At 40.9% G+C, this 69,452-nt stretch overlaps 8 protein-coding genes across 10 annotated transcripts in view; 6 read left to right on the forward strand and 2 right to left on the reverse strand.

Annotated features, from left to right (window-relative positions):
* The window catches only part of LOC121798342 (glucose-induced degradation protein 4 homolog), a 2,114-nt gene extending 956 nt beyond the window's left edge, over positions 1–1,158 (forward strand). The window contains exons 3-8 of the mRNA XM_042197283.1: positions 1–139; positions 217–290; positions 396–450; positions 516–578; positions 662–789; positions 871–1,158. The exon at positions 1–139 is cut by the window's left edge and continues 5 nt beyond it. Coding sequence (XP_042053217.1) covers positions 1–139; positions 217–290; positions 396–450; positions 516–578; positions 662–789; positions 871–949 — 538 coding nt within the window. The 3' untranslated portion in view covers positions 950–1,158. The remainder of the gene's footprint in view (positions 140–216; positions 291–395; positions 451–515; positions 579–661; positions 790–870) is intronic.
* A 3,195-nt stretch (positions 1,159–4,353) lies between these two features.
* On the forward strand, positions 4,354–5,670 carry LOC121800487 (cyclin-D2-2-like). The gene is made up of 6 exons (XM_042200054.1): positions 4,354–4,573; positions 4,663–4,752; positions 4,825–4,923; positions 5,007–5,187; positions 5,275–5,402; positions 5,481–5,670. The coding sequence occupies exons 1-6, from the start codon at positions 4,367–4,369 to the stop codon at positions 5,649–5,651; spliced, it is 876 nt and encodes a 291-aa protein (XP_042055988.1). The 5' UTR covers positions 4,354–4,366; the 3' UTR covers positions 5,652–5,670.
* A 13,255-nt stretch (positions 5,671–18,925) lies between these two features.
* LOC121799103 (mitochondrial inner membrane protease ATP23-like) lies at positions 18,926–20,623 on the forward strand. 2 transcript variants are annotated; one of them, XM_042198439.1, is made up of 5 exons: positions 18,926–19,054; positions 19,128–19,249; positions 19,771–19,908; positions 19,980–20,126; positions 20,237–20,623. In XM_042198439.1, exons 1-5 carry the CDS (start codon positions 18,985–18,987, stop codon positions 20,369–20,371), a joined length of 612 nt encoding a protein of 203 aa, XP_042054373.1. In that variant the 5' UTR covers positions 18,926–18,984; the 3' UTR covers positions 20,372–20,623. The 2 variants fall into 2 exon arrangements, with proteins under 2 accessions (XP_042054373.1, XP_042054374.1); XM_042198440.1 differs by having other exon boundaries at positions 18,961–19,054; positions 20,043–20,126.
* A 573-nt stretch (positions 20,624–21,196) lies between these two features.
* Positions 21,197–22,514, forward strand: LOC121799104 (mitochondrial inner membrane protease ATP23-like). The gene is made up of 5 exons (XM_042198442.1): positions 21,197–21,476; positions 21,554–21,675; positions 21,749–21,886; positions 21,973–22,056; positions 22,136–22,514. Exons 1-5 carry the CDS (start codon positions 21,389–21,391, stop codon positions 22,268–22,270), a joined length of 567 nt encoding a protein of 188 aa, XP_042054376.1. The 5' UTR covers positions 21,197–21,388; the 3' UTR covers positions 22,271–22,514.
* Positions 22,515–22,640: 126 nt separating this feature from the next.
* Positions 22,641–24,570, reverse strand: LOC121799102 (hsp70 nucleotide exchange factor FES1-like). The gene is made up of 6 exons (XM_042198438.1): positions 24,367–24,570; positions 24,077–24,219; positions 23,936–23,986; positions 23,623–23,844; positions 23,441–23,543; positions 22,641–23,341 (listed from the first exon to the last, which is right to left on the reverse strand). Exons 1-6 carry the CDS (start codon positions 24,450–24,452, stop codon positions 22,831–22,833), a joined length of 1,116 nt encoding a protein of 371 aa, XP_042054372.1. The 5' UTR covers positions 24,453–24,570; the 3' UTR covers positions 22,641–22,830.
* A 1,117-nt stretch (positions 24,571–25,687) lies between these two features.
* Positions 25,688–26,333, forward strand: LOC121799202. Its single transcript, XM_042198543.1, has 2 exons — positions 25,688–26,013; positions 26,092–26,333. Exons 1-2 carry the CDS (start codon positions 25,766–25,768, stop codon positions 26,228–26,230), a joined length of 387 nt encoding a protein of 128 aa, XP_042054477.1. The 5' UTR covers positions 25,688–25,765; the 3' UTR covers positions 26,231–26,333.
* Positions 26,334–31,235: 4,902 nt separating this feature from the next.
* On the reverse strand, positions 31,236–32,362 carry LOC121800813 (uncharacterized mitochondrial protein AtMg00860-like). The gene is made up of 2 exons (XM_042200317.1): positions 32,208–32,362; positions 31,236–31,680 (listed from the first exon to the last, which is right to left on the reverse strand). Exons 1-2 carry the CDS (start codon positions 32,360–32,362, stop codon positions 31,236–31,238), a joined length of 600 nt encoding a protein of 199 aa, XP_042056251.1.
* A 5,109-nt stretch (positions 32,363–37,471) lies between these two features.
* Positions 37,472–40,757, forward strand: LOC121799583 (amino acid transporter AVT1D-like). 2 transcript variants are annotated; one of them, XM_042198991.1, is made up of 11 exons: positions 37,472–37,915; positions 38,367–38,632; positions 38,712–38,926; positions 39,020–39,043; positions 39,119–39,299; positions 39,391–39,610; positions 39,682–39,817; positions 39,899–40,064; positions 40,182–40,225; positions 40,302–40,364; positions 40,440–40,754. In XM_042198991.1, exons 1-11 carry the CDS (start codon positions 37,722–37,724, stop codon positions 40,524–40,526), a joined length of 1,596 nt encoding a protein of 531 aa, XP_042054925.1. In that variant the 5' UTR covers positions 37,472–37,721; the 3' UTR covers positions 40,527–40,754. The 2 variants fall into 2 exon arrangements, with proteins under 2 accessions (XP_042054925.1, XP_042054926.1); XM_042198992.1 differs by having other exon boundaries at positions 37,871–37,915; positions 38,371–38,632; positions 40,440–40,757.
* The last annotated feature ends 28,695 nt before the right edge of the window (positions 40,758–69,452 follow it).

Below are 69,452 nucleotides of genomic sequence, written 5' to 3' on the forward strand. Positions count from 1 at the left end.
CTCGGGGACTCAGAATGTTTCGAGTCTGCAGAAAGATGAAGCTTGGAGAGTGAATGTACGAATCCAGGGTTATGACCATGATCGTGGATATCTATGTGGCACAATGGAAGCTCTGAATGTTCCTATGGCAGATACTCCAGTAAGAACCTAACCACTTTTAATCGTTGTAAGATGAGAGACTGCGACTATGTATATTACATTTCAGCTTTGCATTAGGTTGTTACGTTTTGGGAAGGGGAGATTGTTGACACCAAGAACTATACATTCTATACTGGAAAGTGGGGAGCAACGTAAGTCGTGTAGTCCTTGCCTGAAGATCCCAAAGTTCTAACAGTTACAACACCGAATTTATGTGAAACAAGTGTAACTGACTTGAGCTTGGTAACTATGAATAGGCGAGAAGACGACATCAAGCACTGGACAAAATTTCAATCCTTTCCTCCCCTACTGGTGAGTGTTATGTGCTCTTCTTTGATTAGCGTGTACGTAATCTTATCCATGTTCTCGTTTTCCAGCCCAAAGTGGAACCTGATGGAGGGAAGTCGTTAGACTTGAGCAACTATCCTTATATATTCATGGTAATAGCTTTGATTCTGTACTACCACTCGTATTTGAATTTCGTGTTAACGTTTCCTAGCTTCATTCTTTTCAATTCGGGCAGAGGTGGAAGGAGCAACACTTTGTCAACGTTGGAACTGATTGCGGACTGACAATCGCTGGCTTTTACTACGTCTGCTTCTCCTGTAGCGATGGTTCCATCAACGGATTCTATTATGATCCTAACAGCAGGTAGGTAGTTTCCATGAATTTGCTTATACAGTATCACTACGGGGTTCTTCATGTTGATGTGGTAACCGTATTATTTTGCAGCCCTTTTCAGAAGTTGGAGCTGAAGTCCATAAGTGTGGGAAGATCGGGATTCAGTTTCTCCACGTATGAGCTGCAGTAAATGGAGCGTGATATTAATCTGTCCGAACCATCGTTGGAAGGTAAAATTTTCAATCGTCGGCCAAGCTGATTGTACTAGAATGCCGAGAAGCTTTTCTTGAGATCATTTAAAATTTTAGAAGCACATACACTATACATGTATGAGAGAATGAATTTTGTGTAATTTGATACTATTTCAATCAGTAATGCCCCAAAATATGCTCTCACTGACACAGCTTTGTCAATTTTGCTCTAAAAAAATTTTCTCCCTAATTGATTAGAATTATATACAGAGGATTTTCCAGCTGATTTGTGTAGTTTGGTAGTTGAAGGAGCCCAAGATCTGTATGCTAAATTGTTCAGTTTTGAATCTTTTGATTTTATTGTATTTTTTGTGCTCGCTCCCCCTGTAACGGATGCTGCAGCTGGTGGCGCGACGTGTCCTAAATTTGTGGGACAAATTAGAATTTGATCAAAATTTATGAATTTTTTTGTGTGTGAATTTAGGGGGTAATTACATATTTTATATAAAATGTTTTACCTTTATTTCAATTTAGTACAAAAAGTATTAAGTTTACCTATTAAATACAAAAAGTTTACTAACTGTTTTAAGTTAATATATTCCGTTAAGTATTTTAAAAACTGTTAGTTAGTTTATAATTTGTCCAACTTATCAACATAATTATAGAATAATTAGAGATTTAATACAATTAATCCTTCTAGAAAATAGTCCATATCAATTCTTCCAGCAATTGATCGTGGTTTAAAAAAATTTTGGTCTCTCAATATACTCTATTTTTTTAATAATTTTTTTAATAGAACATAGTATATAAAATAAGTCCATATTTTTTCATCTTTATAAAATGGCTAATTTGAGCTTCGAATAGTTAATAAGTCAATATTTATTTTTTACAAAAAATATTCTATATTTTATAGTTGTATTCTCCATTGTTATATGAGAAAGCTTAGACAATAAAATGCAATTCGCTAATTTGATGGTGAAGAGTGGTGAATTTTTTCTCTGTATTTTTCATTTTTGTAAGTAAATAAAAATAACTGTTTGATATAATTAATGAAATGTTTTAATTTAAAACTTTTTGTACAAATCTGAAATACTGGTAAAACTTTTCGTATGTATGATATAATTAGAAGTAATGGTATTAGTGGGGATTTGACGGAATGTATTATTTTGGAACACTTGCACGCATTGAAGGAGAAGTTTTAAATTGCAAGCTATCTGCGTGATATTTATGATCAGGTAATGGCCTTCCAAAATAGCTGTATTAAAAAAATAAAAATATAACAATCTGAGTTCTGATAAAATAAGTAAAGTGAAGTGGAAAATTCTTTTCAGCATTTATTGAGTCACAGAGACAAACATCTCCGTTTGAGCAGTGGAGGAAGCTGCAAAAATATCAATTTCCCCTTCTGCCAAAAAGTACAACTTCATGTGGACGAATTTAATGTTAAAATATTATCAAGATGGAGTATATGCACACAAGTAAATTATTAATGAGTCATGACATATGTATTTTATCTACTGCAATGATACTGAGGTGAATTCTCTTGATATAACAAACTAAAATGATAATATGGTGATTCTCGGGAAAAAAAAGTGTTATTGATCGGACTAATCAGTAAATTGAATTTAAAGTCACTAATGTTTTAACTTTATTAGATTTTTATTTTCAAAAATACTCTTATAAAATAAAATATTAATGGGCGAAAACTTGATACACATACACAATCATGGTCTCCAAAAATAATATGAGTAATTTGGGAATACATTTGAACAAAAAGAATTAAATCCCTTTTCTTTTCTCTTTTAGTTTATGTATGTACACAGATAACCATTTGACATGCTCACCCTTGCCACTAAAATCATTGTGTACCTTGAAAATAATGAGTTTAGGAATAATACGAGTTTCAATACTTCGTTAATCCCATAAAAATACGCGCATTTTTTATTTTCATCTGTCTCATAAAAATATGTGTATTCTATTTTTAGAAAGTTATATCAATTTAGTAATGTAGGTCTCACTTCCACTAACATTACTTTAACTACAATGCTCCTCTTCTCTCTTAATTTACAAATTTTAGTGGAATATGAGGTCTATTTTTTATATTGATTTTTTAATAAATGTGAGAGTTAGCAAAATGTAGGACCTACTTATCATTTATGATAAAAGTAAAATGTGACTCTTATTATAGGACAGACCGAAATGACAAAATGTAATTCTTATCATGGGACGGAATGAAATGACAAAATGTGACTCTTTAGGGTGTAATGTAATGTAATGTATAATGGTTTTTTTAAAATAGAAGTAATGTATAATGATTTTTTTTGTAACAGAGGGAGTAATGTAATGTATAATGATTTTTTAAAAATAGAGTGAATTAATTTTGTTATACCGACCACAATTATAAATGTATACTATTTCTTTGGGATGTAGGTAGTACTCCTTTCGTATCTATCTGTATAGCTGAGTTATATTCATTTTTGGGTTGTCCCACTGTATTCATTTTTTTTATGACAAAAGCAACAATCTTTCTTTTTACTTTATTCACTTTTACTTTATTATCTTTTCATCTATCAACTTTTTTCTTTTCTAACATTATTATTATTCATTTACTTAACTCACTTACTACAATAATTTTCAGATTCAGTGTTAAAAAGAAACACACCTATTATAGAGGGAGTATTACACTATTACATATGGTTGTATTTTTCCCACGTAATTAATATAGCAAGTAATGATTTTTAAAAGAGTGTCCAGCCATTTTCATATAAAAATATTAAATGAGGTAAAAAGATAAAAGTAATAATATATTAAGAAATATGTTTGGCCCACAAGAAACTTGAATAGAGTGTGACAATTAGAGGGGCAGTCCTCGTGCAATCACGCAATAGGTTACTGCAGTCAAAACCATATTGGCTGGCAAATGATACTCCCTCCGTCCCGCACTACTCGCACCTTTCCTTTTGGGCAGGGAGATTAAAGAATGAGTGATAGACAAAGTCAACAATTACGACTGTAGGTATAAATTGTTACTAAAAATGGAAAGAGTGCAAATAACTTGGGACGCCCAGAAAGGAAATAAGTGCAAGTAGTGCGGGACGGAGGGAGTACAATTTTATTTGTCAGCATTTACCCATTTCATGAGATTCGTTCCCCCTTTTTTATAACCCTTCCTTCACCCCATACTCTCTCAACCAACCATATATTATTATTATTATTATTATTATTATTATTATTATTATTATTATTATTATTATTATTATTATTATTTATACACACATGTATTCACTTACTTCTCCAATAAAAAAAAACCTTGCATGCATGTTTTGAACAAGTATAAAACCAAACACGCACAATCATTTCCAACTACACTAGTAGTTTTCTTCTTTTGACTTAATTTAATTTGTATATATTAAGATATGGATAGTTTGTTGTGCAATGAAGTTTTTGAAGAGAATGATTGTGATATTAGAAATGGCATTTCATTTGAAGATTGTGAGGAAGCTTTTGCTGGTTTTGTAGCTAAGGAGACCGCCTATTTGCCTCACTCAGCATACACTAAGCTTTTGCAGATAAATGGTTTCATTGGTTATGCTAGGTTTAAAGCTGTTACCTGGATAATTAAGGTGGAGTATTTTTTTTTTCATATCTTGTTACTCCATGCCTCTAATTATATATTCAATCTGATTTCGAAATCCTTTTCTATTTCGTCTAGTCTCAGAGAAGAATGGATCTTTGCGATGAAACCATATTCTGCGCTGTGAATTACGTGGATCGCTTCATTTCACTATATAACCAGTGTCAAGTAAGAAATTAATAATCTTTTAAACTAATGCATTTATATATGATATATCCATATTAATTTATAAATGTTCAGGGCTGGAAGGGGTGGATGTTTGAGCTTCTCTCGATCGCGTGCTTATCCATCGCCACCAAGTTCAACGAAACGACTGCTTATCTTCTGCATGAATTTCAGGTGACAAATTAATCCTAACTCATCAGATCACAATCTTATACTACAATTAAAAATGAAAATTTGAATGAAAAATGAACAAACAGGAAGATATGGAGATATGGTTTTCTCCAAGGCTTATTCAACGGATGGAGATTGCGGTTTTGAAGAGGTTGGAGTGGAGGCTGGATGCTGTAACTCCAGTTTCTTATACTTATCTCCTCACACAAACCTTCAACAAAACCCTCCTCCAACAATCCACTCAATTACTTCTCCACCTTCTTTTAGGTACCATATATACCACCACTCCTAATTAATTAAATCAATTTCATTTTATTATTTTGATCTAGAACTCAAAAAGTACACTATTTTCAGATCCCAAATTTTTGGGGTTCCATCAATGTGTTGTGGCAATTTCAGCCATTAAAACTCTACTTCAAGAATCAAGTGAGCTTGGTTCATCATTTGCACATATTGACAACCTCGTCTCTCAAGATCGAAAGGTGAAATTAAATACTATACGTACTTCATTTTGTCACAATTTTTGAAAAATTAATTAATGCATGGTTGTGTTTGTGTAGGATGATTTGATCCATTGTGAGAGGCTAATGAGGAAACTAAGAGATGAAACGATTTGCCCTTCAAGTCCGGTAACCGTATTGAAAGTGAACTCCGATGCTGTTTTCTCTATCGCGAGTTTGGGATCGAGTAGAAAGAGGAAGAGAGACGAAAAAGAAGAGATGATGGGATAATTTAATGAAGCATGTTGATTTGCACATTACTCTTGACTCTTGTGGTGTGGGAATAATCCTTATCAGGCATTTCCTATGAGCTAAGCTTTGGGGAAAATCTAACTACTGATTTTATTAATCTTGTTGCAATTTGTGATGCATAATCACATAATTGAATATACATTACAAAATAACCATTTCTTTATCGCTGCTATTAATTAGTGAATTCTGGATGAAGTGGATGTTGTATTATAAATTTCCTATTCTATTTATGCTCCCATTTTTATCTCTTTTTAGATATTGACCATTAAAGTATCTCATTTTACTATTTTTATTAATAAACATCATAATCCAATAATTTATTACACTCATGCTTAATTAAAAAATTAAATATTATATAAAAATAGGGGGAGATGATCAAAGTAAAACTAATATTGTATTAAGTGCATAACTAGAGAACAAATTTTAGTCATCAGATAAAAACGATCTAGTTCACTATATGGTCGTTTTAGTTCACAATATGAATTTAAAAACAAAAAGTGAACCAAAATATCTTTATAGTATTTACTCCGTCAAGGATTTAGTTCAATGATTATGGCGTTTTGGTTCACTCTTTCGTGTACTGAACTAAATCACTCCAATAGTAAACTAAAGTCATGTTCTCTAGTTATGCATTTAAGTAGTGGTTTCCTTAATTAAATCACTACTCTAAAAATAGGAATCAAATGTCACAAATTTTTTTTATTTAATTACCTTTAAATTTATAAACTCGTGCCGAGCAATAAGACATTTTCTTTACACCCAATAAGACATTTTTTTTATTCAAGTATACAAAAATTTATTACTCCACCCCTAAGCTCAGTAATTTGTAATTCTTATTAGGATATCTTAAACAAATTGACTCGTTTAACTTTTTATTCCCGTTCTACTTTATTATCTCCCTATTTCTTCAATACATTTTTTTCACGTAACAAATGAATTACATCACTTAAATTAGATGGGATGGAGTATATTTTTTGCTATGTACGTATCTGGTAAAACTTGTAAGGGTCGTCGAGAGAATGCACAAAAAACACAAGAAATTAATTATGTTTAATTCAAGAATAAACACATGATATTTGATAAGTCGTATTTTAGGCCATGGTTACTGGTTAGTATAATGTGCATAATTGGAATATATCTGCAAAACACTTGCTAAAGTGTGCAGGGAAGTGTTCCAGCCAGTATGGGAATGTTAGGAGAATTCAGGTGAAAAGGGCGTCAGGATGTTGCTATCCTGACCATTATGCCTGCTAAAAAGGCTCGAGATGGAGAAGAAGGATAGCTGGGAAGATTAGCCGCAAGCAAGGTGGCAAAAGAGTCACTTCATGTTTGAAGTCTACCCTAAAAATCAAGGGCAGACCTCCCTATAAAAGGAAGCCACTTGGAGAGAGAATTATCATCAATTAGTTCATGAACTCCTACGCTTAGTTAGCAATCTCTCTTCGGTAGATCAATCCTTCAGCATTATCCTTCATATTCTCGTTCCTCGCCGACAGCCATGGTCACCTGAAGCTCATCAGTTCGCCAGAGTTCCGCATTATCTCGTTCCAGCCAGCGTGTTTCGTAGAGTTAGCAGTTTCATCGCCCGGAGTGGCAAACAATCTTTAATTGCTTTCTTAGTTAATCTTTACGTGTTTCCTTCCGTTGGACCTGTTGCACTTTCAATTTCCGTTTGCTTTTGAAGAATTTCGTTTAGATCCAAACACCTTTTATGCAATGAAGTTGTCTTTGAGCATCGTTTTCTGTTGAATCTGTTTCATTCTGCCTAGGTAGCTTAAATCCAGTAGTTACGGTAATTTCCAGTGTTGAATCACATGTTTTCATTTCTGTAGTTAATCTGCATGAGTTTGCAAGTCTAGATAGGTGTTAGATTTTAGATCTGAAATGGTTAAATGTGAAAGCTTAGTTTACGTAGTTTCTGCCACCTTGAATGTCACCCAGTAAGCATGATTTCAGTTTCGCTAGATTAATCTTTTGATTTGGAGTTTTTAATTTTGGATCTGAGCTGTGAAGTTTGTTAATCTGTGTTTCTCGTTCATGAAATCTGAGATTGTTGATCTGAGTTTATTCATGTTGAAGAAGATAACATCCACATCCAAGTTTGGGACCACTTTTAATTTTTAGTTACTTTTTGCTTTTGTCCTTTACTTTTTCTACCTTTTCAGCTGGTACCCTACAGATTTGTCAGTCTAGTCACCTAACTACCTCTTTTCCTCTGATATTCCGTTTAGCTTTTTATAGTAATCCCGTACCTTACACATATTTTCAGAGACATAATGTCCCATACTCTCACGTACACAGCTTCTTATCAAACGTCTCTCACACCTCCTAATCAGTAGAGTAACAATTTAACTTCCAGCCTAGATAAAGTCTCAATCCAAAGCATGGTAGCTAACCAAACCTCTCCAAAATTTCACCACAATTCCCGAAGCGCATTCATCTCTGTGGGATTCGACCCTTACGTCCACTATACTAGTCAGTAGAAGTGGGTTGAGGAATTACTGATACCAGGTTCAGGCATAGCTGGGGTTCCATCCTGATCGGTAGGATACATCCTGTGCTCGATACGACACCTGACACAAACCTGCTCTTTCAAATGGCGTCGTTTCCAGGGATGAATGGCGTTATTAACTGTTATTGTGTGTGAAACTTTGGCGTACATACTGTGGATAATTTTTCTATTTCTTTTTATTTCAGTTTATGAGAAGCAGTTCGGCTCCTGACCAGTGGAGACCGAAGATACTTCAGCGAGGATCTATACTCGTAACCACTCGATCCGGCCTGTCGACAGCTTTGTCTGATTTAGGTTCGAGTAGTGATGAAGAATAAGACACCATAGAAGGAGGAATACCAGACAATCCAAGGCTACAGTTGGAAGGCAATCCCAGGAGAATGGCAGACCACAATGATGACGATCCAGAGATCGGGACGCTGAATGCGCATACCGAAGGAGAACCACCGCAGGCTATAGTAGACACCCCGGGGCAGACAGTCTGTGATGTGAAGCCCCATGTTATTGCAATCCTGCCCACGTACTGTGGAAAGAGCTATGAAGGCCCTTACGAATTCCTTCATGAGTTCTGTAAGATTTGTAGGGCACAGAGAAGGCCAGCAGGAGCGACCGAGGATGACTATAGATTGAAGGCTTTGCCGTTCGTTCTGAAATGGGAGGATAACACTTGGTTCATGCAACTGCCCCCCAATTCCATTGAGAGTTTGGCAGATTTCAAGTCGGCATTCTTAGGGGAATTCTTCCCGTCATCAAAGACGAGCGCGCTGAAGAGAGAGATCACTAGTGTGAAACAAGGGTACGATGAACCCTTGAGTGACTGTTGGGCGAAATATATGAGCCTCTTGGATGCATGTCCGAATCATCGTATGGCCGATATAGAAATATATCATACCAACTGGTCAGGAATGAACCAACAAACCCATAACCAGAACTCACAAAACCAGAACTCGAACCCTGTTTATATACCACCCCACCAGAGAAACTTTCAAAATTACCCGAATCAGCCTAATCAAGGTCAACAACATTAGCAGAACAAAAACCAGTTCCAAAACCAAAACCAGAACCAATATCACCAAGACCAGTACAACCCTCCTGGCCAATATAACCAGTACCCTCCTAACCAGAACCAGCAAAACTTCCAAAATTTTTAGCCCAACCCAAATTCTCAGTATAATCAGCACCAAGGGCCAAATCAGTCCCAATATCCTAACAGGTCAAGACGATCTATGGAGGATATGATGAGAGAATTGCTTGCCTCGCAGCAGGGCATCAAAGGTGAGTTGCAGTCCAATAATGAAGTAGTGCAGGGGATGCAGAATGCCCAGAAGGAGCATAAAGCGAACATTGATATGATGAATAGGCAGTTGGCCCAGCTGGCAAGTTCGATGGGTGAGTTAAAAGGAAATTCAGGGAAACTCCCGTCTACAGTCCATGTACCTGAGAAAGCAAACGTGAGCAAAGTCACATTGCGGTCTGGTACCTCTTATGAGGGGCCCAAACCAAAGAAGTCCAGTGGGGAATCAAGTGGAGCAACATTACTGAGAGACGCTGTCTCGGAAGAGGAGCTACACAAACCTCTACCCCAAATGCAAGATCTATTTTTCTTGAGTGAGGAACCATCGAGGAACAGTGAAACCGGAAGCAGGCAGCCCAAGGTGGACTCATCTAAGGAAAAAAAACTGACGAAGGAAACTCCAGCCCAGAATGTGCCCGAGAAAGACTCCGGGAAGGCTGTTGAGGAGCTGGTCGAAGAAGAGAAAGGGAAAAAGCCATTCCCTTATCGTTTCGTGACCAAGAGGAAGAAGGAAAACCCAGTGGATTACATGTCAATTTTTGGGAAGCTGGATATCACCATACCATTCCTCCAAGCCGTGAAGCTACCCCCGCTTGGAAAATTTATAAAAGAATTCATAGCCGGGAAAGCCCAGAAGGATGGGAAGATCATGGTGGAAGGGATAGCGTCAGCAATTGTGCAAGAAAAGCTACCACCCAAGAGAGCAGACCCCGGTATGTTCACTTTGCCTCTAACTATAGGAGATGTAAAAATCGAGCATGCAATGTGTGATCTGGGAGCTTCTATAAATGTTGTGCCATTGTCAGTTTATAATCGGCTGAAGGGAGTAACGTTGTCTAGCACTAGGGTATTAATCCAACTGGCTGATAGGTCGTGTATAAGTTGGTGAGAGTACATGACTTTACTTATCCTGCTGACTTTTACGTGATCAAGATGGGTGAGTCTGAAGCTAGGGAGTCTAGCGGTATTTTGTTAGGAAGGCCATTTCTTAGGACAGCCAAGACAATTGTAGATATGGCTAAGGGAACAATTTGTATTGATTTTCATGGAAAAAAGTTTACCTTTGATATCAATGAGGCCATGAAAAAGCCTATCGATTCTGAAAATCTATGCTATGTGGATGTGATTGACCCTCTAGTCCAAGATTTTCTTGAGACTGAACTATTGCAGGAAAAGCTACAAGCATTGGATGTATATGGGCAGGCTTATGTAGAGGCAGCTGCATGGTGTGACCTGATCAGTAGCCAAGGGTTGACTGATGAAGAGATAGAAGGATCAATTATGGACTTTTGTCAGAAATCAAAATTCATTGGAGCTGCAGGGGCTAAGCTACCAGTCAGTACAGATGAACTCTCAGAGGGAAAATTAGAAAGAGAAGGGGATGCTGCAAGAAACCCTCTCCCAGCAGACACACTTCCTCCACAAGTTGAATTGAAGAAGTTGCCAGCGACCCTGAAGTATGCCTTTCTCGGGGAAGAAAACTTATATCCGGTGATAATAAGCAGTAGCCTGACAAAGGAGCAAGAAGCAAGGCTACTGACCGTTTTAGGCAGGAACATGAAAGCAATCGGATGGAGCCTTACAGATTTGGTGGGAATAAGCCCTGACGTCTGCATGCATCATATTAGGCTAGAAGAAGGGGCGAAGGCACATCTAGATTCGCAGAGAAAGGTGAATCCCAACATGCGGGAAGAATATTGAAGGAAATCTTGAAGTTGTTGTCATTAGGGATTATCTATTCGGTGCCCGATAGCAAGTGGGTCAGCCCTGTGCACATGGTCCCCAAGAAGTCCGGGATTCAAGTGGTTCAAAATGAGAGGAATGAGCTGATACCGACAAGGCTAGTCACTAGTTGGCGGATGTGTATAGACTACCGCAAGCTGAACGCCGCGACTAGAAAAGACCACTTCCCCCTACCGTTCATCGATCAGATGTTGGAGCGACTGGCTGGGAAGAAGTACTTTTGTTTTTTGGATGGGTACAACGGGTACTTTCAGATTTACGTGAATCCTGAAGACCAGGATAAAACTACCTTCACCTGCCCGTTTGGAACCTATGCGTACAGACGCATGCCGTTCGGACTTTGCAACGCTCCGGGAACATTTCAGCGATGCATGATGAGCATATTTTCTGATCTAATTGAGGAGTCTATAGAAATATTCATGGATGACTTCACAGTCTACGGAGATTCTTTCGACTCATGCCTTCGTCATTTGGATGTAATCTTGGAGAGGTGTCGAGCGAAGAGCCTAGTTTTGAATTTTGAGAAATGTCATTTCATGGTCACAGAGGGCATCGTCCTAGGGCATGTGGTGTCAGAAAAGGGGTATCCAGGTGGATCAAGCCAAAGTGGACATCATTTCCAAATTACCTTTTCCTACTGACCATAAGAAAATAAGGGGTTTTCTGGGGCACGCGGGATTTTACCGCCGATTCATTAAAGACTTCGCCAAAATTACCCAACCCCTCACCAGACTCCTCCAAAACGAAGTAGAATTCAATTTTGATGATCAATGCAAGGACGCTTTCAACTTGCTCAAGGAAAAGCTGATATCCGCACCAATTATCCAAGCTCCTGACTGGGATCATCCGTTCGAAGTGATGTGTGATGCCAGCGATTAAGCAGTAGGAGCGGTTCTGGGTCAGAAGATCGAGGGAAAAAGGTATGTGATCTTTTATGCATCTAAGACATTGAATTAAGCTCAAAGGAATTATGATACCACGGAGAAGGAGATGTTAGCCGTGGTTTATTCATTCGAGAAGTTTCTGCAGTACTTGTTGGGGTCAAGGGTCATCGTTTATACTGACCATGCAGCCATTAAGTACCTGGTTACCAAGAAAGAATCCAAACCCCGCTTAATCCGATGGGTACTCTTGTTACAAGATTGGGAGGTGGAAGACAAGAAAGGGGTTGAGAATAAGGTTGCGGATCATTTGAGCAGGATAGTGCAAGATGGAAATAGCGAGGAGGTGAGAGATTAATTCGGAAGAACACTTGTGTGAAGTTATTTTCGCCGCTAGGAAAATTGACTGGGAAGAAGTGATGAAGCTTACTAGTCAGGATGTGACAGAAATAGGAAAGGAAAAACTAGGGGAGGAGCCATGGTATGCGGACCTAGCCAACTACCTCGTTTCAGGGGAGCTTCCAGAAGTGTCAAACGTCACCAAAGCTCAAAGAATGAAGATCAAGAGTGAGTCGAAATACTACTTTTGGGACGGCCGGGTAGGAGCCGATCAAGTGATAAGAAGATGCGTTCCTGACTGGGAGCAGAGGGACGTATTGACACATTGCCACTCTCTGGCATGTGGAGGAAATTTCGGTCCCAAGAAGACGGCGAGGGAAGAGATAGATTTAAATGAGACGGCTAAGAAACAAGGCCTAATGACGGATGACGAATTTCAGGCAATTTTGGATGGAGTAAACCAGAGGGAAGATGATACTACCACGATGGTTGAGGATCTAAACCTCACATCTAGGGCAGTAGGAGAAGGTGAAGAAGGCAGGTCAGGAGAGAAAGAGCCAGAGGCAGTGAACCTCCAGACAGAGGCGGGGAAGAGTGATATGCATGAGGAAGCAGAAGAAACAGAAGCAAGAGCGGAGATACCAAAACCAGTAGCACCTCCGGTGACTAAACCGAAGACAGTCAAGAGGAAGTTTGTGTTGAAGGGCGGCCCTAGGGAAGAACAGCCAAAGCCGCAAAGGGTATCTCAACGATGCTTAGGAAAGTGGGCACCTAGTAAGGCGAAGCCGAACACGGAGGGAGATCCGGTGGAGATCTTGAGTGATGAGGAAAGGGCTACTCCCACAAAACCTGGGGAGAAGTTTTTGCCTACTACTGACTTAGAGGATACTGCAAGGGAAAACGAAGCGGTCTCTCCAACACTGAGTGGCCAAGGTGAAGAGGCTGACGGGATGGCTGAGGGTCTGGACCTCGCATCCAGGTCAGTAGGCCACAAGGAGACCAGTCCTACTGCCCAGGATCAATTTTCAACACATGCTGAGAAGGAACCCGAAGAAGAGAAAGACGAGGATGACGGAGAGGAAGCTAGATATCAGGAAGAAAGAAAACGGAAGGGGAAGGCCCCTATGAAGAAGAAGCCCAGTAACAAGAAGCCACGTATAGTGAACACTGGCATAGTCATTACTGAGTCAGTTCAGCGAGCCCAGGAACACCGGAGGGAACAAAGTGATAGCGAATACGCTGTCAGTGAAGAGTCAGAATCGGACAACGATATTTCCCTGGAGGATGAGGAGTACAGTGAGCAACAGCTTCCGCACGATCATCGGGAGCTAGTACATCCCCCGGTAGAGAGACTGAGGTACCGGCGCTGGACAGTGGACCTTACTGATGATCAGGTGGAGGAGATGAAGCTTTTCGACTCGAAGGAGCTACAAAAAATTTTCGATAGCAAGGATGAATGGAGTAAGCAAGTGAAGAGCGGAAAGGTACTTCATAGTCCTTCTTTAGATGAGTTGGGTGCCCGCGAGCAGTTTCTCTCTTATTTGCACGCGTTAGGATTCGAATGGTTGTTGGAGAATGGAGATCCGAGTGTCCCGGTTAGATTAGCGAAGGGGTTTTTCACGACCTTTAGGTTTAAGGTCACCACTGATCTAGATGAGGAATGTATCAGTTTTAGGCTGTTTGGCGGAGAGATACGGATGAATCTGATTGACTGGACCGTGCGTCTGGGAATGTGCAGTATGGAGGAGGCCATAGGGCCTGAGTGGAGAAGTAGGGAGCGGGGAATTCCCCGCAGACATGTGGAATTTGAGCCCCAGGAGGCATTGGAGGAGTTAACTTACCCAGCCTCTGGAGAATTTGCATCCACTCTCTCTCGCTCAATCCATTTCAATAACCCAATCCTACGCCTAGTCCAGCTTCACTTGGACTTCAATTTGTTGGGGCAGTCGAACTCCGCTGTCAGGACATCGATGACGGAGTTATACCTTCTCTAGTGTGCCAAGCACGGAAGGAAGTTACATCTGGGTTTTTGAACGCCTACCAATGCCATCTAATTGCCACCCACCCAGCGAGAAATCTCACTCTATGCCGATGACTTATCCGACCAGATCATGGTGGACCCTCCTGGTCTTTGATACACCTTTGTTTGTCCGAACGAACACCGTTTACATGAGGCAGGGCGTACCACGTTTGTATGCAATGGGAGAAGAAGTTATGCCTACAGGGAGAGCGACGGCAGCCCAGGGAACACCAGCGCAGGAGCAGAGGCAGGAGAGGTTGGAAAAAACAGTGGAAGAGTTGGCGGAAGAGAATCGAAAAGCAAGAGCGGAGTTAAGCCGTTTGGCAACTGTGATGGAAGGAATCTTGAACGAGTTGGGAACCGGGAAGTTGGTCCGTGAATCTGGACCAAGTGGCCACGGAGGCCGAACTAATGAACCACGAGTATCAGAGGAGGTAGTACCCGAGACGAAAGAAGCAGAGTAGAAAGAAGAAGCGGAACAAGAGGAAGGAGATGCCGAAGAGTCGGCAGAATCTGGGAACAAGCAGTCCGAGAATGAGGAGGAACAACCGGAAGAACCACCTACACCACAACCTGCCCCGCGAAGGAGCAGGAGGAACAAGTGACCACCACCCCAGCTGACCAGTTAGTTTTTTTTTTATTTTCAGTTTTTAGTTTTTCGTATTTTAATTGTGTTTTGCTTTTTTTTAGGTAGTATAATCTGTGTAGTACGTGAGCAAACCCCTTTCATAACACTTAGCCTACGCAATAGTCTAAGTATGAGAAGTAAAGGGTTTGCTATTTTTGGCGCATGTGTTTGTATTTTCTGTTTTCTTTTTCGTATGCATGTCAACTCACACTTAGCCTATTATATAGTCTAAGTGTGAGGAGTTTGTTGTATATATATGTTTAGGTTTGATGGTTTCTGTTTAGATTTTAAACTCTCCCACTTAGCCTATTATATAGTCTAAGTGTGAGAAGTTTTTAGTATAAGTATGTCTTGTTGTGTTTTGGTATGTCTGTGTGTCAGTCATACTGGCCATTACCTTTTTTTTCCACTTCACAGCCTTATCTGAGGGCAGACACGTGTGAAGTGGGAGGGGGGATGCAATGGCCAGTATGACATGTGTACATATGTGTTATCTGTGTTTAAGTGTTTGTGTAGTGTCTAGGTCTAGTTTTTTATTTGATTGGGCTTAAACTCAACTGTCTCGAACTGACGGTGAGGGGAATTGAGGGAGATAGAACATGCTGGAAAATGGAAACCACCCCCCCTTAGTATCTCCTAGTCAGTATAGATGATGCGAGTATGAGAGAAAAGCCCACACTTAGAGCCCACACTTAGAGCTCAAACACAAAAGCCCTCTTAAAATGTGAGTTAAAAGCCTAAAGTGAAACCACTTTCCACTAATTCAGAAAAGAAAAGAGTGGCTGCCACAAGGTGCCTAGGGTAAAGTGACCGCGTGTAGCAACACTGAAGGTAGTAGGAACCCCCCCTCCCAAAAAAAAATATTTTCCAACCCTTAGAACTCCACTTTCTAGCCATATATACCCAGATATAACCCCTAGCCCCTGGAATTGTGTGTGTGCGAGGCATAAGGCAAGAAAGCAACTGGCCAGCAGGACATACAAGAAGAAAACCAAGTGGAAAAAATAGAAAGGCAAGGAGAAAATGACCAGGAAGAGATTCCAGGCCCCAAAAAGATAAGAAGGAATAAGGGTGGCGAAGCCACATAAGAAAATGAGAAAATGCGAAGAAAATGGTCGAAAATACTTCACCACAAAAAGAATGAGAAGGAATAAGGGTGGCGAAGCCACAAGACGCTACTGACCAGTTGGTAAGCAACTTCGGAAAAAGTCCAGCCAAGCAGAAGTGGCAGTCGAAAGCCTGAGCGCACACAGTTCCCCGCATCAGAATAAAATAATGATTTTTGAACCTTAGAGCCTTAGGAACAACCACCCCAAACACTATAACCCAATAGCCCCGTTACAAGCCTAAAAAACCTTGAGTAGCCGCACGTGAGATCTAAGTCCGAAGCATTTGTGGTTCAGCGCTATGAGAGAATACAGTCCTAACATCCCCAGTGAGGAGTGAGCGACTGAGAGAATCCAGTGTTAAGCCGAGAGTGTGGGTGATCTTGACAAGCGAATGTACTGACTGGGAAGGAAAGGGGGGGCGGCGGAAATTCAAGGCTGTCTAAGGCCAGATTGCACCTAATCCCAAGGGGAGGGATGGTTGAAAATATAGCCCAGTTATTGTATTTACTGTGTTAATGTGTTTAAGTGTTTTTAGTTCTGTTTATGTGTATGTGTCCGTGCTTATGTGTTTTTCTTTGCACCATAGTTTAGGGTCTAGGTTAGGATAGAGTCGGTCAGGGGAGTAACCAAGCTAGAATTCGACTTACTTGTTTTGTTGTTCTTCACGCTTGAGGATAAGCATGTGGTAAGTGTGAGAAGCTTGATAAGTCGTATTTTAGGCCTTGGTTACTGGTCAGTATAATGTGCATAATTGGAATATATCTGCAAAACAGTTGCTAAAGTGTGCATGGAAGTGTTCCAGCCAGTATGGGAATGTTAGGAGAATTCAGGAGAAAAGGGCGTCAGGATGCTGCTATCCTGACCAGTATGCATGCTAAAAAGGCTCGAGATGGAGAAGAAGGATAGCTGGGAAGATTAGCCGCAAGCAAGGGGGCAAAAGAGTCACTTCATGTTTGAAGTCTACCCTAAAAATCAAGGGCAGGCCTCCCTATAAAAGGAAACCACTTGGAGAGAGAATCATCATCAATTAGTTCATGAACTCCTACGTTTAGTTAGCAATCTCTCTTCGGTAGATCAATCCTTTAGCATTATCCTTAATATTCTCGTTCCTCGCCGACAGCCATGGTCACCTGAAGCTCATCAGTTCACCGGAGTTCCGCATTATCTCGTTCCAGCCAGCGTGTTTCGTAGAGTTAGCAGTTTCATCGCCCGAAGTGGCAAACAATCTTTAATTGCTTTCTTAGTTAATCTTTACGTGTTTCCTTACGTTAGACCTGTTGCACTTTCAATTTCCGTTTGCTTTTGAAGAATTTCGTTTAGATCCAAACACCTTTTATGCAATGAAGTTGTCTTTGAGCATCGTTTTTCGTTGAATCTGTTTCATTCTGCCTAGGTAGCTTAAATCCAGTAGTTACGGTAATTTCCAGTGTTGAATCGCATGTTTTCATTTCTGTAGTTAATCTGCCTGAGTTTGCAAGTCTAGATAACTGTTAGATTTTAGATCTGAAATGGTTAAATGTGAAAGCTTAGTTTACGTAGATTCTGCCACCTTGCATGTCACCGAGTAAGCATGATTTCAGTTTCGCTAGATTAATCTTTTGATTTGGAGTTTTTAATTTTGGATCTGAGCTGTGAAGTTTGTTAATCTGTGTTTCTCGTTCATGAAATCTGAGACTATTGATCTGAGTTTATTCATGTTGAAGAAGATAACATCCACATCCAAGTTTGGGACCACTTTTACTTTTTAGTTACTTTTTGCTTTTGTCCTTTACTTTTTCTACCTTTTCAGCTGATACCCTACAGATCTGTCAGTCTAGTCACCTAACTACCTCTTTTCCTCTGATATTCCGTTTAGCTTTTATAGTAATCCCGTACCTTACACATATTTTCAGAGACATAATGTCCCCTACTCTCACGTACACAGCTGCTTATCAAACATCTCTCACACCTCCTAATCAGTAGAGTAACATCTTAACTTCCAGCCTAGATAAAATCTCAACCCAAAGCGTGGTAGCTAACCAAACCTCTCTAGAATTTCACCACAATTCCCAAAGCGCATTCATCTCTGTGGGATTCGACCCTTACGTCCACTATACTAGTCAGTAGAAGTGGGTTGATGAATTATTGATAGCAGGTTCAGGCATAGCTGGGATTCCATCCTGATCGGTAGGATATATCCTGTGCTCGATACGACAAATGACACAAACATGCTCTTTCAATATTCTTCAACCTCCCCTTCTTTTTTTCTAACGGACTTAAGAAACACTCCCTTCCTGTTGCCTATATCTAAATTATTGTTTGTGTATACCAACCTCCACAAATGGAAAAATAGGACCTAATTTTCAAAGACTGTAGAAATATACTCCTTCCGTTTCATAAAAATATGGGTAATTAGTAGATAGTGGGACCTACATTATTAAATTGATATAACTTTTTAAAAATGGAATGCACTTATTTTTATGGGACGGACGCAAATAGAAATTGCACATATTTTTATGGGACGGAGGGAGTAGTAACCAATTGGAACTTTTTTCAAACAATTGTAAGACTGAATAAACAATTGGCACCCCTTAAAAAACACTATTCTGTTTATAAATAGCACAAGTAACAAATACAAGGAAGATATTGGGCTTGGGGTGAGTTAGGCCATGTTCTATGAAAATAAAATGGGCTGTATTGGGCCAACCGGGCTTTGAGCCCATTGTTTTCTTAAAGACTGATAAATAGATAGGAGTAAAGCGAAAGAAGAGAGAGATCGAACTGAAGCATCAAATTTGTTTGAATTCATGGTGGATTCCCCTTCTGGCGGCATGACGGTAGCAGAATGCCAGGATTTTATCCAGAAGAGTTTCCAAAGTAGTAGATTTCTTATGATTTTGTTGTTTAGGGTTCCAATTTCTAAACCCACACTGACTTGTACATGTCGCAGATCCAACTGTCAAATTTCTGAAGGAGAATTTGGAGAAATCTGGATGCAGAATCGGGACCAATTTCATAAAGGCTGTTCATTGCCAAGGAAGATTAACTAGTCGATTCGCCAGAGGATTTGCGGTATCTCCATTTTTTTTATTTAATCGTTATTATGAAAATTTTGGGGACAAACTATAGCCTTTGTTATTCTTATAATAAAATAGTAGTAGTTCTTTGATAGAGCTAATGGATATAAATGGAAAACATTATACATGTCAATACTTATGGCGTTAGGCGTTAGTGTTTCTTCCTCCGTCCATGATTAAATGTCTTAAATCACTTTATAAAATAAAATAGGTAGAAAAAATTAGTGGAATGTGAGACCTATTTTTATATATCGGTTTATAATAAATGTGAGTGAAATGAGTTAGTAGAATGTAGGATCCACTAACCACATATAGTAAAAGTGAAACGAGACATTTATTGGCAGACGGAGAAGCAAAAGGAAAAATTGGACATCTAATAATGGCGTACGGAGGGAGTGCATTGAATGGTTAATGGTTATGCATATAATTCAGTATTTATGATACTTGCTAGTTAGCTAACTTCGATTTGATAATATCAATGATTCTTGATCCAATATGTTTGTAATTGTGCATTAGATTCAAGTATGCAGCAATAATTTGCGATGTGAAGATGAGGTAGTGCAAGTGGTGATTCATGAGCTAGTTCGTGCATATGATGAGTGCCGTGCTGCTAATCTCGACTGGACCAACTGCACTCATCACGCCTGCAATGAGGTTACTTATCATTAGAAATCTAGCTAAGCATAGTTTGATTTGATGCTTCTTGTGAAAAAAAAAGAATTTAGTTAATTGTAATGGCAGGTGTAGCTTGCTTCATCATATCATGGTTTTGGTGTTTGTTGAAGCAGATTCGAGCTAACCATCTGAGTGGTTATTGCCATTTGAAACGAGAGCTTCTTCGTGGTAATTTGAACATAAAGGGTCACGAGCAAGTGAGTTTACAAGTTTTGTTGAAATAGTTTGATTAGAATGAGTAGAGCAAATGCCTCAAATATATATATATGTGTGTGTGTGTGTGTGTGTGTTTGAGTGGATTCGACAGGAATGTGTATGGCGAAGAGCAATGAAAGCTGTGATTGGAAATCCGTACTGTTCGGAGATAGAAGCTGAGGATGCAATGAAATTTGTGTGGAGTAGTTGTTATAACGACACAGCACCCTTCGACCGAGCTCCTTGACCGGAGAGAGCCAACCTCAAACATTACTCACTTCTCTTGCTAGGGAATTAGCCTGTTTTTGGTATTTACAGTGAATGTTCTCCCAAGCTGCTGCTGCTACTACAATATGATAGTATCATAATGATACAATGATACAGTTGTGGTCATATCTCAATATGGAAGTAAGCGCTCAGCATTTTTATTTACTCAATAGGACCAAATGTACATATTCATCGCTAATTCCACGGAAAGAGCAAATGTACTTTTCTATAATGATCATAAATTATCCCAAATTTTAAAGAAAATGGTTAATAGACATTTAAATGAAAATGGTTAATAGACATTTAAATCATAAAGTTTAGTTAAATTTTAGTCTATTCTATAAATTTTAAATTGGAATATTAAGTCATTAAGTTTCAAACGTTCTCAATTGTCCATCTCCATACAAAATATTGTCGATGTTGTTCAAAATGACGTATTTAATTAAAATAAGTATTTTTTTCTTTTATTTTTCTTTCCTTTATTTTTTCTGTTCTTACTTTAATGAAAAAAATATCATTTTGAACATTATCAAAAGATGACGTTTTATACATAGATGAGACCATTGATAAAAAGTGAAACTTCATGATTTAATATCTCAGTTTTATATTTCATGCGACATATCAGAATTTGACCATATATTCCCTTCATGATTAAGAAAATGATGTGTACTGTATTAAATAAAAAATAATAAAGTATAAGAGAAGGAAAAGTAGAGATACTAAACTAAGAGTGTGGGAAAGTAAGAGTGGAAAATGTGTTAGCTACTTTTTTACTATGGAAGATAAATTGGGCTGCAATATTGACGAATGGGCTTCAAAACCCATTAGTTGATAGTCAAAGCTTCAGTTCGAACAACACTAGGTTTTGTTATTTCACTCTCACCCAATACTGCTTTCGATTTTCTGCTACAATCGTTCTTATTCAAGGCTTATAATACAAATTCGAAAGTAGTATTTGAGGAGTTGAAGCTCGGCGACCTCTGATTTGTTTGAATTCATGGAAGACGATAAGGGGTCCTCCTCCTCCGCCGCACAGGGAATGACGATTCTAGAATGCGCGAATTATATCCAGAAAAGTTTCACAAGTAATTCTCTACTACTTTTATTGTTGCTGCTTTTGATCTCCACACTCATATACTATATTTGTACATGCTGGCTGCAGATCCAACGGTGAAATTTCTGATGGAGAAATTGGAGGAATCTGGATGCGGCATCGGAAAGAATTTCATTAAGGCCGCCCATTGCGTCGAGGATTGCTCCGGCGGATTCACCAGGGGATCTGGGGTAAGTATTTTAAATCGAAAATCCTAATTTTGAAATCTATACTAGTTTATGAATCGTAACGGATTTGGATTAGATCGTACTGTGCCATAATCACTTGCAATTTCAAGATCAAGTGGAGCAAGTGATGATTCACGAGCTCATTCACGCCTACGATGACTGTCGCAGTGCTAATCTCGACTGGAACAACTGCGCTCATCATGCCTGCAGCGAGGTCGTTAGCTTTTAAACAGATTTAATCAACTTGATTAGGAATTACTTTATCATTATTTGAATTTGAATTTGAATTTGTTGGAGCAGATTCGAGCTAATCATCTGAGTGGAAACTGCAAGTATAAATATGAGCTTCTCCGTGGTTATGTAAAGATGAAGGGTCATGAGCCTGTGAGTTTGTTTCGTCTTCACTATATGGCCATTATGTTTTCTGAATCATCTCAATAATATACGTGTGTTTCACATATAGGAATGTGTGAAGCGAAGAGCGTTGCAGTCGGTTACTGCAAATCCAAACTGCTCCGAAGTAGCAGCAAAGGAGGCGATCGGAGCTGTGTGGAGTACTTGTTATAACGACACAAAACCCTTCGATAGAGCTCCTTGACATGAATGTCCATTGCTACTCGAATTGATGATTTCTCGCTTCTCCTGGTCGGAAAGTATAATGTTTCTCTTGCTTTGAGCATCATTGATGATGTAGAGTTCAGTTCTTGGTGTACTATGTGATCATATAAATCACATACCAAAGGATATGTTAATTGCCAAAAATCACAAATTATTGACATTATTTGTAGCTTCAAGCTTATGGTATCAATTACATATGCTAAAATAAGCTCCATTATTAACCATTTTTTGTTGCTGGCATAAGTTTTACACTGATTTGCCATTTCTTTCTATATAAATCTTATGTTGTAGATGCTTGAGAATTTAATGATGTTACTACTACCTTTGTATCAATTCTAGCATGCCAATTGTTTAAAACCGAACAACCCAGCTCATCAAACTGTCTTAACACAAGATTTGGTGACACTATCAGAACGATAAATATACCAGAAATATTTTCTGGTGCAAATAGGGAAAGTATTTTCTGAAAATAGGGAAAGTACAAATATAGCACAAGAACTTGGACCAAGCCACAAACAATGATGCTGGTGGCACACTTCCTTAAGCTGATGGTCCGGGGCCTAATAGCAATGGCGCTTCCTTCTTCTCGTTCTCTGGTTTTGGATCCGGATTTCTGTTTGCAGCAAAAGCCCTAAGTGGCGGCTGGAAATACTGGCTCGCAACATCTGGAGGAGGGGTGTCTTCTCCGGGGAGGGATAGAAGACCCTGCTCAAAAAGAGGCGATGGCTCATTGTGACAGGCTTTCCAAAGAGAGTCCACGAGCTCCCGTTCCTCTTTCGCGGCTCCTAGGTCCTCGAGAGACATCGCACTAATCCCTTTGACCCTGTCTTGTAGGATCTGCTTCAGTTTATCATCATCTTCACTTGAGGTATCGGGCTTCTCTGATCTGTCCCGAGCTAGATCAAGAAGGCTCCTCAGTGCAGCTTCACGTACATCAGAATCCTCACTCGACGCAAGGTGCATCATGATGCGAGGAAATCCAAGCTCGGATATGACACCAATGTCTGAGCGATTCTCGCTAAGTAAGTAATGGATCAAGTTAAGGGCTTTCCTGCATACGACACATTTTTGTATGTAAGAATTACACGAAATGCAATCAGCCTCAATTTTAGGCTAAACCACTGATCTTGAAATTGTTCGAATAATATACCTTTGAAATCTGACACTCTCAGATCCTAACGCGTCCCTTAGTGCAGCATAACCATTAGCCAACCGGAACGCAGTGATTCCAGACTTGTTATGCCTGATCAGAGCTGCAAAAAAAAAATCTGTTAATCTCTTGATCACATGAATGTAAAATGTACATAACAAACAAGAGGATGTGATGCTTACAAGAGATTGCCCCAAGTGCTTTCGTTCGAACCGTAACATCCGGATCAGAAGTAAAGTTTGTAAGCAGAGGCTCCATACCATTCGCTTCCATCACCAACTGTTGACTCCTCGGATTGTTTTGCACAACCGTGCTAACAACATCGGCAGCTTTCGCCCTAATATTAGGGTGCGAGCTCCGGAGGTAGTCAAGGAGAGGAGCAAGACCACCAATGGAGTGAAGATCTATCCAAGAACAAGAACAAAAACATAGTAAATCAACTGTATCTTTGCATCAAAGAATTCCTAAAACAGATGATTATAGATAAAAACTAACCATTAGCATTGTCTATAGATTCCACATGCTCTTGTAGTTCATCCAACATATCTACACAAGCAAGAACAAAATTGAAAAGAATTCAGAACTGAACCAAATACAAATTAAACACTTGAAATAGTCAATTGCAACTACAAACACCTTCAACATCTTGAGCAGTCACTCCCTGAGACTCCAAAACCTGCTCTGGAGTCTTCATAACAAGAGTAATCTCCTTCATTCGCTTTATAACATCGATTGTTTGCCCTTGCATCGCCTCCATAAACCATCTTCTATCCTCCTCGCTGAATCCAAAATCAAATTAATTACTATCGAAACAAAGCTAGGGCACATACTCTCAATCAACTAATTAAGCAATAATTTTAAAAACAGACAACAAATTGAAAAAAAAAAAAAGAGGTTTGAAAAGAATTGGGGAAATATGAAAATACCTCAAATTGCGAGAAGAGTTAGTGCCGTCGGCGTGGAAAAGACTCCACTTGAGCAAACCCTCCCAATTAGGGCCTTCTCTTGCCATGGTTTTGCTTGACAATCAATAAACTAGAAGGATTAACGTTGATAAAAAGTCAGAAACAACATGAGATTTATCGGTGAATTTATAGTTTTCGTGGGAAGGGCATCTCGAATCCCCTTGAAGGATCGAGATTCTGCAACGTAGTTTCGGTTTATAGCGGAAAGTAGGCTGGGGCCCAAACCTACAACTTGTTGAGCTTGGGCCCTAATTTTATATATTGGGCCAATAAATATACACATTTTTTTTTAAAATTCAAATACCCCCTCCTCCGTTCATGATAAGTTGTCCACTTTTGTCATTTCAGTCTGTCCACAAAATGTTGTCCACTTTATTTTTTTAAGTGAAACTCACTTTCATTAACTCATTACACTCTCATTCTATTAAAAAAAATTAATAATCTCTTCGTCCCTCATTAATCGGCACCAATTCCCTTTTTTTGTTCGCTCCAATTAAATGGAACCCTTACTAGTAGTACTACTATTGGTAGTTGACCATATATTACACTAACTCATTTTTCTCATAGTCCCTTCGTCCCAAGGTAGTTGGGGCATTTATTTTGAACACGAGATTTAAGAAATTAATGTGCTAAAGGTTAAAGTGGGGAGATGAAAGTAAAAGAGGAAATAAAGTAAGAGAGATGAAGAAAGAGTAAAGTAAGAGGGGATGAGTAAATTTGGTACCAAAAAAGTAATAGATGTCACACTTTCCTTTTTATTTTGTCCAACAAAAGATGTCACATTTCCTTTTGTGGAAAAAGTTCTCACACATTAATATAAATGTATTATTTTCTCTCTCCACATAACACGCAAGACAACAGCTCCTAAAATCCCGTGTCATTTTCCAAGTATGCCACCTATTACAGGTTGAAGGGAGTATAAAAGTAGAACTCATATTCCACTAATTTTTTTCATTCACTTTTAACTATATTAAAACTTGTATCAAGCCAAATGTGTCAAGGGAATAGAGGGCATTTAGAAAAGCAGACCCATAACCTATTAATTTTTTCAATTCTCGCTTTTTCATATTTCTTAAGATACGAATTAAAAATGGACAAATTATCTTTTCTTTTTTTTAAAAGAAAAAATGGACAAATTATCATGCATATGGGGGAGTAAATAAAAATTTGAATGATTTCCGGACTGATTAAGAAAAAGTCGTAAAATATCGGGATAAGGTGGGCCCATATTATCCAAATTGCAAACTCTATTTCATATGATGATGTGTTGTTCATCGCGTGTCCACGATCACAAAATCTGTGTCACTATTAATATAAAATAAAATCTGAGTGAATCTCTGCAAATAAAAAAGAAGCTGGAATGGCGTCTGTCGCTCAATTTCACGCTCTCTTCGTCCCCTCTAACTCGATCAAAAAATCATCCTTGTTCTTCGGCTCAACAATCTCTTTGCGCCGTGAAATGCAGAAAAGCAGAGAGAGAAAGCAGCTGGCGGTGGTGGCTGCCGTCGGAGATGTCTCGGCTGACGGGACTGTCTATCTGATAGCCGGCGCCGCGGCGGTGGCGTTGCTCGGAACTGCTTTCCCCATCATCTTCTCCCGCAAAGACACGTCAGCATAAAATTACTATGATTTTATATTTATTGAGTGTTTAACTTTTTCCTTTTATTATTAATTGTAATTGTTCAGGTGCCCCGAATGCGACGGAGCGGGATTTGTGAGGAAAGGAGGGGCGGCGCTGAGGGCAAATGCGGCAAGAAAAGATCAGACTCAAATTGTATGCGCTCGCTGCAATGGTCTTGGCAAGCTTAATCAAGTTGACAAATAGGACTACAATTCTTAATTGCGTTCTCTCAATTTTAAATTCTACTACTATGTTGTTTGCTTCCTCTCAATTTAATAATCATGTCTATCATATATTTATTCTCCAACACAAATTTTATCGGTTTCTAGGCCAACCCATCGAATTTTCAGTTTAACCTATTCGGGTTATGAGTTAATCGGATCAGCTCATAGGTTGTGGCTACACTGACATCCCTAACTAAAAATAGTATAAGTGAAGTGATACAATTAGTTAGGGATGAACCAAAATGAAAAACGGATAAATATAATTACACAAAACATATTTTAATTCAAATTAAATTATAATTATAAACGCTCTTGATTCTACAATTAAATCCTCTAGTCAAAATAAATATTTGATCTATTTATTCACATTAGTATGTATAGTCAAAATAAATAATGTCTCTCCATATTATTCTCTCATACTTTACCATTTCTCCACTTTAACTATTTATTACTCCCTCCGTCCACGAAAAATAGGACACATTGTGAATGACACGAGTTTTAATGTAAAATTGGTAAAGTAAGAGAGAAGGGAAAAAAGTAAGAGAGAAGTAGTTTTGGTGGAATGTGCTGTCCATATTATTAGTAAGAAAGAAGGAAAAAAAGTAAGAGATAAGCTGTGTTAGTGGAATGTGGGGTCCATATTATTAGTAAGAGAGAGAAAAAAAAGTAAGAGATAAGTTGTTGAAAACTTTCTTTTTTAAAATGTGCTCTACTTTTTGTGGACATCCAAAAATGGCAAATGTGCTCTATTTTTCATGGACGAGGGAAGTATCATTTTTATAAAACGAGTGCGCAAAAGTGACTGAGACTCCTAGTTGGACGGAGGGAGTATTAAATAACAATTGCTTAACTTGACAAATTGGACGCTTACATAAAACAAGATTAAAGTTATAATTTTAGCAAGATTGAGGCGGACCCTTGACTTATACTCCATCTGTTTCATAGTAGTATAGTCATTTTACCATTTTGATACATTCCATAGTAGTGGAGTAATTTTCATTTTTAGTAAGAGTCAACAAATTTCTTCTCACTTACTTTAGTATCTCTTACTTTATTCTCTCTTTATCTCTCAATCTTTTTCTATTACCTACTATATTTTTCCTTTACTTAACCCACTTAACACAATTTTTGTTAAATCGTGTGCCAAAAAGAAACGCCTCTACTACTATGAAACGAAAGGAATATAAGACTTTGAGTTAAGCTTAAATATAATATCCACATATAATTCTTTACTTTGATATTACTATTTTATCAAACGCATATTGATTTTGCAGAAGAGGGAGGAAAGACAAAAAAACATATACTGCTATATTATACCTATTTTAATATTTAAATTTATAACAATTATGAAATTACAAAATTATCTATACATTTTCTCAAAATTTGGCCATCCATGCCCTTAATGGTCCTTTGTCTTTGACTAAGACTTTTATACATGGCATGATGGCGACTTATAATAACTATATTACTTACTTTCGTCTTACTTTCTTATTTTATTCGCATTTTTTCTTTTGAAATAATAGATTAAGTATCTAGTAATTAATCTCGCTCTGTTCCAATTAAGTTGAGTCATATTCCTTTTAGGGATGTCCCAACTAAGTTGACTCATTTTCTTTTGACAAAAAACAAAACATTCAATCACTCTTACTTTATTTCATCACATATTTTACTTTCTCTTTATCTTTCATACTTTATTCATCTCTCATACTTTTCAATACAATTTCTTAATCTCTGTGGCTAATAGTTTTGACTTAACTTAGTTGAGACAGGGGGAGTATGGAAAATACCTCCAATTATATTGGTACTACAAAACCAATCATTTAGAACATCTCCAACTATTTACACTAAACTCCAACTTAAAAGAATATTTCATGTACTATAACTTTTTAACTCACAAAATTTGAAAAAGTGATTTAGGTTTGTTTTTAGTGTAAACCTAAAGATATATAAGTATATTTTACTCATAAATCAAAATAAGATTGATTTTGGAGTACCACTGGAGCTAATTATCTACTTCATTTTAGGTTTTAGTGTGCCATTGGAGATGGTCATATAACACTTTCCTTTTGTGTCTGTACCATAAAAATAAGAACACTTTCTGTTTTTGTCCGTTCCATAAAATATCTCATTTTCATTTAAGGAAAGTTCTCTCAAACTCATTACCCATATACATCAATATATTTACAACTTATACCACATGAACCACCATTACACACTATTTTAATTACCATTCTCATCATCTTTCTTACTTTACCAATTATGCATTAATTATTTTGGCGTTCTGTATGTCATTGATTTTTTTTACGAAAACAATATTTACTTAGTGCATTATTTAATTAAATGTATTAGTTTACCGAATCAATAAAAAATGTGTAATATATAAATATGGGCTAGACCAGTTCTCAATAACTAACCTAATATTAATATAATTAATTAGGTTATATTAATATTAGGTTATTATTTCTATTGTGAATCTAACTTTAGTCTTTTATTACATTATTTCCACTTAGAAGATATGGTTGTTTTACTAAGATTGCGCATTGCATTGAAAAAATGCTCGATCCGGACTTTTTTGAATCAGTAACACCCGACCAGGCAATTTGGGCGTGTCACAAGTAGAGCGTTCTTTGAGCTAAAAAATGCCCGATCGGTTAAAATTTTGTATGGGTCTATTTTTCAGGCCCTAACTATTTAAATAGCTACGACACGACTCCCAAAGGGACTTTTGGCAGGTGGAACGAATTTTGGGAGAGAATTGGAGCTTGAAAGCTACACTATTTGAAGGAGAGCAAGATTGAAAATTAATACGATTATACTCGTATTGCAGATAATTCAGTCCATTCGCGGAAGAGATTTCCGTCGAGCAACCACTTCCGAACCCTAGTTAGGTTTGGAAGATTTTGAGAAGATAAAACGGCGTAAAAATAAAGCAAAGTTTAGGGATAATTTTATGATGTTATTCATGAATAATGATTCCCTATTTATAGACTAAGGACCCTAGGGTTGGTTCGACTCTCTTATGCATTCCGGGAAAGAACCAACAAAGAAAACCCGCTATGGAGCTTATAATTCCGCTCGACTCGCTAACCTAATTTCAATAAAATAAATACCATCAAAATAAATAAAGTTCCGACTCTTAATGAAAATAAATTACTAACTCTTAATGAAACTAATATTCAAATAACTAATGTGAGACGAAGTCTCGATAACGTGCGGGAGTCCTCGCTTGGCGTCGCGGCCTCTCCTTTCTTTCCACCGTTCTCCTACGCTCTTTGTTCCGTCGCGGCTCCGTGGGACTTTCCGGAGCTGCTTCTTCCTCAGCTACTCTCTCCTCCTTTCTCGGCTCCTCAGTCTGCACCATACCTGTATCAACTCCCTCCCCGATAAGTGGCTCCTTGTCCTCAAGGAGGGAAGGAAAATGTCTAGCCACCTGCTGCAACGGCTCCCATGTGCTCGATTTCTCTCCCTTAATCGGCCATTGAACCAATACCTGCTCCACTGGCTCACCATTCATCATAACGACCCTGCGCTCCCAAATTCGAACCGGTTTCATAACCGGCTGCGAACCCACAAACTCGGCTGGCAGATCCGCGACAGCCGACCCCCTTTGAACTCTCCACAAATGGACGGAGGAGACTAACGTGAAACACGTCTTAGATTCTCGTGCCCTCATTGAATGGTCCATAAAACCTCATCGCCAACTTAGCCGACAGCGGCTTCGCCACCGAATGTTGACGGTATTGCTGCAACTTCAATAACACCTTGTCACCCACCTCGAATGACACATTGCGGCGATGCTTATTCGCAACGTCAGCCATACGCTGCTGTACCTTCTCCAAATTTCGCCTCAATTCCACCAGAAGGGTTCCCCGCTACTCAATCAATTCTGTTACTGCCGGGGGGTCGAAGGCGATGGTTGCGCGGCCACCAGAGCAGGCGGATGTCGACCATACAACGCCCTAAACGGCGTTGTTCCCAGAGCCGAATTATGGAAGCAATTTAACGCGAGCTCTGCCCACGGCAGGAAGTTAGCCCACTTGGTCGGTTTATCAGCCGTGAATGCTCTCAAGTATTGCTTCAAACCCCTGTTACGCACTTTCGTCTGGCCATCCGACTGAGGGAGGGAGCTTGGTACCGCTCAAAGTGAGCAACAAATCCCAGACATCACTCAGAAAGATCGGATCCCGGTCTGAGACCAACGTCTTTGGAAAACCATGGTGTTTAACCACGTTGTCAATAAACACCCGGGCTACCCTCAAAGCATCAAAACGCGCCGGTAGGGGAGCGAAGTGGGCGTACTTAGAAAACCTATCCACCACCACCATAATAGTAGTAAATCCTCTCGACAGCGGCAGGCAAGTAATAAAGTCTATTGAGAAGTCCTCCCAAACTTGCGTCGGAATAGGGAGTGGCTGTAGAAGGCCTGCCGGTTTCTGTGTAAAATACTTCGTCGTGTGACATTCCACACAAGCCGCTACATACCTCTTCACATCATTGCTCATAGCAGGCCATAAAAAACTTGCCGACAGCCTCCGTAGAGTACGTTCAAAGCCCGGGTGCCCAGCCTGCGGCGTGTCATGGTGCTCAAACAATAAAGTATCCTTAACTGTGAATTGCAACTCACGTAAATGCGCATGTCATAGTACACCAGGCCATCACAAAATGATAGGCTCTGAGGGCTCGTCCCACTCTCTATCTTCCGACGAATTTCCAGTAGATCCGGAGTTGTCCCCGCCTCCTGCTTCATCAGGGCGACAAAGTGGAGGTTTCGTCCTCATCGCGGCGGGAAAGCGCGTCTGCGGCTTTGTTGGATGCCCCCGTCTTGTACTCAATGGTGAACTTGTACCCCATCAGTTTTCGGACATATAAATGTTGCTCCGGGGTCTAGATCACCTGTTGAAGAAGATCCTTCAAGCTCTTCTGATCACTTCTAATCACAAATTCCCTCCCCAATAAATACTGATGCCACTTCTGAACCGCCACAACTATGGCGTAGGCTCCTTATGGTATGTAGAAGCACTCCTACGTAGGGGACCCAACTTTTTACTGAAGAAGGCCAACGGGTGACCGTCCTGGAGTAAAACAACACCAATTCCAAAGTCAGAGGCATCTGTCTCCATGTAAAACGCCCGCATAAAATCCGAGAGGCGCAAAACTGGGGCCTCTGTCATAGCTTTCTTCAAATTTGCATAGCTAGTATCCGCCGCCGGGAACCAAAGGAATGAATTCTTTTTAAGCAAGTCCGTTAGAGGAGCCGCAATATGCGCATAGTGGGCTATGAATCGACGATAGTAGCCTGTGAGACCGAGAAATCCCCATAGCTGCTTAGAGTTTGACGGAGTTGGCCAGGCGACCATTGCGTCGATCTTGGCAGGGTCCGCCTTCAGATGGCCGGCCACAATCAAATGTCCCAAGTACTCAACAGTCGTACTACAAAATGAACACTTTGAGATCTTCACGAAGAATGATTATCTGCCAGAATCTGCAGTACCTTCTGTAAATGGGAGCAATGCTCCTCTAAGGATGGGCTATAGACGAGAATGTCGTCAAAGAACACAATTACCGCCTTTCTTAGGAGCAGTTGGAAAATGCAATTCATAGCCGTCTGGAAGGTAGACGGTGCATTTGTAAGGCCAAATGGCATCACTCGAAATCTGATGATAACCGGAACTCATCAGCTGTCGGTATCGGGAAGTGATCAGGGATAGTTGCCTTGTTTAACGCCCTGTAATCAATGCAAAATCGGCAGGATCCATACTTCTTTCAGACCAAAAGGACCGGTGATGAAAAGGGTTGTGGCTCCGTTGAATGACGCCCTGATCGAGCATAACTTGCACTTGCTTCTCTATCTCGTTCTTCTGGAAATAGGGATACATGTAAGGCCTGACATTAATAGGCTTCGATCCTGGTGCCAAGTGAATGCGGTGATCAAACTGGCGTTTAGGCGGCAGCCTAACCGGCATATTGAACATGTTCTATTGGCCTTCAAAACCTCCGTTACTTGTGGCGGTATATCAGCTGGGAACACCATCTCCTCAGGCCCAGCCGGCTGTCCATCCACGCTCTCCACCGCTAATAACTCATAGAATTCTGCCCCAGCCACGTGCGTCATCAATGTAGCTAAGGTATTCGCCGAGACTTGCCTCGGTGGTCGTTGTATACCATGTAAAATCACCCGATGATCATCCTTAACAAATTCCATGGACTTGTGGATATAGTCATGTGTCACTCTACCCAAAGACTCTAGCCACTCCATACCAAGAATGACGTCAAGGCCATGAACAGGGAGGATGTGCAAATCGATGAAGAACTATTTCCCTTGTAAAACCAGCTCCGTCGCATTGCTTATGTGGGTACACACTATCGACTCTCCATTCCCCACATACACCCGGAAAGAACTTATCTTAGTCAGTGGCAAGAGGAGGCGCTCCGCCACACTCGGGTGCAGAAAATCGTGAGTGCTACCCTTATCCACCAAGACGGTGACCTTTGACGAAGTAATCGTACCTTCCAACGTCATAACCTTCGCCCGCGGACGCCCATCTAGGGCGTGAATATGCGACAAATCAGTCGTGATTATGTCCTCTCCAACCAACTGGATCTCCGAATCGTCATGTCGGTCCACGTCGGTCTCGTCCTCCTCGTCCCCACCCATGTAAGCCAAAAACCGGTGTTTACACACATGGGAAGAACTCCACTTCTCCTCACAATACCAACACACGCCTCGACGGGTCCGGTCGGCTTTGTTTGCGGCCGAAATTCGGACGATTGGGAGCTTGGACATATCCTGCTGCTTCGATGGAGGTCCTATGGGCCGGCTGCCTACATGTTGAGGTGCCACGCTCGCTGTCGACGGGGCAGAGTTGCTACTCGCACGCGGCTGCAGCTGTATCCACTGCCAGCGTGGCTGTGGTGGAGGAGGTTCGAACTGCTTTGGACGGCACGCAGTGAGATGCTTCGCAAGAGCGAATGTCGTAGCCAAAGAAGCCGGCTGATATAGCAGAACCTCACCTTGCTGACGCAACCCAGTGATGTAAAGTTCCAATAGGATATGATCGGGCACGCCGACGACCTTATTCTGCAAGGCTTCGAACTCCGTCTGATAATTGGCAATGGACCCGGATTGGGTCAGCCTGGAGATCAGGCCGATATGACTCTGATAACAACAGGTTGGGTCGAAGCGACGACGTACATCATCAAGGAATTCGAACCACATCACGAACTCGTGACTAGAACACGTATAAAAAATCATCCATCCAAGCCTTGTCCTCCATGGTATCTTTAGCTTATTTCCTTAATATTGTGATTTGTGACGGTTAAAAATTCCATTTCAATAATACCGGACAGTTAAAAATTCCCTCCACAATAATGCTCATATAGTCATAGTTAATTAGAAGTTTCCTCCGTCATTTTCAATAATGAACTACATCGGTGTTACCATTATATACAATGATTGTTTCAAAGCATAGTGCAAAGGGGCGTGCATAATTAATCAAAACACATATCTAATATATAATAAATTCTCCATTGAATATGAAAAAGGTGTTAAAATCCTGACATCAAAATTGAAAGCACATGAGACGGTATTAAGCTCAAAACCATTTGCCAAAAAAGAGAGATAAAGAATGAAATTGCACCGATAATTCATTCCACGAAATGCTTGATTGAAGTCATCAATTTTCTGGAATAATTTGTGAAATAGAAATTTGATTTCAATCTTTTCATTAGGGGCAAACTCAATTCAAACATGGTACAAAAATTTTCCACATAATCATCCACAATTATTCTCACAGTTATCTCCTTTGTCGAATGAAGGAAGAAATTGCAGCCGTGTTGATTCGGAGGCACTGCAGAAACCTGGATCCTACAGCGCTTTCCGGATTGACAGCTACTCACCAAAGAGTTAATTAGTTTACAAATTGTTTCCAAATCGGGGCGGAATTTTCGAGCGATGCTTTATGTGAAGGATAGATGGGAGTAGAATAGGAATGGTTAGGCATGCACAAACCGAACCGGGCCGTCGGTTAACCGACAGTTCGGAACCGCCAGTTCATAAACCGGAACCGGAACCGGTGCGGTGGTTCCGAACCGCCGGATGGTTTGGCGATTCACACGGTCCGGTTCAGGTTCAACGAAATGCGAAACCGGAACCGTCGGTTCCACCGAAATTAAAAAAAAAATTATTTATAAAAATTGATTTTTATATTTAAAAATAATTTTTACAAATAAATGAATACAAGAAATTCATAATAGCCCATATATATTTGATGGGGTTGCGAATTTATGAAACCATTCTAGGTTGTTTCTCTTTTATAGAGACATCTTTGAATATTTTTTGTTTCACTTTCAATGTGGAACAAAATATGTTGAAGTTTCTTTTATAACTACATGTTTAGATTATTCATTCATCTTTTTCCAATGTGGGATACAAAACTTTCTTTTGTTTTATACTTTTCTTTATTTTTTACTACATTTTATTATTCACTAACTTTATCTTTATTTTTGTTATGATTCTTTTTCTAAGACAAATTTATAGATAATAATAGTATCAACTAGAATAGTTTAATTAAATTTGAATGTTGCATGTTGCTAATAATTTGTATATTTATAGAATGTGGACGTGTTCAAATAATTGGATTTAAATGTAAGTATGTTGCTAATTTTTCTCAATATATTGATTAAAATGTGAAAAAATAACAATTAATATAATTGGTATAATAATGATAAAAATAGATAACTAAAGAATGATTTGTTTAGTGGTATAATATAGTTTATATATTTATATATTAATAGTAGACTAATAGTATGATTTTGTATAATAGTTGTTATTCTAATAGAGGTAGTATAATTTATATAAATAAAATTATTATTTGTGAATATATTCTTGATAGATAAGAATAAACACTTATTGAGTAATATGATTTGTATATTGATAAATAATTATTTATATTATAGTTATCGCTAGATTAATACAATTTGTATAATAATTATTCTCTTAATGTGTATAATGGTATTTATTAGTTAACATACACATAAACTTATACACAAACTAATCGATAATGATAAAGAATTAAAGAATAATAGTTTATGTAATTATATTTGTTGTTAAGTTATAATAATAGAAGATAGTCAAGATATAAACTAATATAAACAAAGATGATGGAGATGTATCATGTAGTTATAAATAAGGAGTTTTATCCCACATTGAAAGAAAGAGCAACACATCCAAGAACATGTAGCTATAAAAGGGAATCATCCAATACACTCTCTTTTCAACCCAAAGGCTCAAGTCCAACATTAAGTGTAAATCATAACTTATAAGTTGTGACTTGTGACTTGTAGTCTCGTTGAAATAAATACTAAAATGAGAACAAAAAAAAATTTACGAACTGTCAAACCGGCCCGGAACCGGCGGTTTCGGCCAAAAACCGGTGGTTTTGAACCGCTGCCGGAACAGCCAGGGACCTTGGCGGGCCGGTTCAGGTTCAAGGAAATCTTGAACCATGAACCGCCGGTTCCAGTTCGGAACCGGCGGTTTTCGAACCGTGTGCATGCCTAGGAATGGTGTGCTCTTTTCAAGAGAATTGAGCGATTTTGCATTCTTTAAACTAGGGGAGGATGGTTTGAGTTATCCCATTTAGCTTGCTTGTTTTCATACTTCCTCCGTTATGTTAATAGAGTCAATTTTCTATTTCAGGGAGTTCCAAGTTAATTGAGTCATTTCTATTTTTGGCAAAAAGTAATTTTTCTTTTTACTTTATTCTCTCTTCATCTCTCTTACTTTAATCTTTCTTACTTTTTCACTATGCATTTAACACATTATTTTTAAACTCCGTGCCGTAAAGAAATGCATCTATTAACAAGGAACGGAGGGAGTACACAAGTACCGGGTCACTTTAAAAAAGAGCGGGTCCGAGTGAAACAAACATGTGAAAAAAATGTGAGAAGTGAGCTTTTCTAGCACTTTCAAGCTTATCAAACATACCCTAAACTTATATTCCCTCCGTCCAATTAAATATGAAACATTTGGGGATCGGCACAGATTTTATGTAGTGTTGTTTTGTGAGTTAATAAAGAGAGAATAAAGTAAGAGATATGAAAAAGTAGAGATATAATTATTTACATTTTAGGAAACGTTTCATTTTAATGAGACAATTTAAAATTGAAAATGTTTTATTTTGAATGTGACAATGGAGTACTATATATGTTACTTCAAAAAAAAAAAAAAAAAAGCAAATAGCATGGGATGAAGGTATTATTTAAAAGCTACTATAATATAAAGGGTTTCCGTTCTAGCTACTCCTTGAAAATAACACTCCAAGTTTAAATTACATATCTTCATTACTACTAGTATGGATTAAATTAGGCTGTATATAGTATGGAGTATATAATAGGGATGATGTTCTTTTTATTACATAATGTTCAACAATTCAAGGTTCAGTCGGTTGGATTTAGTTTACGTCGGCTTTGATTGACATTCAATTAAATAAAAATATTCGTTCTAGAATGGCACGTGGATTTCCACCAATCTTTGTACTCCCTCCTTCCCAGAAAAGATGTCACACCTGTGGGACGGCATGAGATTTTATTTTGTGTGTTAAATAGAGAGAGAAAATATAATTTTTATATTAATGTGAGAGTGAATTTTAAAAAAAAATGAAAATGTGACATTTTTTTTGGAATAAACTTAAAAGGAAAGTGTGACATCTATTATTATGCGATAGAGTGAGTACATAATAACTATAACATGCACGCACTTATAATTCCCATGCAAAGCAATGAATTTTACTAACTTAATTAGTTTACAAATTGTTTCCAAATCTAAGAAATAATTAGTGATCGGTATATATCCTGATAATATGCATATGATAAACAAAATAATTCATATTATTACTCTTATAATTAGATAAGAATAACCGATCATTGCTCTTTATCCCATTCTTATGTACCAATCTTGACGTATGAAACAGTCAATTCTTTTGGATTACTTTTTCAGGTTAGCATATAATTTAAGCAAGTGTAATCTACTATTCTATACCATAATTTGTGAGCACATTGTATAATATATATATGCATTACTTAATGAAAAATAAAATGAAAAAATAAAGAACAATCCAACGGTAAAGCTTCAAGATAGCAGCTTTCGAGTTAGTCTTATTTTTTCCCGTGAAAATAGGGAGTATTTTTTATTTGTTGTTTCTCCTACAGCTCAGGCATCGTCTCCTTGCAGAAAAGGCAATGAAAATCAATCCTACTAATGTTAAAAAAAAAAATCAAGAATTCGTAAAGAAATTTCATCCCCTTCCCAAGAACCAAAAAAAAACCTTCCTTCAAAACCTCAGAGGCAACAGGTTTCGTTACGTGTTAGAAACAGACAGAATTCCGCGAAACAGAGAAACAAAATTAATTTATTCTCCGTGGAATATTAATATTAATATTAATATTAATTTGGGCGAGTTGATAATACAGTGATGAAGCAGCTTGAAGAAGAATTCGGAATGGATCGCGCGATTGAGATTGAAACAGACGATGAAGACGATGAGGCTGAGAGGGTTTGCCACGACAATGAGGATGATAATGAATCTGATATCACTGGCCTTTCACATGTTTCTTCACACGATTTCATCGATCCTGATATTGCTCCCTCTTGGCCTCAAAGCTACAGGTGCATTACATTATTACATTCCCCAATTTCTCGATTTTTTTGTGTAATTTTATCTATATATGTTTCTCAATTGATTGAATTTCAATAGCCTTACACTTGAATAGAGTTGGAGCTAAAGTTGGGATGATGATATTTGATTTAGGTTAAGAAACAGAGATACTACCAATTATGCAAATTGTAATGCTCTATGTCTGAATTCAGGTGATCATAAAGTAGTTTTAGGTAAGAAATACTACCTCCGTCTTTGAAAAATAGAAACTTTAGAAACGGTACGAGTTTTAATGCATAATTGATAAAGTAAGTGACCGAGAGAAAAAAATTGGTAAAGTAAGAGAGAAGAAGATAAAAAGTAGTGGAATAGAAAGTTTAGAAAGTTTCTATTTTTAGGGGACGGACCAAAATGGAGATAGTTTCTAGTATCTAACAACTTAGGCCATTATGTATTATGTAGGCAGTCAATGGACATGTACACTAGCGTGACCCCGTCGGTCAGCTTCATCAAAGGAAGTTCGTTCTTGCAGACAGATAAGAGATCACAGGCAACGGATATTGAATCCTCCCTGTCAAAGAACTTACTTTCCGAAACGAATTCAGACATAGATATAGTTCCTACCTCGATTCCTCCTATAAAGATGTCTTCTGTCTCTGTTTTCGGGGCTTCCATCAGTGAACTGTCGTTGCCACAACAATGTTCGTATTCGCAATCACTTCTCAATGGTAAATCTCTTGTGAATCTTGATGGTGTTTTGCACGTTTTTGTGTAAATCTCTCATCTGTTTTATGTTTCCAAATGCAGCAACAAATGCTTTGTGTGGCATTGGGATTCTTTCAACTCCTTTTGCACTCAAAGAGGGGGGTTGGATCGGTATCTTGCTCCTCTTTCTGTTTGGAATCATTGCGTGTTATACCGGGATCTTGTTGAAGAGATGTCTCGAAAGCTCGTCTCAACTGCAAACTTATCCTGATATAGGACAGGCTGCCTTTGGATTAGCTGGTAGAATATGCATTGCTGTAAGTAGAAACAAATACTTACTTGATAGTTTTGAAAAAGTAGATATATTTTACATGGAAAGTAATTAACTCTTTGAGTTTGGATTGATGCAGATAATCCTCTATATAGAGCTCTATGTAAGTTTTCTTCCCTATATGCTAATGCTGTACACTACAAATTTAAGTTTTCATCAATGATCATTTTCATTGCAGTCTTCATGTGTCGAATTCTTGATCATGATGAGTGATAACCTGTCTGCTACCTTCCCAAATGCGCACGTGGATATCGCTGGAATCCATCTCGACGCGTATCAAACCTGTGCCATTGTTGCAACCCTTGTGATTCTTCCAACAGTGTGGCTCAGAAACCTCAGCTTGTTGTCATACGTTTCAAGTCCGCGATCACAACTAGTTAACCTTTTTTTTTTCGCATGATCTAACGTCTCATTTGATCATTGATGTGTTTCTGCTTTTCCCATTTGTAGTTTGTGGAGTTTTGACTTTGGCCCTTGTCGTCATGTGTTTGGTTTGGGTTGGTGTTGTTTCTGATATCGGATTCAATCCAAGCGGAAAGGCGTTGAACTTCTCACACTTGCCTATCACCATTGGTATATACAGCTTCTGCTATGGCGGCCATTCCGTCTTCCCCAACATCTATTCGTCCATGGAAGACCCCTCCCGGTTCCCTTCTGTTCTCGCAATTAGGTAACCTTTTTTAGGAGAATCAAATGCTTTCCATCATCAATATTTAATCAAAGATCCAACTGTTGATGCAGCTTTGCAATTTCTGGTTTTCTCTACGCGGGGGTTGCGGTTTTGGGCTTTCTCATGTTTGGTGAAGCCACAGATCCTCAGTTCACACTAAACCTGCCTGCCAAACTCATTGCTTCCAAGATTGCTGGATGTGCTGTGGTGAGAAATCGAAAATACATACACACTTGTTTCAGCTAAATATCTCAAATAGTATTAAGCGTGCACGATTGATATTTTTAGGTTGTAGCCCCTCTCACAAAGTTCGGGTTGTCAATGACACCCGTGGCACTAGCCCTCGAGGAGCTGCTGCCCCCGGATCAGCTCGCTTCCCACACTGCGCCAATACTAATCAGAACAAGCTTGGTAGTCTCGACTTTGGTCGTGGCATTGACAGTACCTTACTTTGGTGAGCAATCATACGTACGATTGAGTATTTGAAGGATCATACGAGCGAAACAAGCTCGAATTTCATAGTACTATTTTGTATCTATCCAGCCTTGATCACATAAACATTGAATGGCAGGATCCATGATGGCCCTTATAGGATCTTTGCTTATCATGATGATGGTGAGAGTCATCTAGTCCTCTCTCTTGTCCTTCATTTTTCAATCTTAATTTAACACATTCATTTAATGTTTAACAGTCTCTAGTCTTACCTTGTGCTTGCTACATGAGAATAGAGAGTGGGAGATTAACTAATTTTCAGGTAAAATCAATGTCTGAATATCATTGTCTCAAATTTGGATTAAAATAATGTGATTTTAATCTTGATTGTATGCAGATTACAATTTGTTCCATTATAATGGGTGTGGGAATTTGCTGTGCGGCAATCGGAACTTATTCAGCAGTGGCAAGTATGGGTACATAACAATGCTATTTCAGACATTTTTGTCATGATCAATGTAAGAATATGAAATGAGAAAAAAAAAAAAACTAAACAAAACAAAGAATTAGAAATTTCTCCAAACTTCCTTGAAATATTACCATGTCCAAAGGTCGACCAAATGGACATAAATTGGCACACTTTTCGACTTTCAATAGCATTCATGTTTACCCACATTCATTATGTATAGTTTTCCATGTTTTGGTTATGATTTATACATTCAACTTTACCCACATTCATTATAAATAGTTTTCCATGTTTTGGTTATGATTTTTAATCAGCAGTATCTCGTATATGAAGGCATAATATCTAATCAACACGACTTTTTTTATTGTTATAATGTTAATAATAGTATTAATTTTAAATTTGAATATTGTAGATAAATTATTTTACTACAAAATCTAGATGTCAACATAGGATTGTTGGCCGTGGAATTTGATTCTCTTTCAGTCATTCTTTTTTTACAAGTGAGGCTGTCGGAACTCGATTCCCATACCTCATCCGGTCTCACACCAATTCTTTGCCCATTCCATATTCAACAAAACATGTGCTCACACGTGCACTTAATTTTTTTTAAAGAAATAATCATCAAAGGTCCTAATCCTCCTCTTTCCATTTTGTTCCACTTTTTGACATGTTCATACATTTCTTATTTATTGTCAATTTTCTTTTTTTTTCTTTCCATAAATATTCTCTCACATTCTCCCAATTCATTTCACTCATATTTTACTACTTTCTTCGTTCATATAAATTGGTCATTTAAGTTGAGACGTGTTTTAAAGTGTAATTGATAAAATAAAAGAAAAATATTACCATAAATAGATATAAACTATTTATATGAGATGGACAAAAAATGTAATAGGATCTATTTCTATAAAACAAACAAAATAATATTATACAACTAATACATTTCACTAATTTTTTCTAACTCACTTTCTTTTATAATTCTTTAAAATCGTGCTCAACACAAACTGGATTAAAAATGGGGATGGAGGGAGTACTCAGTAGCAGACTAGCAGCTTCCTTTCGTGTGACTACTATTACATCATTTATGAACAGTAAAACTACAATGAACTCTTATGTATCTCAAATCAAGTAGTAGTACTACAAAACAACATATTTAAAAATGTCATTAATCACTCATCATTCCACTTTATTTGTCAGTAATTCCCTTTTTTCTTTTAAATCTGACCGTTGATTGTACAAACAGAGAGAAATATCATTAAGAAACTGACAAAATTTCTCTACTTATATAACTCTATTTACCTAATTCAAAGGTGATTTTATGAGAAAAAGAAGCAGTTAATGCCCCCACAGTATTCACCTAACTGTCAATGGTACAAGTAAGTATTAAAAATTAGTAGAGCTGGCAAAGCCTTGTTCTAAAACGAGTCAAAAAAATCACCAACACTAAGGTAGGAAGAATAGCAACCGTGAATATCTGTAGCATAGGAATCAAATCAAGGAGTGGCTCCAACCAAAGATTGATCCGTTCCGTTCCTGTGTCGTTTTCAACCTCAGTAACTCCAAAACGTTGTCGTTTCCCTCGTCTCCCCGATCCGTTAAAGATTCAATCCAATCCCATCCCATCCCATTTAGATATCTCTCCACTCTCTCAATTCTTCAATTCCCTCAAATTTTAAAAATTTTCCTAGATGAGGAAGATCCACATTCTCCTCTTGTCTCTCTTCGTATCACTATCACTATCAGTATCAGCAACGCAATTCTCGGTTCCGAAAACGAAGCTCGCTAACAAAATCCTGGTTCTACCGTTGAAAACACAAAGCAAGCTGCCCTTCACACACAACGTGACGCTAACCATTGAAAACACAAAGCAATCAGACATCAACACTTAGGAATACCTTGCAGACAACTAGATCTAGCTAATCTAGGCATAATGAAACACGATAGCAATGAAAAGATGAATAAAAACCAACTTCCATATTATAGCGTTTGGATCTTAACACGATACTTCAAAAACAACAAGAGAATTAGTTTCAACAGTAGATCCAACGAGATAGAACGAAATACAAAGTTAACTAAGAAAGCAAATAAAGATTGTTTTGCCACTCGGGCGATGAAACAGTATTCTTGCGACTACTACGGCTGGAGGAGTTGACGGTGAACTATCCCCGGTGAAATTCTGAGGTCTTCAAGTGATCATGACTGGTGGCGAGGAACGAGAGGTGTGGAGCTAGCGTCCGTTTCGGAACTAGGACTTCCGAGATCGGTTTCTAAGTGTGCCTTCTAAAAATGAGTAGTCTCTCTTCATTCTTCATGTGACTTTCTATTTATAGGATGGCTTGCCCCAAAATTAGGGTTGTTCTTCACTGTGCATTGTCGATTTTTCCCCCTTAAAATAGTTGGTCGTCTACTATCAATCATCTCCTCTCTATCTCGAGCCTTTGGGCATGCATCCTGGTCAGTATTGCATCCTTCTGACGTCCTTTTTCACTTGAGCCTCCTGATTCCTTTCCTGCTGACTTATACCCTTTCCTGCACACTTACGCAACTTTTCTTGCAGAATATGCACGTTAAGCTCATCATACTAACCAGTAACAAAGGCCTAGAATACGACTTATCAAAATGCTCACACTTAACACATGCTTATCCTCAAGCGTGGAGGATAAAACTAAAAAGTAATAAGTCGGATTCTAGCTTGGTTACTCCCTTAACTGACCCTAAAAAAACTAAGAATAAAAAGACTCTAACGACCTAAAAACTATTGGCGCAAATGAAAAGAAACACTAAAAAGGAAAAGAAAAACACATACGAGAAAAACATAGAAAACACATTAAAACACACTGAACATGCTATATTTTCAACCATCCCTCCCCTTGGGGTCGAGTGCAATCCGGCCTTAAGCAGCCTTAAACTTCTGCCGCACCCTTTTTTCTTCCTAGCTAGTATATCCGCTCGTCAAGATTACCCAAACTCTCGGCCCAACACTAGATTCGCTCAGTCACTCATTCCTCACCAGGGATGTTAGGACTGCTTCTCTCAACACGCTGGACCACAAATGCTTCAGACTTAGATCTCATGAGTAGCTCCTAAGGATCTTTACAGGTTTGTAACGGGGCTGTGGGCTTGTAATGTCTTGGGGTGGATGTTCCTAAGGCTCTAAGGTTCAAAACTAAACTACTTTTTTCTGATTTGGGGGAGCTATGTGTACTTGGACGCTTGGGTGGGTGACCTTCCTTGGCTTGATCTTCTTCAATTAAATTTCTTCAACTGGTCAATAGGCTTCTTGGTGGCTTTGCCACTTATTTGATTTCTTCCTTCCTTCTTCTTTTAGGGGCCGAATGTTTTTCTCGCCGTTTTTTTTTTCTATCTCTTTTTGGGAACCAAGTATTTTTGATATGGATCCATGTAATTCATGATCCATTAACCCAAGGAAAAACCCAATAATAGATGCTTGATCAAATATTTTTGGTGTAGTTGAATTTCAATTTATCAAATTAAACAAAGACAAATCATAGATCCAACAAGAACTAATGAATCTAAGATGAAACAAGAAGGATTAACATTGGATAGCGTGGAAATTGGAATACAAAATCATTGATGAAGTAAGCTAAGACAGTTACAACATAACTAACATGCATTCATGGCTAGATCTTCAAGGCAACCACAATCCTCAAAGCATACCTCTACTTGATCCATACTTCACTAGAAATTGATGAACCAAGAAACCTAAATCTAGGAATTTAGATGAAAACCTTCTTCAAGAGTAACAAATCTCTCAAGTATATGATTTCAGCAAAAAACTAAGGAATAAAATAGGAAAAGGGGTATTTATAGTTTAGGCCCAAATCCCAAGAAAAAGGCCCACACAATCTATTCGGCGTCACTCTACCCGACCGAGTGGGTATTAGGGTGTTAAATCACCCAGCCGGGTGAAAGCTCCTGGACCCGCCCTGCCTTCCGTGAGTCACCCGACCGGGTGGAATAAGTGACCCCAAAAGTCACTGGAATGCTCTGACCCTTTCATGCCTTCGACGATGCACCCGGTCGGGTGGCAACATGGTTACCCCCCCGGGTAAGAAAGTTTGGTTGCAGCTCCTCCAGAGAGTTGTACCCGGCCGGGTGGTTTGGTGCGACAAATCCCACCAGGTCGGGTGAATGCTTCCTCCTTCAAATTTTAGCAAGTTCCTCATCGCGGGCTCCCCGTTCTTTATGGACTCCTCCAGCATGGCCTTTTGCACAAAAGTAGAGAGCCTCTCCCGTAGTTGCCTCGCCATGGACCTCGTCTTGGGCCCTCCACGTGGGGTCGTATCATCCTCCCCTTCTTGGAAAGGATTTGTCCTCAAATCTGTACTCCCTACAAAATCAAACTGGCTCAAGTCAGCCACATTGAAAGTGCAACTCACGTTATACTCACCGGGTAAGTCGATCACATAAGCATTATCATTGACGCGCTCCAACACAAGATGGGGACCATCTCCTCTCGGCGCAAGTTTCCCCTTGGTCTTGTCAGGAAAACGTATCTTCCTAAAGTGTACCTACACCCAATCCCCGGGTTGGAAGATAACTTTCTTGCGCCCCTTATTCACTTGTCGGGCTACTTGCTCACCCTTCCGACGGATCCGCTCTTGTACTTGAACGTGCAAATCCTTCATAAATTGAGCCTTCCCTGCACCACATACATCCAACAAATATGGCAAAGGTAAGACTACCGTGGACAAGTCCAACGGGGTAAGAGGATTAAAACCATATACAACTTCAAAAGGGGATAGAGAAGTAGTAGATTCGCATGGTCCTATTATAGGCAAACTCAGCAATGGGTAAGCACTCCTCCCAAGAAGTCATATTCTCAAAAAATAAGAGCACGAAGGAGAGCACCTAAGGACCGGTTAACTACTTCTGTTTGACCATCCGTTTGGGAGTGGGCGGTAGTAGAAAAGAGAAGCTTAGTGTCCAACATACCCCAAAGAGTCTTCCAAAAGAAACTCAAAAACTTGACATCCCGATCACCCACAATTGTATTTGGAATCCCATGTAGTTTGATTGCCTCCCTAAAGAACAAATTGACCATAAATTTAGCATCATTTGTCTTCCTACATGGAATAAAATGAGCCATCTTAGAAAATCTATCCACCACTACATAAATGCTATCATTCTTCCTAGAAGACATGGGGAGACCGAACACAAAATTCATGGATATATCTACCCAAGGGTGTGTATGTGGAGGAAAAGGAGTGTAAAGCCAAAAGTTATTAGACTTAGGCTTAGCTTGCTTACGCTCTATGCATTGTCCACAAAATCTCTCAACATGTTTCTTCATGCAAGGCCAAAAGAAGTGCTCACTTAAAATATCAAAAGTTTTCAACACTCCAGAATGTCCCATCAAACCACCAAAATGAGATTCCTTAATCAACAAGTCACGAAGAGAACAAATATGGATGCAAAGTTTGTTCTCCGTATACAAATATCCATCCAATCTATAGTACTTATCAAAGGAACCTTTTTCACAAGCTTCATACATAGTGGCAAAGTCATGATCATGCTCATACAAATCTTTAAGAAAATCAAAGCCAACATACTTGGAAGCACACATGGCAAGCAATTGTTTCCTCAAGCACATAGCATGGTTCTCATTCAAATTATTGGCAAGTAAAAGGTTATAAGGCTTCCTAGAAAGAGCATCGGTACCCTTCTTATACTTGATCAAAAAAGAAAAAGTTTCTAGAAAAGCACTCCACTTAGCATGCCTCTTATCAAGCTTATGTTGTCCCCCTAGAAACTTAATGGACTCATGGTCGGTATGAATTACAAACTCCCTATGCATGAGATAGTGTTGCCAATTCTCAAGACACCTCACAATGGCATACAACTCTTTATCATAGGTAGGATAGTTCAATTGGGTTTGGCCAAGCTTCTAGGAAAAATAAGCTATGAGTTTCCCTTCTTGCATGAGCACACCACCAATTCCTACCCCACTAGCATCACACTCCAACTCAAAGGTTTTCTCAAAGTTGGGAATGGCTAACAAAGGAGCATGGGTAAGGTCGTTTTTCAAGATGTTAAAGGCTTTCTCTTGCTCCTCTCCCCACTTAAACTCTACATTCTTCTTCACAAGGTGATTTAAAGGGGAGGCCGTAGTAGAAAAATCCCTCACAAACCTCCTATAGAAGCTTGCTAGGCCATGGAAAGATCTAATGTCACTCACATTCTTGCGTGTAGGCCACTACCTAATCGCCTTCACTTTCTCCTCGTCTACCTTCACACCATCCATTCCCACAACAAACCCAAGGAACACAACCTCATCAACACAAAAAGTGCATTTAGGGAACTTGGCATACAAAGCATGCATCCTCAACACTTCAAGCACATTCCTAAGATGACATGCATGCTCATCCACACTTTTACTATAAATCAAGATATCATCAAAATACACAACCACAAATTTTCCAATAGAGGGATGAAGCACATGGTTCATTAAACGCATGAAACTAGAAGGGACATTAGTCAACCCAAAAGGCATAACAAGCCATTCATACAAGCCAAATTTGTTTTAAAAACCGATTTTCCATTCATCTCATTCTTTCATGCAAATTTGGTGATATCCACTTGCCAAATCAATTTTAGAAAAACAAGTAGAACCACATAGATCTTCAAGCATGTTATCTAGCCTAGGTATATGGTGTCTATACTTAATAGTGATCTTATTGATGGCTCTACAATCAACACACATTCTCCAAGTTCCATCCTTCTTAGGCACCAAAATAATGGGTACAACATAAGGTGAAAGGGATTCTCGGATCAAACTTTTGGCAAGGAGTCCCTCGACTTGCCTTTGAAGCTCATGAGTTTCCTTTGGGTTCGTCTTGTATGCCGCCCGGTTGGGAAGAGAGGACCCTGACATGAAATCAATTTGGTGTTCATCCCTCGCATGGGTGGGAGCTCGTTGGGAAGCTCATCCGAGAAGACATCTTTAAAACCTTGCAAAACACTTTCAATCACCAAAGGACAAGGGTTAGTGTTAGCATTTAAACATAAATCATTCCGGACCATGAGAAGAATGGTTGAACGGCTTTTTAGAGCCCACCCAAGTTCGGAAGTCCTAGCTATCAAGCAATCTTTTCCCCCCGTGCTTGAGATTTTAATTTTTTTGGTATTTTGGACTTGCTCTCACCACCCCCACTCTCACTTGGCTTTTTTTTTATCTCACCCACACTTACTATCCTTTTCTCTCTATCCCTTTCCCTTTGTAAGTATTGGTGTGCCTCAAATACATCCTTAGGCAAGAGAGGCTTCAACCCAACCTTCAACCCATTGAGCATGTAGAAATATTCATTAGTGTACCCATTTTTGTAGACCTTCCTATCAAATTCCCAAGGCCTTCGCAATAAGACGTGGCAAGCCATCATGGGTATCACATCACACAACACTTCATCTTCAAATACTCCATTCTTCAAGGGTACAAGGCTTTAAGTGGTCACCTTCAACTCCCCAGGTTCCCCCAACCATTGAAGTTTATAGGGCCTAGGATGTTTGATGGCTTCCCAACTTAGCCCCAATTGCTCACTCACAACATTGGCACAACTTCCCCCATCAATGATCACCAAACAAGTTTTATCCCCCACCTTGAAATTCATGTGGAAGATATTGCACCATTGCTCCTTATGCTCCTCAAGCTCTTGTTGCACATGGAGCATCCTAAGCACTACTAGCGTCTGCACATCCTGATTATCCTCATCCCCACTACAATAAGACATGCAGGGATCCACACTAGCCTCCACACCCTCCTCTACCCACTCATCCTCATCTTCACTATACACGCTACCATCTTGCCCAATAACCATCACACGTTGGTTTGGGCACTCACACCCATAATTACCATAACCCTTACACTTAAAACATTGTATCTTTTTATCGCTCGAGGAAGCGTGAGCTTTGGAGACTTGAGGGCTAGGAGTAGGCTTGCGAGTTAGGGAAGCTCTCCATCTTTTTAGTAGGGGTGCTCCACTTGGTATCTTTGCCTTGCTAAGAGCCACCTCCTTGCCTTGCCTCTCGAAGGTCTCGGAAAAACTAAGCACTTCCCCCAAAGATATGCCGCTCAACGCCTCAATTTGCAGTTTATGCTTTAAGGTAGTGTTGAGACCATGGATGAAACGGTCTTGAGTAGCCTCCTCCGACTCATTCACTCTTATCTTGTTCATCGAGGAGAGAAGTTCATAATAATAATCCATCATACTCATTGATCCTTGCCTTTGGTCTTGAAGCTCCCCTCTAAGCCTAAGGTAGTAGGACTTTGGCACAAATGACTCCTTCATGATCCTACACAACCCCTCCCAAGAGAGAACTTCTCCCAACCTAGCTAGCCTCCTCTTCCTCATTACATCATTCCACCAAGTATTAGCAAAGCCCCTAAACTCCGCCAATGCAATCTTCACCTTGTCTCCCTCGGAAAAATTATGGAGGGAGAAAACTTTATCCACTTGAGATTCCCACTCCAAGTAGGCTCTGGGATCAAATTTGCCATGGAATTCAGGTAGGTTGTGCTTCAAGGTCTTGGAAGGGTCATCAAATTGAGGTCTGATCTCCTCACCATGGTATCTATCTCTTCTAAATCTATCTCCATACGGTTCCATACCCTCATAGTGATTTCCTCCCCCAAAACGACCATTCCCCCTGTTTCCTCCTTCAAATCGCCTATTGGCTCCATTAGCCCCCCCAAACCGCCCATTCTCCATGTGGTTAACCCTATCTCTAACATTCTCCCCTTGACATCCCTCATATATCTCATCTTCCACAATCTCCTCCGAGACCGCATTTGGCATAGCATTACCCATAGGAGTGGAAGGTCTCATCCTCCGTTCTTCTTTCAAGGCATTGATCTCCTCGAATAGGGTGTTTTGGATGGCTCTTATGCGACCTTCGGACCCTTTGAGATCCGACATCATTTGATCCACTAAGTTCACTAGGTCCCCCTCGGGTGTAGGATGGTTCAAGTTTGCTTCCTCCCCTTCCGCACTTGTCCTCGCCATTTTGTTGGACCGGGTGCGAGGAGGCATATATTAAATTCCTGCAATAAGACAAACACTAAGGACTAGCCCAAGTGTGGTTAGTGAAAAATAAATAAAATAAATTTTAAGAAGGTGGCCTTAACCAAGATGTCCCAACCTCCTCCCCCAAAAGTCACTCCCCGATATCACTCGGAAGAAGGTTTAGACTATAGTAATAGGTGGTTTCACTCACACTCGCAATTCCAATTCCGAGGTTTAGGTATACCCCTTGGCAAACAAGAATCAAGAAGACATAACGCATAAACACATATTAGCAAGTTGCAAGTAGGTTCAATGCCTTAAGCAAACACACACAAGCCATATATGAAAGCTGGAAATGTAATAAACATGGATTGAGCTTTAGGAATTGTTTTTGTATGGTTCCCCAACCCCAAAACGTCTGGAAATTTGTGTATAGCTTCACTTTAGAGTGTATTTCAAGGATAAAATAGCCCCAACAAGTCAGATTTTGATATAGGGTATGATTTTTCACTTTTTCTCCAACTATGCAAAAACATGGCACATGTATTCAATCGATCAGATCCATAGGCAAACAAAGGTATTTTTGGCTTATGTTTTGTAGGCACGTAGCTAACATATCAAGGTAACTTCATAGAAAATTTCAGCTCAATCCAACAACAATAGGTCAATCCGATTAGCAATGACATATAGGCTAAAACAAGGAAACACAAAGGCTAAAAGAAAAATCAAAGAAACAATAGATCAAACACCTAGTGGGTGCTAGGCTCTAGATACCAAATGATATGGATCCATGTAATTCATGATCCATTAACCCAAGGAAAAACTCAATAATAGATGCTTGATCAAATATTTTTGGTCAAGTAGATTATCAATTTATCAAATTAAACAAAGGCAAATCATAGATCCAACAAGAACTAATGAATCTAAGATGAAACAAGAAGGATTAACATTGGATAGTGCGGAAATTGGAATACAAAGTCATTGATGAAGTAAGCTAAGACACTTACAACATAACTAACATGCATTCATGGCTAGATCTTCAAGGCAACCACAATCCTCAAAGCATACCTCTACTTGATCCACAAGGAATTGATGAACCAAGCAACCTGATAGGTGCAGGTTTTCGTCAGATGTCGTTAAAGCAAGGATGTATCCTACTGATTAGGATGGAAACCCCAGCTATGCCTGAACCTGGTATCAATAATTCCTCAACCCACTTCTACTGACTAGTATAGTGGATGTAAGGGTCGAATCCCACAGAGATGAATGCGCTTTGGAAATTGTGGTGATATTCTGGAAGGGTTGGTTAGCTACCACGCTTGGGTTGAGATTCTACCTAGACAAGAATTAAAGATGGTACTCTACTGACTAGGAGGGGTGAAAGATGATCGACATGTAGCTGTGTACGTGAGAGTATGGAACATTATGTTTCAGAAATTATGTGGGAGGTACGGGGTTACTATAAAAGGCGAAACGGCATATCAGAGAATAAGTGGAAGTTAGGTGACTAGGCTGACAGATCTGTAGGGTACCAGCAGAAAAAGTAGAGAAAAGTAAAGGACAAAAGCAAAAAGTAACTTAAAAAGTAAAAGTGGTCCCAAATTTGGATGTGGACATTGTCTTCTCCAACAAGTATGAACTCAAATCAAACAACTCAGATTCCATGAACGAGAATTTCAGGTTAACAAACTCCACAAGAACAAATCTACAATCTAAACTCCAAATCAGAAGATTAAACTAACGAAACTGAAATTACGCTTACTGGGTGACATGCAAGGTGACAGAAATCACGTAAACTAGGCTTTCACACTTAACCATTTCAGATCTAAAATCTAACAGCTATCTAAACTCATGAACTCAGATCTATCAATTCGGAAGTGAAAACATGCTCGCAACACTTGAAAATTACCGTAACAACTAGATCTAAGCTATCTAGGTAGAAAGAAACAGAATCAAACAGGAAGCGATGCACAAAAATGACTTCATATCATAAAAACGTTTGGATCACAACTAAGACTTCAAAGCCAGCAAATATCATAAAAGTAACCGATCCAACGTAAGAAAACAAAGTGCGATTAACTAAGAAAGCAAATAAAGATTGTGTTGCCACTCCGGGCGATGGAACTGCTATCACTACGCAACAAACTGGCTGGAACGAAGGACGGTGGATCTTCGGCAGACTGATGGAACTATGGTGACCATGACTGTGGCGAGAAATAAGAAGATGTAGGACAATGCTGTAGGAACTGATCTACCGAGAGAGAATTCTAACTAAGTGTGAAGGTTGATGATCGATGGCTTCCTTTTATAGGGAGGCCTACCCTTGATTTTTAGGGTAGACTCTATTCGTGAAATGACCCTTTTGCCCTTACTTGTGGCTGATCTTCCCAACAATCCTTCTTCTCCATCTCGAGCCTTTTTGGCATGCCTACTGGTCAGTATAGCAACATTCTGATGCCCTTTTCACCTGAGTTATCCAATACCTTTCCTTCTGACTGGAACCCTTTCCCTGCACACTTTAGCAACTGTTTTGCAGATATAATCCAATTATGCACATATACTGACCAGTAACCAAGGCTAGAATACGACTTATCAAACTTCTCACACTTACCACATGCTTGTCCTCAAGCGTGAAGAACAAACAAAAAGAAATAAGTCGAATTCTAGCCTGGTTACACCCCTGACCGACTCTATTCTAACCTAGACTCTAAACTATGACACAAAGAAAAACACATAAACAAAGATAAACACACATAAAAGATAAAGAAACACTTAAACACATTAATCGGGCTATATTTTCAACCATCCCTCCCCTTGGGATCAGGTGCAATCCGGCCTTAGACCACCTTGAACTTCCGTCGCCCCCCTTTTCCTTCCTAGTCAGTACATCTGCTCGTCAAGATCACCCATACTTGCGGCCAAACACTGGATTCGCTCAGTCACTCATTCCTCACCGGGGATGTTAGGATTGTTTTCTCTCAATATGTTAAACCACAGATGCTTTGGACTCGGATTTCACGTGCAGCTCCTGAAGGTCTTAAAGGCTTGTAACGGGGCTATTGGTTTGTAGTGTTTTGGGTGGTTGTCTCTAAGGCTCTAAGGTTCAAAAACTACTACTTTATTTCGATGTGGGAGAACTGTGTGCATTTGAGTCTTCGGCTGTTACTTCTCTTGGCTGGACATTTTCTGATCTTGGTCTCCAACTGGTCAGTAGCATCCTGTGGCTTCGCCACCCTTATTCCTTCTTATCTTTTTTGTGTGGTCAAGTGTTTTCGACCATTTTTTTTCTTCACATTTTTCTCCTTCTCTTCTGTGGCTTCGCCACCCTTATTCCTTCTTATCTTTTTGGACCTGGAATGACTCCCTGGTCGTTTTTCTCCTGGCCTCTTCCTTTTTTATCCAATTGGTCTTCTTCTTGTAAGTCCTTCTGGCCAGTTGCCTATTTGCCTTATCCCTCGCACACACACAGTCCCAGTGGCTAGGGGGTTATATATGGGTGTAGATATGGCTAGAAAAAAAGGTTCTAAAGGTGGTTTTCTTTTGGGGGGGGTTTCCTACTGCCTTCAGTCTTGCTACACGCAGTCACTTTACCCTAGGCATCTTGTGGTTGCCACTCTTTTCTTTTTCCGAATTGGTGGAAAGTGGTTCCATTTTAGGCTTTTAACTCACATTTAAAGAGGGCTTTTGTGTTTGGCTCTAAAGATGGGCTTTTCTCTCATACTCGCATTTTCCAGCATGTCTTATCTCCTTCGATTCCCCTCACTGTCAGCTCGAGACAGTTGAGTTTTAAGCCCAATCAACACGTATAACAGACCTAAAAACTAGACCTAGAAAAACACTAACACAAACACTAAACACAATATATACATATGTCATACTGGACATTGCATCCCCCCTCCCACTTCACAAGTGTCTGCCCTCAGATAAGGCTGTGAAGTGGAAAATGTAATGGCTAGTATGACTGACACACAGACATGCCAAACAAGAAAACACATGCTGTTTCTAAAAACTTCTCACACTTAGACTATATAATAGGCTAAGTGGGAGAGTTTAAAACCTAACAGAACCCAACAAACACAAACACATATATACATAAACTCCTCACACTTAGGCTACGCAGTAGGCTAAGTGTGAGGTAACATGTACACGAAAAGAAAACAACATAAACACAAACACATGCGTTAAAGTAGTAAACCCCGTACTTCTCACACTTAGACTATTGAATAGTCTAAGTATTATGAATAGGGTTTACACTCACATGATAAACAAATTTACTCTATCTAAAAAAACTAGAAAAACAAATAAAATACGAAAACTAAAAATGAAAAGAAAAAGAAAACTAACTGGTCAGGTGGGGTGGTGGTCACATGTTTCTCCTGCTCCTCCGCGGGGCAGGGGCTGGTGCAGGTGGTTCTTCTAACTCCTCTCTCTCGGACTCGGATTCGCTTCCCTCAGATTCTGCCGGTTCCTCGGTACCTTTTTCTTCTGGCTTTTCTCCTTCTCTCTCGGTTACTCTTGGTACATCAGTCTGGCCTCCGTGGCCACTCGTTCCAACTCCTCGTACTAACTTCCCTGCCGCTAACTCCTTCAGAATTCCTTCCATTACACTTGTCATGCGAGTCAACTCCGCCCTAGCTTGCCGATTTTCCTCTGCTAGCTCTTCCACTGCCCTTTCCAATCTCTCATTCCTCTGCGTTTAAGCTTGTCTTCCCTGGCTCGCTGCAACTCTCCCGGCCGGAATAGCTTCTTCCCCCATCGCGTAGAAATGCTGTACTCCCTGCCTCATGTAAACAGTATTTGTTCGGACAAAGAATGGTGTATCAAACAGACCAGGAGGGTCCACCATGGTTTGGGGGGATAAGTCTTCAGCCTCCGAGATGATGATGTTGTTTCTGACGAATGCGCCCAAGATATGGCAGAGGGAGAGGTTTCTCGTAGGATGGGTGGCAATGAGATGGCATTGGTAAGTTTTCCAGAATCTTAGATGTATTTTCCTCCCGCGCTTGGCGCACCAAAGGAGGTATAGCTCTGTCATTGATGTTCAGACGGCCGAATTCGATTGTCCCAGCAAGTTGAAATCCAAGTAGAGATGTACCAGGCATAAGATCGGGTTGTTGAAGTGGATGGAGCGGGAGATAGTGGATGAAAACTGCCCAGCGGCCGGGTGAGTTAAATTCTTCCCATGCCTCATGTGGTTCAAAATCGACGTGCCTGCGGGGAATTCCCCGTTCCCTACTTCTCCACTCCGGCCCTATGGCCTCCTCCAGACTACACATCCCCAATCTTACTCTCCACTCAATGCAACTCATGCTTATCTCTCCTCCAAACAACCTAAAGCTTATTGACTCCTCATCCAAGTCTGAGGTGACCCTAAATCTGAATGTAGTGAAAAACTCCTTCGCTAGCCTAATAGGGATATTTGGATCCCCGTTCTCCAATAACCAATCAAATCCTAACGCACGCACATAAGATAGAAAAGGTTCACGGGCATCCAACTCATCGAGGGAAGGGAAATGAAGTACCTTTCCACACTTGACTTGCTTGCTCCCGTCATCCTTGATATCGAAAGCATCTTGTAGCTTTTTGGAGTCGAATAGCTTCATCTCCTCCACCAGTTCATCAGTGAGGTCCACTGTCCAACGTCTATACTTCAATCTCTCCACCGGGGGATGTACCAGTTCCCGATGGTTCAGTGGAAGCTGTTGTTCTCTGTACTCCTCGTCCTCCAGGGAGATATCACTGTCGGAGTCCGAATCTTCACTGGCAGCGTAGTTGCTGTCGTCTGTCTCCTGAAGGTGCGGTGGGGTTCTCTGAGGTGGGTCTGTGATGACGATGCCTATGTTCACTGTGCGTTGCTTCTTGCTGCTTGGATTCCTTGTAACAGGGGCTTTCCCCTTTCATTTCCTCTCTTCTTGGTACCTGTCCTCATCACTATCATGCTTGTCTTCCGGTTTCTTCTCAGCTTGTGTTGAAGGCTTGTCCTGGGCAGTAGGGCGGGTCTCCACGGGGGTATGTGTACTATCATCTCTTAGCTCGATGTGACCTACTGACTAAGATGCGAGGTCCAGACCCTCAGCCATCTGCTCAGTCTCATCTCTCTGGTCACTCGGCGTTGGTGAGACCACTTCAGCTTCCCTCTGGGCATCCTCCAGGTTAGTAGCCGGTAAGGACTCATCCCCAGGTTTTGTAGGAGTAGTCCTGTCCTCTTCACTCAAAACTTCAACTGGATCTGCTGCTGTGTTCGCCTTCGTCTTGCTGGATGCCCATTTTCCTAGGCATCTCTGCGATACCCTCTTCGGTTTTGGTCGTACTGCCTTGGGATCGTCCCTCAACACTAACTTCCGCTTGACGGCCTTCGGTTTTATCACTGGAGGTGCCACTGGTTCTGGTACCTCTGTTCTTGCTACTGTCTCCTCCTGATCAATATGCGTATCACTCTCCCCTGCGTCTGGCTGGGGAGTTATCGACTCTGTCCCTTCTTCTTTCTCGTCTACTGGCTTGTTGACTTGGTCCTCTAAGTCATTCCTTGCACTCGCTTCTCCACCCTCTCTCACTGCCCTTGATGCGAGGTCCAGACCCTCAGCCATCGTGGCATCGTCCATCCTAGTTACCTCGTTCAAAAGCGCTTCAAAGTCCTCATCAGTCATGAGGCCTTGCTTCCCGGCGGTTTCATTCAAATCTATCTCCTCCCTCGCCATCTCTTGAGGAGTAGACTCCGCTACCGGCGTTCTTTCTGGTTCATCTCCTCTCTCTTGACTCTTCTGCTCCTCTCTTCTTCTCGCTTCCCTTTCCCCTGGGTCAGAATCGTAGTAGGCGGAGATGGGGTCAATATCCATCGAGTCGCTTTGTTGTGGAGTTTGGGAGGGTTCCGAGGGCTCTGGCGGTGTGGTCGTCGAGGAAGATTCCCTTTCTGGTAGAATTGCTGAGGAAATCGGAATGGAAGTGGCTGGTTGTACTATGGGCTGCACGATCAGTTCTGCTGCAGTTACTGCCGGGGTTTCTCCGGTTGTGCTCGATTTACCCCCGACTTGGCTAAAACCTGCCAACGCAGTCCCGAAATCTCTATTCGGGTCCTACTGTCTGAGGAACTCCGCCAGTGCGTTCAAAGAAACCATCGCCGGAGCCTGAGGAATCGGCTCCTGTGGTTGCGGGTTCGGCGGCCGCTCTCCCAGTGGCGGATGCGATTCTGGGGTTTCTTCCCTGCGGGTTGAAGTAGGTTTCTCACCGGTGATTTTCTTCGCCCATTTCTTCTTTCCCATGGCTTAATTTGGTGAATTTCTGGTGGTAATGCGGGTGTTGGTTTCTGTGGATGACGGCGAAAATTTTGGAAGAGAGAAATTGCAGGTGAGTGTTTGTGAGATGGAAATGGGGGAAATGGTTTGGATATGAGAATAGAATGGGTAGTTGAGGGTTTGTAACCGGCTATGAGCGGTTTCCAGGTTGGCGTCGATTCGTGTGGGAGACGGTTGAGAGCGCTGCCTCCTGATTGGACGTCTTTTTCTGCACACGCGCCTTCCCAGTCGCTGTCCGCCTGTAAAGCTGTAACAAGCCCCCAAATTCAAATTTCGCCTCTTAATGATTCCCCCCTATATTTTCCTAGAGTAGTAACAAAGTAAAAAGGACACTTAAATAAAATCGAGAGTTTCACCAAAATGGCATTCTGGTGGTCAGTACGTACTCCAAATTAAATTTAAGGACCGAAAAATATTTTTGGATTTTTATTTTAATTGCATGCAGAGATTTAATTAACTACCACGTATTTACAATATTTACATTTCCCTTAGGAAATTTGAAATTCTACTTGGCCAGTATGTGCAAACTTCGCTCAAAAGAGACTAGCCCAGTGGAATTCCAAATCCCTATCCTTCCGGTCAGTATGCAACCTTAGTATGTGATTGCAGTGGGATCTCATCCACTGCACCCACATCACTATTCTCCCTAAACACTTTCAGCCTATGTCCATTTACGATAAAAGGTTCAGAGTTATGAATACTCCCTGAAATCTCCACTGCTCCATTAGAACGGAGTGCGGTTATGATATAGGGTCCTGTCCACTTTGACTTGAGCTTCCCAGGCATTAGCTTCAGTCTCGACTGGAAGAGTAGTACTTTCTGGCCAACATGGAGGTCTTTGGTCCTTAGATTTCCGTTGTGCCATAATTTAGTTCTCTCCTTATACCACATGGCTAAATCAAATGATTCCAATCTAAGTTCTTCTAACTCCTGTAGGTGTAGTTTCCTTTCCTCTTCACAGGCTGTAGCACCCACATTTACTTGCTGTACTGCCCAGTATGCTCGGTGCTCAATCACAACTGGTAAGTGGCACATCTTCCCGAAAATGATTTTGTATGGGGACATTCATATCGGAGTTTTGTAGGCTGTCCGATAAGCCCATAGAGCATCCTCTAACCTCATGCTCCAGTCCTTCCTAGAAGGGTTGACCGTTTTCTCCAGAATCTTCTTTATCTCTCGGTTAGAGATCTCCGCTTGACCGTTTGCTTGCGGGTGGTAGGGGCTAGATAACCTGTGGTGCACACCGTACTTCTTCATCAAGGCTTCGATAGTGCGGTTACAGAAATGGGTTCCCTGATCGTATATGATGGCCCTTGGTACTCCGAACCGACTGAAAATGTTACTCTTGAGAAACTTGGCTACTTTCTTCGTCTCACACGTACTTGTGGCCTTGGCTTCTACCCATTTGGAGACGTAGTCAACTGCGACTAAGATATACAAGTTCCCATAAGACGAGGGAAAAGGACCCATGAAGTCCATTCCCCATATGTCGAACAACTCACAAACAATGACCGGTATTTGTGGCATTTCATCTCGTGCAGAGATCCCACCGGTCAGTTGACAACGCTCACAACTTCTACAGAATTTGTAGGCATCTCTGTTGAGGGTTGGCCAATAAAAACCGCTGTCCAGAATCTTCCTTGCCATCTTCTTGGGACCGAAATGTCCTCCACATGCCAAGGAGTGGCAATGTATTAGCACGTCCCTCTGCTCCCAGTCAGGAACACATCTTCTTATCACTTGATCGGCTCCTACCCTCCAAAGGTATGGGTCGTCCCAAAAGTAGTATTTTGCTTCACTTTTGATCTTCATTCTTTGAGCTTTGGTGACGTTCGACACTTCTGGAAGCTCTCCTGAAACTAAGTAGTTGGCTAGGTCCGCATACCATGGCTCCTGCCCTACTTTTTCTTTTTCTTTTTCTGTCACATCCTAGCCAGTAAGCTTCATCACTTCTTCCCAGTCAATTTTTCTGGAGGCGAAAATCACTTCACACAAGTGTTCCTCAGGGAATCGATCTCGTACTTCCTCGCTGCTCCCATCTTGCACTATCCTGTTCAAATGATCCGCAACTTTATTTTCGACCCCTTTATTGTCTTCTACCTCCCAATCAAACTCTTGTAACAGGAGTACCCATCGGATCAAGCGGGGTTTGGATTCTTTCTTGGTAACTAGATACTTAATGGCTGCATGGTCAGTATAAACGATGACCTTGGATCCCAACAAGTACTGCCGAAACTTCTCGAATGAATACACCAAGGCCAGCATCTCCTTCTCAGTGGTATCATAATTCCTTTGAGCTTGATTCAAAGTTTTAGATGCATAGAAAATTACATACCTTTTCCCCGTCGATCTTCTGACCCAGAACAGCTCTCACCGCGTAATCGCTGGCATCACACATCACTTCGAACGGATGATCCCAGTCAGGAGCCTGAATAATTGGTGCACATACCAGCTTTTCTTTGAGGAGGTTGAAAGTAGTCTTGCACTGTTCATCAAAATTGAATTCCACTTCGTTTTGAAGAAGTCTGGTAAGAGGTTGGGTGATTTTGGCGAAGTCCTTTATAAATCGTCGATAAAATCCTGCATGCCCCAGAAAACCCCTTATTTCCTTCTGGTCAGTAGGGAAAGGTAGTTTGGAAATGACGTCCACTTTGGCTTGATCCACCTGGATACCTCTCTCTGATACCACGTGCCCTAGGACGATACCTTCTGTGACCATGAAATGACACTTCTCAAAATTCAAGACCAGACTCTTCGCTTGACATCTCTCCAAGACTACATCCAAATGATGAAGGCATGAGTCGAAAGAATCTCCGTAGACTGTAAAGTCATCCATGAATATCTCTATGCATTCCTCGATCAGATTGGAAAATATGCTCATCATGCATCGTTGGAATGTTCTCGGACCGTTGCAAAGACCGAACGACATGCGTCTGTATGCGTAGGTTCCAAATGGGCAGGTGAAGGTGGTCTTATCCTGGTCTTCAGGGTCCACGTAGATTTGAAAATACCCGCTGCACCCATCCAAAAAACAAAAGTACCTTTTTCCCGCCAGTCGCTCCAACATCTGATCGATGAACGGTAGGGGAAAGTGGTCTTTCCTAGTTGCAACATTCAACTTGCGGTAGTCTATGCACATTCGCCAACCAGTGACTAACCTTGTTGGTATCAGCTCATTCCTTTCATTTTGAACTACTTGAATCCCGGACTTCTTGGGAACCATGTGGACAGGGCTGACCCACTCGCTATCGGGTACCGAGTAGATAATCCCTAATGATAGCAACTTTAAGATTTCCTTCAATATTTCCTCCCACATATTGGGGTTTACCTTCCTCTGCGAGTCTCGATGTGCTTTCGCCCCTTCTTCTAGCCTGATATGATGCATGCAGACGTTGGGGCTTATTCCCACCAAATTTGTAAGGCTCCATCCAATTGCTCTTTTGTTCTTGCCTAGAACGGTCAGTAGCTTTGCTTCTTGTTCTTTCGTCAGGCTGCTGCTAATGATCACCAGGTATGAGTTTTCCTTCCCTAAGAAAGCATACTTTAGTGTTGTTGGTAATTTCTTCAACTTAACTTGTGGGGGAAGTGTGTCTGCTGGTAGAGGGTTCCTTGCAGCATCCCCTTCCTTCTCTAACTCTCCATCTGAAAATTCATCTATGCTGACTGGTAGCTTAGCCCATGCGGCTCCAATAAATTCAGATTTCTGGCAAAAGTCCTTAATTGCTCCTTCCATCTCTTCGTCATTTAACCCTTGGCTACTGATCAGATCGCACAATGCAGCCGCTTCTACATCAGCCTGTTCATACACATCCAATGCTTGGAGCTTTTCTTGCAATAATTCGGTCTCAAGAAAATCTTGGACTCAATGTGGCATAGATTTTCAGAATCGATAGGCTTTTTCATGGCCTCATGGATATCAAATGTGAATTTCTCTCCATGAAAATCAATGCAAATAGTCCCCTCAGCCATGTCCACGATTGTCTTAACTGTTCTAAAAAATGGTCTCCCTAACAATATACCGCTAGATTCCCTAGCTTCAGACTCACTCATCTTGATCACATATAAGTAAAATCATGCACTCTCACCAACACATTTTCTAACACACCCTCAGGATTTATTAATGACCTATCAGCCAGTTGGATTAATACCCTAGTGCTCGATAACGTTACTCCCTTCAGCCGATTATATACTGACAATGGCATACCATTTATAGAAGCTCCCAGATCACACATTGCATGCTCGATTTTTACGTCTCCTATAGTTATAGGTAAAGTGAACATACCTGGGTCAGCTCTCTTGGGCGGTAGATTTTCCTGCACAATTGCTGATGCTATCCCTTCCACCACGATCTTTCCATCCTTCTGGGCTCTCCCGGATATGAATTCTTTGATAAATTTTCCAAGCGGGGGTAGCTTCACGGCTTGGAGGAATGGTATGGTGACATCCAGCTCCCCAAAAATTGACATGTAATCCACTGGGTTTTCCTTCTTCCTCTTGGTCACGAAATGGTAACGGAATGGTTTTTTTTTTCTTTCGCCTCTTCAATCGGTCCTTCAACAGCCTTCCCAGAGTTTTCCTTGGGTACATTCTGGGCTGGAGCCTCCTTCGTGGGTTCCGTTTCCTTAGGATGGTCTCTCCTGGGCAGTACGCCTCTTGTTTCATTCTTTTCCAATGGTGTTTTATCCAAAAAGAAAGGATCCTGCATCTGAGGTAGAGGTCTGTTGAGCTCTTCTCCCGAGACGACGTCCTTCAGTATATTCATCCCACTAGGCTCTCCATTAGGCTTCCTTGGTTGGGGTCCCTCAAAGGGAGTACCGGACCGCAATGTGACCTTGCTTTCGTTTGCCTTCTCATGCACATGGACTGTAGACGGGAGTTTCCCTGAATTCCCTTTTAATTCACCCATCGAACTTTCCAGCTAGGCCAACTGCATATTCATCATGTCTATGTTCGCCTTGTGCTCCTTTTGGGCATTCTGCATCCCCTGCACTACTTCATTATTGGACTGCAACTCACCCCTGATACTTTGCTGCGAAGCGAGCAATTCTCCCATTCTGTCCTCCATAGATCTCCTTGACTTGTTGGGATATTGGGACTGATTTGGCCCTTGGTGCTGGTTATAGTGGGGGTTTGGTTGTGTGGGTAATTTTGGAGGTTTTGCTGGTTCTGGTTAGGTGGGTAGTGGTTATACTGGCCAGGAGGGTTGTACTGGTCTTTGTGATATTGATTCTGGTTCTGGTTTTGATATTGGGCCTGGTTTTGGAACTGGTTCTGGTTCTGCTGATGTTGGGAACCTTGATTAGGCTGATTCTGGTAATTTTGGAAGTTTCTCTGGTGGGGTGGTACATAGACAGAGTTTGAGTTTTGGTTCTGTGGGATCTGGCTATGGGGTTGTTGGTTCCTTCCTGACCAGTTGGATTGCTGGTCGGGATTCGTTGGGCCATGGTTAGAATTCTGGTTCGGGTAGGGGTGGTATTGGTTATGACCTTGACCTTGGTTCTGATTCTGATTCTGATTTCCATCCCCCCATCGAAAGTTTGGATGGTCCCTCTATGGTGCGTCCCGCTGTCTCCCCTGGATCCAATTCCCACTAGAGTTATAATACCCTACAACATTGACTTGCTCCATGTTGACGAAGTCATTAGGCTGATCATAGCCTGACCCTTGATTTCCCTGCTCTGCACCCTTGTAGCTCCCAGTTGGGAGAGGAGGTGGCGCGTTCTTCTCAATCGCACTCAGGAGTGTCTTTTTCAATTCTTCCATTTTCAAATCCATCTTCTGCTCTATCTTCTGCTCCTGGTCAGTAGACGAAGCACTCGCAATTCTTTCTCTGCTGTAGCCGTCCCTTGAATTGTCATATTCCTTCTTCGCGCTCAAAAGCTTCCCTAGGACCTTTTTCGCTTCACTGACCCTCAGTTGTGTGAAACTTCCTCCTGACGAGGAGTTTGCCAAGTCTTTTGTTGCCTTGTTCATCCCCTCATAAAAGGTATGATGTATCTCTATATCGACCATACGATGGTTCGGACATGCATCCAAAAGACTCATATACTTTGCCCAATAATCACTCAAGGGCTCATCATACCCTTGCTTCACACTAGTGATCTCTCTCTTCAGCGCACTTGTGTTAGATGACGGAAAAAATTTGCCTAAGAAGGCTGACTTGAAATCGGCCCAACTCTCAATGGAGTCGGGTGGCAGGCACATGAACCATGTGTTGGCCTCCCCTTTTAGGACGAACGGCAGAGCCTTCAATCTGTAGTCATCCTCGGTTGCCCCCGCCGGCCTTCTCTGTGCCTTACAAATCTTACAGAACTCATGAAGGAATTCGTAGGGGCCTTCATAGCTCTTTCCACAGTACGTGGGCAGAATTGAAATAATATGGGGCTTCACATCACAAGCCGTCTGTCCTGGGGTGACAACTATAGCTTGCGGCGGTTCTCCTTCGGTATGCGCATTCAGCGTCCCTATCTCCGGGTCTTCATCTATATGGGCAACCGTTCTCCTTGGGTTACCCTCCAACTGAAGCACCTGTTCTGGTATTCCTCCTTCCAGGTGTCTTGCTCTTCGTCACTACTCGTGCCTAGGTCAGACAGGGCTGTCGACAGGCCAGAACGAGTGGTCACAAGTATAGTCCCTCGTTGGAGTATTTTCGGTCTCCACTGGTTAGGAGCCGAACTGCTTTTCATAAACTGAAAGAAAAAGAAAGGGGAAAAATTATGAACAATATATACGCCAAAGTATCACACACAATAACAGTTAATAACGCCATTCATCCCCGGCAACGGCGCCATTTGATAGGTGCAGGTTTTCGTCAGATGTCGTTAAAGCAAGGATGTATCCTACTGATTAGGATGGAAACCCCAGCTATGCCTGAACCTGGTATCAATAATTCCTCAACCCACTTCTACTGACTAGTATAGTGGATGTAAGGGTCGAATCCCACAGAGATGAATGCGCTTAGGAAATTGTGGTGATATTCTGGAAGGGTTGGTTAGCTACCACACTTGGGTTGAGATTCTACCTAGACAAGAATTAAAGATGGTACTTTACTGACTAGGAGGGGTGAAAGATGATCGACATGTAGCTGTGTACGTGAGAGTAGGGAACATTATGTTTCAGAAATTATGTGGGAAGTATGGGGTTACTATAAAAGGCGAAACGGCATATAAGAGAATAAGTGGTAGTTAGGTGACTAGGCTGACAGATCTGTAGGGTACCAGCAGAAAAAGTAGAGAAAAGTAAAGGACAAAACCAAAAAGTAACTTAAAAAGTAAAAGTGGTCCCAAATTTGGATGTGGACATTGTCTTCTCCAACAAGTATGAACTCAAATCAAACAACTCAGATTCCATGACCGAGAATTTCAGGTTAACAAACTTCACAAGAACAGATCTACAATCTAAACTCCAAATCAGAAGATTAAACTAACGAAACTGAAATTACGCTTACTGGGTGACATGCAAGGTGACAGAAATCACGTAAACTAGGCTTTCACACTTAACCATTTCAGATCTAAAATCTAACAGCTATCTAAACTCATGAACTCAGATCTATCAATTCAGAAATGAAAACATGCTCGCAACACTTGAAAATTACCGTAACAACTAGATCTAAGCTATCTAGGTAGAAAGAAACAGAATCAAACAGGAAGCGATGCACAAAAATGACTTCATATCATAACAACGTTTGGATCACAACTAAGACTTCAAAGTAAGCAAATATCGAAAAAGTAACCCAACGTAAGAAAACAAAGTGCGATTAACTAAGAAAGCAAATAAAGATTGTTTTGCCATTCCGGGCAATGGAACTGCTATCACTGCGCAACAAACTGGCTGGAACGAAGGACGGTGGATCTCCGGCAGACTGATGGAACTCAGGTGACCATGGTTGTGGCGAGGAATAAGAAGATGTATGACAATGCTGTAGGAACTGATCTAGCGAGAGAGAATTCTAACTAAGTGTGAAGGTTATGATCGATGATTTCTCTCTCCAAGTGGCTTCCTTTTATAGGGAGGCCTGCCCTTGATTTTTAGGGTAGACTCTCTTCGCGAAATGACTCTTTTGCCCTTACTTGTGGCTGATCTTCCCAGCAATCCTTCTTCTCCATCTTGAGCCTTTTTGGCATGCATACTGGTCAGTATAGCAACATTCTGATGCCCTTTTCACCTGAGTTATCCGATACCTTTCCTTCTGACTGGAACCCTTTCCCTGCACACTTTATCCGATACCAAGGCCTAGAATACGACTTATCACAACCTAAATATAGGAATTTAGATGAAAAAACCCTCTTCAAGAGGAACAAATCTCTCAAGTATATGAGAAAAGGGGTATTTATAGTTTAGGCCCAAATCCCAAGAAAGGCCCACACAATCTATTCGGCATTACTCAACCTGGCTGGGTGGATATTAGGGTGTTAAATCACCCCAGTCAGGTGAAAGCTTCTGGACCCGCCCTGCCTTCCTTTAGTCACCCGACTGGGTGGAATAAGTAACCCAAAAGTCACTAGAATACTCTGTCCCTTTCATGCCTTTGACGACGCACCCAGTCGGGTGGGAAATTTGGCTGCAGGTCCTCCAGAGAGTTGTACCCGACCGGGTGGTTTGGTGCCACAAATCCAACCCGGTCAGGTGGAATGCTTCATCCTTCAAATTTCAGCAAGTTCCTCATCGCGGGCTCCCCATTCTTCATGGACTCCTCCAGCATGGCCTTTTTCACAAAAGTAGAGAGCCCCTCCCGTAGTCGCCTCGCCAAAGACCTCATCGTGGGCTATCCACGTGGGGTCGTATCATCCTCCCCTTCTTGGAAAGGATTTGTTCTCAAATCCGGACCCCTACTAAATCAAACGGGCTCAAGTCAGCCACATTGAAAGTGCAACTCACGTTATACTCACCGGGCAAGTCGATCACATAGGCATTATCATTGACGTGCTCCAACATAAGAAAATGGATCAGTTTCCTCCCTGCCTCATGCCTTCCATACACACAGTCCCAGTGGCTAGTGGGTTATATAGGGGTTAAAAGAGGGGCTAGAAAAGGGGTTCTAAGGGAATGATATATATATTTATTTTTTTGGAGCGGGGGGTTTTCTAATGCCCTTAGGATTTTTCTACACGCAGTCACTTTACCCTAGACATCATGTGGCATCCATTCTTCTTTTTTATGTGTTTAGCGGAAAGTGGTTCCACTTTAGGCTTTTTAACTCTCCAATTAAGAGAGCTTTTGTGCCTGCCTCTAAGGTTGAGCTTTTCTCTCATACTTGTATCATCTACACTGACTAGGGTCTACTGGGAGGGATGATTTCCATTGTTTAGCATACTTTATTTCCATCAATTCCCCTCACCGTCAGTTTGAAATAGTTGAGTTTTAAGCCCGTTTATTAAACACATATCCTAAAAAAAACTATTCTAAAAGGACCTAGCACAAAATCCTAAAAAGAAAATTAACACATAAAATAAAACTAACACATATATATACATGTTGTACTGGCCATTTTTGCTTCCCCCTCTCACTTCACTAGTATGACGGATAAAACAACAGAACAGAAAAAATTACTATGTCTTGAAACTTCTCACACTTAGACTATGTAATAGGCTAAGTGGGAGAATTATAGACTAAATAACAAAAAACACATAAGAAAACATATATAATTAAACATGCGCCAATTTAGCAAACTCTTTCTCCTCACACTTAGACTATTGTCTAGGCTAAGTGTTAAGAATTGGAGTTTGCGCTAACAACAACTAAAAACAAAAACATACAATTTACTCTACCTAAACAGAAACCTATCAAAGAAAATTAAAAAGAAGACAGAAAAATTAAAAAGAAAACTAACTGGTCATTAAGGGTGGTGGTCATTTGTTCCTCCTGCTCCTTCTCGGAGTGGAGTTTGGTGCAGGTTCTTCCTCGGGTACATCATCCGGTTGTTCACTTCCGTCATCCTTAGACTCCTCGTCTTCCTCCTCATTCTTAGCCGATTCACAAGGATCATTTCTTCCGTCAGCTTGGCCACTCCTCCCGGCCTCGCTGCTCCTTCTATTTCTAGTCATATCCTTGAATATGTTTTCCATTACATCCGGCAGACGTGCCAACTCTGCCCGTGCCTCCCTGTTCTCAGCTTCCAATTCCGCCACCGCCCTCTCCAGGTTCGCCTGCCTCTGCTCCTGAGCTTGCATTCATTGGCCTGCTATTAGCCGTCCCGCGGGAATAGAGGCCTCACCCACCGCATAAAAATGCGACACACCTTCTCTGATATAAACTGTGTTTGTGCGGGTGAAGAAGAGGGTGTCGAACAAGCCAGGAGGGTCCACCATGAACATGGGGTATAGGCTCTCCGTCTCTTTCATGGCCATGTTTTTCCTCACGAAGGCCCCTAAAATGTGGTAGATGGACAGATTCCTTGCAGAGTGAGTGGCAATTAAATGGCACTTGTACGCAGTCCAGAACCCAAGATGTACCCTTCTTCCGCGCCTAGCACACCACAGAAGGTACAGTTCGTTCATTGAAGTTTGGACGACACAGTTTGTTTGTCCTAGCAGGTTGTAATCCAGGTAGAGTTGGACGAAGCAAAATATAGGGTTGTTGAAATGGATGGAGCAGGATATGGTGGATGCAAACTGACCAGCAGCTGGGTGAGTTAACTCTTTCCAAGCCTCCTGGGGATTGAACTCTATACGCCTCCGAGGAATCCCCCTCTCCCTACTCCACTCCGGCCCTATGGCCTCTTCTAGGCTGCACATCCCAAGCCTCACAGTCCACTCTATCAGGTTCATTCTGACTTCCCTCCCAAACACCCTGAAGGATATGGACACCTCATCCAGGTCCGTTGCGACTTGGAACCTGAAGGTGGTGAAGAACTCCTTCGCTAATCTGATGGGTATGGTGGGGTCTCCATTTTTAATAGTCAATCAAAACCCAAGGCACGCATGTATGACAAGAATGGTTCACGAGCATCTAACTCGTCTAGAGAAGGGAAGTGGATTACCTTAACGCTTTTAATTTGCTTACTACTGTCGTCCTTGTCATAGAAGGAATCTTGAAGCTTTTTGGTATTGTAGTGCTTTATATCCTCCATCAGGTTGTCATCAAGTTCAACCTGCCACGACTGGTACTTGAATCTCTCCACTGGGGGGATAAATCAACTCACGGTGGTTCTCAGGCAGCAACTGCTCCTGAAATTCTTCATCCTCGAGCGACACATCGCTCTTCAAATCTGGTTCTTCACTCGAAGCGTACTCGTTGTCCCTAATCTCCTGTCGACGTGGTGGATCCCTCCTCTCAGGCTCTCGGATTACCACTTCGGTGTTGGCTGTGCGGGGCTTCTTGTTACTTTTCTTTGGTTTCACATGGGGTTTCCCCTTCCTCTTCCATTCTTGTAGATATCTTTTCTTCCTCTGTTTCATCGTCCGGCTTCTTCCTGGTTGATATTGAAGGCTCCTTTTGTTGGTCGGCTCGGTCTCCAGGGTTGTGATAAGCTCCTCCTCCGCTGGTGTGTTGTCTCCTACTGCCTTCGATGTGAGGTCCAGACACTCTGCCATCTCGGCAGTATCGTCTCTCGATTTTGTAGGAGTTCCCACCTCCATGTCAGTATGGGTAGGTGGCATCACTTCTGTTTCCCTTGGGGCGTCCTCTTGGTTAGCAGCCGACAGGGATTCCTCCTCAGGTTTTGTAGGAGTCGTCCTCTCATCCTCGCTAGAAATCACCACTGCATCAGATGCAATGTTAGCCCCTACCTTCTTGGCCATTCCCCACCCTAAACATCTTTGCGACACACATTTGGGTTTCTGCCTCTCCGCCTTTGAATCATCCTTCAATACTAATTTCCTTTTGACGACCATCGGTTTGATGACTGTAGGCACTCTTGCCTCAGGCTCACCGATTGGAACTTCCGTCTCTACTAATTTTCCAATGTCTACCCATGCTACTGACTGGGGGGCTATTTCCTCGGGTTCTCTAATCGGCTCTGATGCACTGCTGTCTTCTACTGCCTTAGATGCGAGGTCCAGACCCTCAGCCATCTCGACAGTATCTTCCCTTCTCCCGGTCACTCCATCCAGAATTGACTGGAACTCTTCGTCAGTCATTTGGCATTGCTTCCTGGCCGTTTCATTCAGATCGCTTCTCCTCTCTTCTCACCTTCAGTCACGGGTCCGCGACCGGCGTCTCCTCCGTTTTCTCTTTCTCTTCTTCTATCCCTTTCTTATCCGATATCCTCTCCTCGATCGACTCTTAAGTTTCGGCATTTTCCTCCTTTGTTCCTTGATCTTGGTAGGCGGATAAGGGGCTAACGTCCAGCGGTTCAATTTGGGGCTGCCTTGGGGAGGGTTTTGATGTTTCTGAGGGTGCGATTTCTTTGTGAGAAGGATCGGTGGGTGTAGGGGCTGATGAACTTGGGACGGTGGTCGGATGAATTACATCGGGTGGAATTTCTGGAGTGGGGGTAGACATCACCGGCACTCCGCTGGTTGCGCTTGCTACGCTGCCGAATTGATTCAGGCCTGCCAACGTTGTTCCCCAATCCATATTAGGGTTAGTCTGCTTGAGGTACGCTGCTAGAACATCGAGGGAAACCAACGGTGCAGTCGTTGGGTTCGACGTCTGATCGGGTGGAACTCAAAATTCCTATCCTACTGATCGTT

Source organism: Salvia splendens, chromosome 4, assembly GCF_004379255.2.
Source record: "Salvia splendens isolate huo1 chromosome 4, SspV2, whole genome shotgun sequence".
Taxonomy (NCBI): Eukaryota; Viridiplantae; Streptophyta; class Magnoliopsida; order Lamiales; family Lamiaceae; genus Salvia; species Salvia splendens.

What these genes read in the sequence shown, in the direction of transcription:
- LOC121799102 (XM_042198438.1), bottom strand. Translation starts at nt 24,452, where the DNA reads ATGGCAAGAGAAGGCCCTAATTGGGAGGGTTTGCTCAAGTGGAGTCTT. An exon ending in GACTGCTCAAGATGTTGAAG is followed by an intron (nt 23,987 to 24,076) that starts GTGTTTGTAGTT and finishes TTGCTTGTGTAG; the next exon opens with ATATGTTGGATGAACTACAA. An exon ending in AGCACTTGGGGCAATCTCTT is followed by an intron (nt 23,544 to 23,622) that starts GTAAGCATCACA and finishes TTTTTTTTGCAG; the next exon opens with CTCTGATCAGGCATAACAAG.
- LOC121799104 (XM_042198442.1), top strand. Translation starts at nt 21,389, where the DNA reads ATGGAAGACGATAAGGGGTCCTCCTCCTCCGCCGCACAGGGAATGACG. An exon ending in TATCCAGAAAAGTTTCACAA is followed by an intron (nt 21,477 to 21,553) that starts GTAATTCTCTAC and finishes TGCTGGCTGCAG; the next exon opens with ATCCAACGGTGAAATTTCTG. An exon ending in AGATGAAGGGTCATGAGCCT is followed by an intron (nt 22,057 to 22,135) that starts GTGAGTTTGTTT and finishes TTTCACATATAG; the next exon opens with GAATGTGTGAAGCGAAGAGC.
- LOC121800813 (XM_042200317.1), bottom strand. Translation starts at nt 32,362, where the DNA reads ATGACGCACGTGGCTGGGGCAGAATTCTATGAGTTATTAGCGGTGGAG. An exon ending in AGAACATGTTCAATATGCCG is followed by an intron (nt 31,681 to 32,207) that starts GTTAGGCTGCCG and finishes TTCATTTTGTAG; the next exon opens with TACGACTGTTGAGTACTTGG.
- LOC121799103 (XM_042198439.1), top strand. Translation starts at nt 18,985, where the DNA reads ATGGTGGATTCCCCTTCTGGCGGCATGACGGTAGCAGAATGCCAGGAT. An exon ending in GATTCGCCAGAGGATTTGCG is followed by an intron (nt 19,250 to 19,770) that starts GTATCTCCATTT and finishes ATTGTGCATTAG; the next exon opens with ATTCAAGTATGCAGCAATAA. An exon ending in ACATAAAGGGTCACGAGCAA is followed by an intron (nt 20,127 to 20,236) that starts GTGAGTTTACAA and finishes TGGATTCGACAG; the next exon opens with GAATGTGTATGGCGAAGAGC.
- LOC121799202 (XM_042198543.1), top strand. Translation starts at nt 25,766, where the DNA reads ATGGCGTCTGTCGCTCAATTTCACGCTCTCTTCGTCCCCTCTAACTCG. An exon ending in ATCTTCTCCCGCAAAGACAC is followed by an intron (nt 26,014 to 26,091) that starts GTCAGCATAAAA and finishes GTAATTGTTCAG; the next exon opens with GTGCCCCGAATGCGACGGAG.
- LOC121800487 (XM_042200054.1), top strand. Translation starts at nt 4,367, where the DNA reads ATGGATAGTTTGTTGTGCAATGAAGTTTTTGAAGAGAATGATTGTGAT. An exon ending in CTGTTACCTGGATAATTAAG is followed by an intron (nt 4,574 to 4,662) that starts GTGGAGTATTTT and finishes TATTTCGTCTAG; the next exon opens with TCTCAGAGAAGAATGGATCT. An exon ending in CACTATATAACCAGTGTCAA is followed by an intron (nt 4,753 to 4,824) that starts GTAAGAAATTAA and finishes ATAAATGTTCAG; the next exon opens with GGCTGGAAGGGGTGGATGTT.
- LOC121799583 (XM_042198991.1), top strand. Translation starts at nt 37,722, where the DNA reads ATGAAGCAGCTTGAAGAAGAATTCGGAATGGATCGCGCGATTGAGATT. An exon ending in TTCGCAATCACTTCTCAATG is followed by an intron (nt 38,633 to 38,711) that starts GTAAATCTCTTG and finishes TTCCAAATGCAG; the next exon opens with CAACAAATGCTTTGTGTGGC. An exon ending in CTTTGCTTATCATGATGATG is followed by an intron (nt 40,226 to 40,301) that starts GTGAGAGTCATC and finishes AATGTTTAACAG; the next exon opens with TCTCTAGTCTTACCTTGTGC.